A 72,089-nucleotide genomic window follows, 5' to 3' on the forward strand; every position below is an offset into this window, starting at 1 on the left:
CCCAAGTGGACATAATAAAGGCCAAAAGCTTGAAGACGGTCAGTACGGAACTATCAAAACACCAAACACATGGTCAGTAATCATTTTCCTGATAACTCTCGGAAGGATACAAATTGGTGGCACGAACAGTCCAAATTTACCAGACCAATTCTCAGTAAATGCATATATGTCACTGGAACCTTTGTTCCAAAATCTTGTATAGAAGCAAGGCAATTTTGCATTGAAATCAGACGCAAACCAATCTACTTCAAGATTTCCCCATTTATTCTGAACCATATCTACTATTGCTTGCGAAACACCCCAATCGTCGTAATCTACGATTATTGACAAATAATCAGCTTTGTCGTTTTCGGACCTTGGAATCCATTCCATTTCTACGATAATAGAATTTGACGCGCAAAATCTATAAATATCTAAAGCGGTTTCTTGTAATTCAGGTAGCATTGAACCTGTAGCTACAATTTTTGAAACGGATTGGTTGTCCGTAAACCATTTTACCCTCTGAAACCTCAAATTTTTAAACCAATGACAACAGGACTCTTTACACAGCCATTAACTCCCTACACGTGGAGGACTTCAACATTTCGTCAGGTGACCAAACACCGTGTGCTACTCCGTTAACTGTACTAACCTCGTAACCACCGTACGCGTACGACGAAGCATCAGTGTGAACTATCTTTGAACAGGAATGACTTTCAAAGAGTCTTCTACAATTTAACGAAGGCAACTCATTTTCCCAGAAACGAAGTTGGTCCTTACTTTGTGTGCTTAAATACACATAGAAATCCCAGTGAGGGGCCTGAATAATGTCCATACTTAAATAAAGTGTCATAATCTGAGCAACGTTACCTATGACAATTGACATGGACATAATTTTACCTGTAAAACTTGCTAGCTTTCTAACGTTCACCCTACTGTGACTTCGTACACTGTTAACAAGACCTTGAAGAGTGTCCTTACATTTTTCAAGCCTAGCATGAGGTATAGACAAAGATCCTGCTTTTGAATCTATATCATTTCCAAGATATTGCATGTTTTGAACTGGTACCCAAATGCATTTTTCAGCTTTTGGAACGAACCCCGAGGAGATCAAATCTTGCTTTACTACAGCGCTTAGATCTACAGTACTATCGTAAGTCCGGCTTGAACCTAAACCATCGTCTAGAAACATCATAACTCTAAAGCCTTCACCCCTCCATTTAGCTACCAAGGGTCTAGTAACTTTACTATAAATAAAAGAAAATTATATTTCTCTTCTATTTTCCAATTGGTGAAAACTCTTTAGATAAAACAAATATTTGAAAGGAACAAAGGCAACATAAATCATAAGAGCTATAGTCAAATATGTGACAATCAAACGTGCGTACTGGTTGTACGTCAAATTGCCAATTAAAATTTAATTACGCCACAATGCAAACTAAATATTACTTGGTGTGGGGTTTATTAGCGTGTCTATATATGTCGATATGACGTTAACAAGCACACACCATGACCACTATCGTTTAATAAGTACGCATTATAATTGTTCATTTTAATAACGTATCGGTGTTTTCTAGGGTTTTAGCTTTCTTCCCAGGATTGCGTGTTCAAGTACATTTTATGATCAACTGACTAATATGATATTCCTTTTGAATTTAGGATGTTCTGTTTTGATAAACTCTTTTGATAAGCTACATGTAGTTCAAGCATATTATCACATGAAATCGCAAAAATCTTAGCTTCTTATCTTTTAGAATTGAACTATTCAAGATCATATATGCTTAAAGTATTCAAGCCCGGGAGGACAGGTTAAAATGCACTCCGTATTCTATATAAATCCGCAATCTTGATATGAGGGAATTTTCGAAACCGCTCGGGCGTTACACTATGAGATTTCTAACAGATGACCCGCCGATCTTTTAAATCGCCTGGTGAAGTGCTTTAAATTCAAATGTTTTCGAATAAGATCATGGCGCCCGTCCATTTGGTTTAATGTCGATTAATACCATTGTTCAATAAATCAGTTATCTACTTTTAGTATCACGTATCTTAAATGAGGAAACTATTCAATTAATCCAATTTAGGAATTACCATGGAGGTATTCTTACGCAGACCTATTTATTTAAGTTGGAAATTAGACGGGTCTTTTTATAGAAATCAGATACTAGGCTCATGAATTTAAATGGTTTATTAATCGATATGTGTATATACTTACAAGTAACATTTCAAATATTGGCTCAAAAGATAAAATTGTATGAAAAATACAAATTTAGTCAATAAATAATAGTAAACAATTAAGAATGGATGTACATCCTGAAAACACATATATAGGAGAATTTACTGTGACGCACTTCCGGGGTTTTCCGTTACTAAAAATAGCCTGGCCATCATCCTTTCGCTTAACCGCCATTGTTGTACATTGTCTATTGAGATTTCACAGTTTATTTTCGCATTTTTTATGGAAAAATACGATGGGGAAAGAATGTATTGTTGTTGGATGTTGTAATAGAGACAAAGATAAACAGTTAGGACTAAAGTTCCATAGGCTCCCCAAAGAAGAAAACCGTAGAAAGTTGTGGTTAAATGCCATAGGAACAGGAAAGACACGGTTACAGGGAAAGACTGGGTTCCAGGCGATGACGGGGCTAGAGTTTGTAGTGATCATTTCATACAAGGTATTTTATTATTAAACCTTTATATTTGTGTATTTATTTCTACATGCTATAAACTTTGGAATTAAGAATGTAACCTTTGATTTGTTTTATCAGGTACTGCGTACATTATACATGTATAGCCTGGTACACTCAATACACTACAGGCATGCTGATAACCAGAATGAGATTATAAGCTCTATGAATTTTTAGATGGGTTTAATGCTTAATTAAACTTTACACAAACATATATACTTTATCCTTATATAGACATTAAAAATTAAATCTAGCAGGATAGTCTGTGCAGATTTATTCAGCCCAAATCCTTTAATTATCCAGGGAAGAGTGATCACCCCAGCAGTCCAGACTACGTGCCGTCCATTAACATGGGTTACAGAACACATTTGCAAAGTTTGGACCGCTACAATCGCACTGTGGGCCGTTCAGCAGAGAGAAATGCAAAACGTCAGCTACCGGTCCAGGATTCACAGAGCCGGCCTGACACCAAAGGTGCTGAACTCCTGCTTCATTTGTCAGCTACACCTCAGACTCCAACAGACAAGGAAAACTCTGGTACATGAATGTGACATATAAACCATTTCCTTTGAGTCATTTGATTGATTAACCTTACCATATATTTATTATCATATTTATAGTATTTCCTAAGTTCTTTAAAGTTAAAAGACATTTCAATAGTTTAAATAATTTGATATTAAGTAGTCTGTGTCTTGAATAAAAAATGGGCTGGTGTGATACCCTTTGCGTTGTGTGTGTCAAAGTCCAGCAAAAACTGTAAAGTTTGTGCCATTACTGAAAGAGAGTTACAGATATTAAAATGAAACTTGGTACACATGTTGCAAGGATTTATTTGGGACAAAGAGTGTACGGTAGAAAAACACACACACAAATATTGCTTTTTTAAAATTTTCTCTGTGTTTGTTTTGCAGCCAAAGGCAAACAACATGACTTATGCATCAAGCTGAATGGGGCTCGTCCCTGTTCCGCATAGACGGGGTGACAGCTGCTCACAGAAAGCAGTATGGACTGTCTTCAACGTTGTAGTAGTGTACAACCTGCACTTGTTTGCTTTCTACATATCTAGAAAATACATAAGTAGGTTTGTAACCCCAACCACTGACAAATACATGTAGTTTTATGATAGATGTAAGTACTGACTCTTATCATGTTCATGTATTTTGTTATAAGCTGAGACATCTTTACAGCACAGATAAAAAATAAAAATCACATATTATTAAAATAATTTAAATAAAGAATATTGAAAGGAACATACAATTCATGTACAAGTTCAATGCAGTGCATGTACACGAATTTCATTTAACAACTTGTAAACGATTATATGGTTTATATACATGTTTCTGTACCTGTAAGCCTCAAGGCTCTTGTAATTTCTCATGGATGTGGGGTTGAAGAGGGCTGGACTCAAAATCAGGTAGGTATAAAGCTGTCCGAAATCTGGACTGGGCCAATTTGTCAAATCACAACTCCATTTCTCATCAGGAACTTTGTATGGGTCTGGGAGAGTTTTCAAACCTTTATCAAACATCAGTTTGGAGAAATACCTTTTTCTCGCTTCATTATCAAGTCCTTAAACATAAATTGACACATCTGTCAAGATTTCCCGTACTTTTTTAGCCATGACCTTTAAAATTGTACGGTTCACATAATAACAACAATGGCGATTTGGCCGATAGATTGAAGGCATGCGTGGAAGTTGCGTCATTCTCGGGATTCCCAAATTCACCTATAGAAATAGCATACGAACAATATCTCAACTGTTAAAGTTTTAGTTTTGACATTCGTTCTTTTTCAGGCTCCATGCGACTCTTATCCAATTTTCAACCCGGTACGTATACTAGTACGTTATAATACAAATAACATTATTACATAAAGGCTAACATTGTACTCTCCATCATCGCCATTGTAGGTGCAGTAAGGAGTGTTTGGCCTGTCACATTGCTTGACTAAACGTTTTCGTTGTGTCACAGAAAAGAAACGAAGTGCGATTTGAACAATTTAAACATTTAGATAATTATTAACTAAATAATAATTAAATGTTTAACTTCTTGACCTACATTTAATGAGACACATGATTTTAGCACGCGAACTTAGTAATGCCTAAATGATCTAAAGAGAAAAGCTGTTTAAAAGATGATGTATATTGTTCTAGTGAATGTTTATAAATATAATTTTGTAAGTTTTCCAACTAAAAACGATGATGTAACACTGTTCAATATCTCTGAAAGATATTTTTAATACTAATTTTATATTTTAAATGTGGTAAAAAGTTAATATCGTTGTTTTCTATAATTCATTTCAACTTCTATATAGCATTGTCTTTATAATGTACCTCAATATATTTCAGTCGTACATGATTTGAGAGAATAAGCGTGTTGACTTGATTTTCACGAATAATTATGACATATTGATTATTTCTTTGTCTGTGACAGCCTGTGCCGTTTGTGCACAACTTTGGCGGCCTCTACCCAAACAAGATGATCGTCATCAGCGGCATACCCCTACCGAAAGCTAAGAGCAGGTATTCACGTAGAGTTATTAGGCTTGTTTGGGGTAACTTAACTATGTCTCCCTTGTTGTTATTGTTATTATTATTTTGTATATCTTTTTCTTCAACCAATTTTGTCCAGATCAGAACTCAAAAACAACCGAAACAAATTGAATGTAACTTGGAGCACAAACAGATACCGAAGTTATGAAAGAGTGCACCTTGCAAGAATTATAACCCTGGTGCACTAAATTGCAGAGTTTTCGCCCTTTGTTTAATCTTTTTATAACGAACTTTTGTCCAGGCTCAAAAACAGCAAGAAGAAATTGATTTAAACTTGGTTCAAGGATAGAAAGCAATGTAAAGATGTGCAACCTGCTAGAATGATAATTCTTGGGCAATTTATGTTAGAGTTATCTTCCCTAGTTAAAGTTTTATAAAGTTAATTTTGTCCTGGCCCTTAGTCAAAAACTACTTGAAAGAATGGTTTGAGACTTAGAACAGTGATATATAGTGATGTGAGGCTGTGAATCTTGCACGAAATATAACTCTGGGGCCGTTTTATGCCGATCTATAGTCCCTTATTTATTTTGTTATAGTTCAACTTTTGTACAGACACTTACTATGTTTATTAATATACTAGACATTAACTTGATACCATGATAACTTTTAGAAGTCTGTAAGTAACTTTGAATATTACCAAACCCTCAAATATCAAATGATACGTCTGAAATCAAGTAAATAATTGTAACTGTGTTTGTCTAGGTTCACTATTAACTTAGAACATGGTGATGACATCGCGTTCCACTTCGACGTCAGGTTTGATAGCAACGTTATCTTACGGAATAGCCAGCAGAGAGGTATTGTTTGGGGCAGAGAAAAATGGGAGTGTGCATGGTTTCCATTTACCCGTGATGTTTGGTTTGAAATGGCGATAAATGTCGAAACGTCAATGTTTAAGGTACTTCACAGCAAAGCCATTTTCTAGATAACAACTCGCAAGCAATGCTAGCTTGTTATGTACGTTAGCCTTGTAGACTAAAAACAGAATCCCTCCGATGTAATCAATCGATCATTTACTCAACAGTTTGTTATGAAACGTTGTGTTCGTATTCCTAGCACGCGGACATCCTACCTTGTTTGTTTAGCATTGTTGTTTGGCGAAAAATTTATGATACTGTTGCCCGGATGATAAATGTCTGAAATACCAATCACAATTAAAACTGGTTTACTTATGTCGCCTCGAATCAGGTGGAATATACACAATGTACTATATGCCTGTCATTAACATCTTAATATACAAATTATTAAACAATTAAGAAGAACAGGGCGCGAACAGTTGATGCGTGGTAAAAGAAAAAAGAGCGTATTTTCATTCACAATGATTTTTGAGGTGTCACAGAATTGAATAACGTTTTGCTCGCAAAGTCGAAAAAGCATCAACCGTCTTTTTTGGCGTGACAGCATTTTCTAGTACCAAACACTAATCAAAAGTCAAAACACCAAACATCAAATCCTTACATGCACTTCGCTTGTGTTATGTCATAAATCGCGTTATTTCGAATAGGCACATGTGCAATCATGTAAACATATCCTTGTTTTAAATGATAATTGATAACAAAATTAATATATTTACGACTGAAAACACTATTTAGTCACTGTCGTAGATAACTGAGATATTTTATTTGATAAAGATGTTCATTTAAGCTGTTTCCTATAGCACATCTTTGCAATGACAACCCGGGATTTTTTTTATACTTTTCTACACTGGGTGCAAGAAAGAAGCATGAGCCTATATTTCAAAGCTTCAACTCCAAGCGTGCCTATTAATCTAGTACCCTAGCCAGGAAACGTGTAAAATTGGCAGTTCTGGTTTTAAAAACAAACCGGTTTACTTGTGTGAAAAACAAGAGGCCATGGTGGATCGTATTCGCTCACTTGAGTGGAAGTTTTAAACTTTGATACGGCCTGAAAATGTTACCAACCAAATATCTTGGCTCTAGGCCTTTGAGTGTCAGACAAGAAGATTCTTTGTGCTTTCCTTTACTTCTGTAATAAACACAGGTGACCATCCTCTGGGCGGGGCCAACTTTGAACCCAGGGACATAATTTGCACAATCCTCGTAGAGGGCAATTTGATAATGCTTCGCGACAATATATTGATATTTGTTTTCAAAACTGTACACATGGTCAAATCACATTGCCGTACCTTCAAAACTAAAAAGGTCAAAATATTCTAGTCAAGGTCATCTAAGCACAACATTGATATTTGTTTTCAAAACTGTACACATGATCCAAATTTCATTGTTGAAGCTTCAAAAGTAGCTCAAAAGGTCACACGTCAGGTAATCCAATACAAACATTGAAATTTGTTTTCAAAACTGTACACATGGTTCAAATTGCATTGCTGTAACTTTTAAAATAAGAAAGAATAATGGACGAAAGACGTTTTGATACCTGGTTCTAAAACGGTTGATAAAAATAAGGTTGATAATTAAAGAGCTAACTAGTGTGTTCTCTAAAATATTTTCACTTATGTTATTACTCGGTTTAGAAAATGGGCGGAAGATATTCTTACGCAATATCAATTTGGGTAAAATAAAAGTACACTTGATTGCATTTTTGTATTACAATTAATTGTTAACAAAGCAATACAACATTAACGACGATTATTGCGTATTCATAGACTTTAAAATGGCGTTTGATCTAGTGACAGAAACGGCATATGAAGCATCTCAGCAATAATGTTCCTTCAAAATTTGTTTAAAATGTTACAATCTATGTATAAGTTTGTCAAAATATGTGGTTTTCCCTTTAAAAATGTATTTATGTGTAATCATGTTAATGAATGCTTAACAGTGTTTATGTCTAAATAATGAGATCTGTTATCAGATACCAAACGTACATGTCGTTGTTTGCATGTCCATTTCCTCTGTAACTGTACAACGATAGTAACTTATGGTCATTGTCTTGTCCTCATAAGGTTGTTGTGAACAACCAGCATCTGTTCGAGTACTGCCACCGTCTTCAGTCATTGGAGCGCTTCGACTCCCTCAGAATCACCGGAGACCTTCGTCTGACACAGGTCCGTTTCCAGGGATAAACACAAACGTTCTTGTTATTGGTTTCAGTTCACCATCGGTGTAAAAGAGTTTAATCAACGGATGTGTCGTCATTTTCATCAAAAATGGTTCGAATTTATGTGATGACACATACAAAAAATTATTTCATAATATATTTCAATTTACTTGATTTTTAATCAATCCTATTTTGATTGTTACACAATAACTAAGTTGATAATGGTATCGTACCACCATTGTAGAGCTTTGTAAAAGTGAACTATCTGTCATTATACCCCCGACAAACGAAGTTTGAAGTGGGTATATTGGAGTCACCCTGTGGTCGGTCGTTCGGTCGGTTTGTCGGTCGATCCGTTGCAATTTACCTTGTTCGGAGCATAACTTAAACACTACTGGATGTAATTGGATGTTACTGAGTTATTGCCCTTTTGTGTTTGTTTTTGCTGTCAATTTTTTCCAGACATTAACTTGCAAACTACTAGATGGAATTTATTGAAACTTCATACCATGGTAAAGCACAATGAGAGGAAGTGCAGTGCACAAGAACCACTTTATTTTAGCTAATTGCAGAGTTATGGACTTTAATACTTTTTTCTTGTTTTTCATGTTAAAAAGTAATTGGCATTACTTCTAAAGTTTAATTCGAGATACTTTTTGTTCTTTTGCATAAATGTATTATATATGAATGTAAATATATTTTCCGAAAAAAAGCATTATCATGTTTCTTGTGTGGGATAAATAAAAGAAAGTGGTGCATAATTTGTTTGACATAATCATACTCATTGTACAGCAAGTATTGATTGTCCATTTCCATTACAATTAGTACAATTTAGCAATGTTGACATTTCAATGTGTCATTTCCTTGTCCATTCGATTGCCCTCCTTTATGAGCGACGGAGTCAGGCGGAGCTCAAAAATGAAGATTGCCTATCACATTCATTTGTAAATATCCGCTTAAATTTAATACAGTATCACAATAAATATTTGAACTGCTACATGGTTTCTAAAAATGTGTTTTACTGCTGAGGACTACCGTACTACAGAAGGATGTGTATACAAGAAGACAAATTGATAAAGCTACAAAACGTGAATAATTAGATATGATAAGTCTTTGAACGATTTCGAAAAAAAGAAGAGTTAAATTGCAGCAAAACTCCATATGTATTTATTCTTGTTAGAACCTTCTATACATTATTAATCAGCTATAACGTATTTGAAGGGACACGGGGATAATTGCGGTACTAATAGCAGACAATTGCTGACAATTTATGCCAAAACCCGGCCAGTATCGGAATCTTTTTTTTAAAAAGGTAGCCATTTTGTTTTCCGTTTTTCCAACCGTTTTTAAACTTTTTTGCTTTGCTTAAACCTTTCTTTAATAACTAGGCTATTAAATATTTCAACCACTTTGTACGGTTTGATATTACAGTTGTATTTAACCTATTGGTGGATTTTAAGATAATTATCTTTTTTGAAAATCGCCAAGATGGCCGAAGAAAGTTGACAATTTGGTAATTTTGAAATTTTGGCAAACAAATTACGAAATAAAGACAACAAGACACGGTCCTTTATTCATAAGTATGTTCAATGTCACTAAAAGGATGCATGTCAAAATCAGCAAAGTCAAGTCCAGAAAAGCAGAGACCATGAATAAATAAGGGATAAAAACAGCTTCAATATAAACTTTAAGTAAGTTATCAGAATGTTTTAACCAAAACGTCGAACAATACGTAAAAGTTAATTAATAAAATACTTATTAAATATATCATTCATATTTGCCGAGTTATTTGTTCGGTTAGCAGCATTAGCCTCCGCCCTTCGGGCTCCGGCAAGTACAGGTTACCTCGGACAAATAATTTGGCACATATGAAATCACCTAATAAATGTCATTATCTTTTCACGCTAATATGAATTTATCAATGTGCTCTACCAAGCCAGTCGTCTACAAACACAGTAAAGTTACACCCGTCTCAAATTCTGTTATAAATTGAACATCTGAATAATTCCAAACACAATAATCTTTTGAAAATAATTTCCATTTAGTAGTGTCATTTACACAATTATCGTATTTTGTGTTTAAATGAAAAGCAATTGTATTAAAGTTATTATACTAAGAAACATTAGCAATAATACAAAATAACACTCAGGGACAATCACAGTAGCCAAATAAAATGTAAACCTTTGTTTAGAGGCAATCTAAAGAATACCGCACACTGTGTCTTAACATGATAGCACCATAAACCAAACTACAAACGCATCTAACACATACTTACTAACATGTTATGACACTGAGTTAAAGGTATATGAGGCAACATAAAGAATACCGCACACTGTCTCTTAACATGATAGCAACATAAACCAAACTACAAACGCATCTAACACATACTTACTAACATGTTAAGACACTGAGTTAAAGGTTTATGAGGCAACATAAAGAATACCGCACACTGTCTCTTAACATGATAGCAACATAAACCAAACCACAAACGCATCTAACACATACTTATTAACATGTTATGACACTGAGTTAAAGGTTTATGAGGCAACATAAAGAATACCGCACACTGTCTCTTAACATGATAGCAACCACAAACGCATCTAACACATACTTATTAACATGTTATGACACTGACATTTTACATGTTAACAACATATTTTATGACAAAAACATTTTTTAAAGACACATGTTCTCAGTAATTTGAAAGTGAATTCCACACATGGTTTTTCTACACGCATACAAGCTGTCTCGCGTCATTCGTTTGAAAACACGCAGCGAATTGTTTCTGTCTTGATACAGAGAAATAATTTCCGTTAAAATGTCCTTTTGGATATAGTGGCTGTAATGGTCCATTTTTCTTGGTAAATGGTTGTTGAACGCAGTTCATTGAGATAATTACTTGGCCTCGTCCGGAAATGCTTTTCTAGCAAACCGGATAGGCATTTCCGGTGAAATCAGCCGTGCTGGAAAGCTCCATCTGGCATCCCCCTATGCCAGATGAGTCACGCGCTTTGACGTAATACTTTTTATTTTTTTTTTAATGCACTAATGTAACCATTATTATGCGATTTCAATAGATAAGTTCTATAAACATTAACTTGACAAATATATATCTTCAAAACAAAACAAAACAACCCTTAAAAGACGTGATATCGTAGGAACTTATTGACGTATGCAGTAAATATAAATTACTGCGCTTCATGGCATCAGTAAACCTCATCGCACGTGCTTTTTGGTGAAATGAAGAAAAATGCGCTTTTTATGTATTTTCTTCAAAAAACAAAGTGATTTAAAGTACGCTAGAAAAAATATATATCATGTGTGTCCATTCCGGATAGAAAAATCCGACCCTCGGGCCCGCTGCGTTGCCGGTTACTCGGCAAGCCTCGTTACCTGGCAACGCAGGTGCCCTCGGGTCGGATTTTTCGATCCGGAACAAAAACGCATGACATATATTATAAATAATAATCGAATTCATTAAAGTAGTAATTGTGAACGCACAGCTCACACAATACAACGTGCCATAGCACTCTCAAAAGCGTCAGCAAATAATTTTGAAGCTAGTTGATGATAGGTCAAATGTTAGTCTTTGCTAGTCTGGTTTCACATGTTCTAGTCATTAGTTTCAAGACAGAAGCCTCCTGCCAATATACTTTAAACGGCAGTTCATATTTGTTCCAACTAAATAATTTGTTCAATGTTTGATTAAAGATAATGATTCCTTCATTTTAGTGCTGCATTACGATACTTGTTTTCGACTTTTTAACTTGCTACTACATTTGTATAAACCGTTCATTAACATCCTGCAGTAATGATCGATAATGGAGATAATATGACAACAAATGGATGAACTGTAACAGTTATTCTTTTACGCGTCGATAGTCAATGTTAAACACATTTTGTAGACATGCGAATCGTCGTCTCATGTACATATTGTTGAACAAATTTGGCTTTTTTCTGGTCGAAAGAAGACAGCAAAGTTAATGAGCAACGTCTATCTGTGGAAATCCATGTAATACTCTAAACATCAATTTTCAAACTTCTATTTCTTCGTCTATGTAAGGCATATCAATATCATATCATCTCTGCATCTATAAGGTCGACAGCAGCTGCATTAGCAAAAGTAGAAGCAATGTAACGAGGTGTTATATTGTGTTTTGTAGTACATCTGAATGGTCCCCTTCCCAGATGCTGAGAAAGCTTTTCTAGAGTTCGCTCCATTCCATTCAATGTCAAATAGTGAACAAGAGACAACTCATTTGAATGCTTATTACAGACAACGCGTTGGAATAATTTTTACAGAAGTCCTCCGTTTGTAAACCAACTCATTGACCGTCAAGAAAATTGGAAAGAAATTTATCTATGCCCGAAGGAGAATGTTTAAGACAACAACTTTCCGTGAACGCATTGCTGGGTTTGCGAAAATGTAATATTCTAATTATGCGAAGGATCTGATCCGTTTTTAAGAAAAATGTCATATAAATGTTACTCTTTTGTAAAATGTATCTAATAGTATATGGGTTTCCACCAAGTAAATTATAGTCGTACGCCGTGAGATTCTTTATGTCTTCACATTGAATGTTTTTGGAATTAATTTCTTAAAGGTTTGAAGAAGAACATCCTCCGTGCCATGATGACTCAGCAAAGAAAATGCACGGAAGGGGTATCTATCAAATGTCTTATTGCATCCAAGAACAACATCGGGTCGAAATACAAACGTGCTTTACATTGATAGTCGTTGCCTCATTGAGAATGACCTAATTCTCTAGATGTTTTAATTTTAGAAAAACATTTGTTTCTTAGCTTGTTTGTGAGCAACACTGCAATACGAAGTTTTGAAGACGTATCATAGGTTCATAGTGACAGAAACAGTTTCTTCAAAAATCGTTTGTAATACAAAGTTTAAGAAAGATGCTATTTCCATATAGTCGCTTTCTGTCTATAGCAAACGTGTTTGCCTGTCCATTTTTAATGTGTATTAAACCGGTGTTTGTTAATTAACGTCCAATTCCCCGAATCTAACTAAGAGGTGATACTTTCAGTTTGCAAAATATACTGAAGCGCTTTGGAATTCCCATTCAGCAGAATGTAATTTATTTCTTTTATTTATTGCTGTTATTTGCAGTTCGGCATTTTTGTTTCAAAATATTGAGGTGATCTTTTTATTGAACTGTATTTGCCTGCACACGCGCACACACAAACACACACACACAAACACACACACACGCACGCAAGCACGCACGCACGCAAGCACGCACGCACGCACGTACTCACGTACGCACGCACGTACGCATGCACGCACGAACCCACGCACATACGAGTATATGGTTAAACATGTCACATTTACGCATGCTCATCTGCAAGCAATTTGGATATGGCAAACGTAATAACAAACACAAACTATTGATTGATTTATTGACATATTTGGTAACATTCAATGTTTATATAGTAATAAGATTAGATTGAAGACTTAATTCACTTGAAAATAAACATAAAAATATAAAAGAAAATTATAAGTAAGATGACGACATAAAAATAAATGTATCATGTAATATAGTTATTACAAGTTATGTTGCTTTCGTTAACTAACGATATATTGCAAATGTTTCATGTACACTAATCTATCGGATAAAACAGTTCGTGTATTAGTATTTGATTCGTGATCAATGTATTCTGTAAACAAATATCTGGAAAGAAGATGAAAAAATACATATGCAATGTTTTATGACATCGTCGAAGTCTCTCTTGGTTAACAGTATGGTAGGAAACTTGCCAGCCGATAATCCTTTTATTTTTTTTCTTTGATATATTTAAGCAGTTACTGCTACTACTGCTTCAACTACTACTACTACTACTGTTACTGCTACTGCTACTGCTGCTGCTGCTGCTGCTGCTGCTGCTGCTGCTGATACTGCTGCTGCTGCTGCTGCTGCTGCTGCTGCTGCTGCTGCTGCTACTACTACTACTACTACTACTACTACTACTACTACTACTACTACTACTACTACTACTACTACTACTACTACTATTACTACTACTACTACTACTACTACTACGTCTACTACGTCTACTACTCTTACTACTGCTACTACTACTACTACTACTACTACTACTACTACTACTACTACTACTACTACTACTACTGCTACTACTGCTACTGCTGCTGCTGCTACTACTACTACTACTACTACTACTACTACTACTACTACTACTACTACTGCTGCTGCTGCTGCTGCTACTGCTGCTGCTGCTGCTGCTGCTGCTGCTGCTACTACTACTTCTACTACTACTACTACTACTACTACTACTACTACTACTACTACTACTACTACTACTACTACTACTACTACTACTACTACTACTACTACTACTACTACTACTACTACTACTTCTACTACTACCACTACCACTACCACTACTACTTCTACTACTACTACTACTACTACTACTACTACTACATTTCTGCTACTTCTACTACTCCTACTAAAATATAGTATATTTACTAAAGGTTAATGTTTGTCTTGTTTACATAATATGGATTAAACAATAGTAATGATATTTACAATGATTACATTTAACCAAAACATCTCTCATTTATATATTTTCACGAGTGGCGTAGTCACGAGTGAAACTATTATTTTTCTATGACCAGGAGTGAAATAAAATACAATCTTACACTGAATTCAAGAAATGTTCTTTTTATTTCATGCATATATCGTGTTTTTCGGTATGTTTCCCCCTTAGAGTAAATTTATGTGGCCTCTTTGCGAAGGGAAGTAACTGCGACAAAACCTCCTTTTCGTGCGAGCAGTCCGTCCACTAAAAAAAAAGTTCCACACTTTATGGAAATGGTTATTGGAATTGAAATTATTTTTGGATAGAACTCTACTTCCATCAACGAAACCTATCATTTTTAACATTTATTGAGGCACAAAACAAGTATTTAAATAAAGCATTTCGGAAATAAAAAAAATGTTTCGCGTAGAAATAAAATTCACTGAAACTTGAGCATGTGACATTTTTGTATATTAAAAAACAATTTCAACATATTTAAATTAACAAAGATGGACTTATAAAAGTGTGAATTCGTAAAAGCAACGGAAGTCTGTGTTTAGTGCTTTTCGTAGTGTATATATTCACTGTCGCTCTCAGACTCTGGATCTTACGGTATTTTCTGCTCAGTGAAGGCGGAGGAGGTTTTGTTGTTGACACAGCGAATCAGTTTCATATCTATATTAAAGTTGAATGGCACGTTCCCGTGTGTTTACGAAGACCCCAGAGGAAATGTCGAGGATGTGCCCGAAGATGCTTTTGAGAGGGATGCAGCGCAGACTTTGAATGTTTTTAAAAAGAAAAATGAATTGTTGAACTGATGAATGTAAAGTGGAAATTGGTCAAATTCAAAATACTTGTGCATACTTGTACACGGTTAGAGTTTTTAGGAAGAAATGATCTATCAACTCTATTACTAGCACATATGGCCAAGAAAATATTCATCCGATACCTACCAAACGGGTTAACTGTGATAGAAATGAGTATGTTCCATGAAATAATTCACAAATAAATTGGTAAGTTGTTCTTTTTTAATATGTATAATAAATCGCAAAAATGCTTGTTTTATTAACTATTGCATAATTTGATTTTGACAATTCAATACGATTCGGTCAATGTGTATATTACTGCACTACATACGACAACAAACATGTACATACATGTATGTATGTAGTTTTTTCCAAGTCAATGGAAGCAAATCTTATATTATAAAAGATAGAAAAAATAGTCCCGAGTTGTCTGTACAGAGTGAAATGAGCAAGGGTTATCATTTCACTCTAGCCAGAGTGAAATTATCAAGTTATCAATCACTAATATTTTTCACTCTTAAACCGGTATGCATACAATGAATGAAGTACACGATACAAAAATATTTTTTTAAAGTCGGGTATGTGTTAACAAGAACAATTAGCTCAATATTTTCGACAAGCAAAAGTATATGTTTGTAAATGAAATTTCTTCATTTTTAATATCTAACGAAGATCTAGAAAAACGAGAATGCAAAATATGAGCCGACATCTCATAATGAAATATATATGATAATATCATTATAAACGTAGAATAGTTAACGTTTGTTCTACTCTGTAGTTTAGTCTAGTGTTTCGAAATTTATACCAAATAAACCGTAAACCAAAATTTTGTAATAGGTTGTGCTATGACGTTAGTTGTCATTCCTCAACCTATGTTTTCATTTCTTGACATGTGTTGTCATTTCCTAACCGATATTGGCATCGTGTTTGTGTATGAATGAGAATCCTGACTTGTTGTTGCTCTATCCATTGCAATTAGTTCGGTATTGTTTCGTAACAGTCACTGTCTGGCACTCCAGATTGCAATGTCGTGAGTAACACTGTGTTGGCATCCCTCCTGTCACGTTCCTCCATGCTGGCGATATTTAATGCTTCGTATGGTTCGGGTTGAGTTGCTGCAACTCCTACAAAATTGATAGAATCGTTATGTTCAACAAATATGTTAATGAAACATATGTTTAATAACTGTATACGTTTACACTTGGAATAACAACCAGCGGGACCAGCGGGAAATTATGTTTGATGGTCCTTAAGATTCCCCTATTTCTGGGAAAAATAACAAAAACATTATGTGATGACCATGCATACGTTTGATCAGCCCACATTCTAACGAGGACAGTTTTTGCAGTTCTAGTAATAAGTTGGACTTCCTTTATTTGCAAATATATTGAGGTCAGTCAGAGGAGAAATGAAAAGTACAGGCAGAAGCTAGATAGTCAGAAATGCAAATATAAACTCGTTAAGAGGTACAGATTAAATGCCCAAAACGACTCTGAATGAGGCACACAGACGTACAATCACGACAAACAGACCATATAGGCTTTTCAATAATGTTTTTAATATTTTTTTCAAACTTAAAGGTGGGTGAAGGAGCATAATATGTTGATATATACTTGTCACTGTGCACCAACTTCTACGATTACTAACGCATGTAGTAAATATATACAATTATCATAAGATAGTGACGACGTGATACGTTTTGTATTTCCAAAACTATTTTATTTGATATTTAGCAAAAACAACTTGAGGTGTATTTCATACCAGGGTTTGTTTTCTCTCGCTCGTCGTTGTGGCCTTGTCCTTCCCTTCGTAATAATCTGAAAATGAATTGGTAAAAACTCAAACATATCTATACTTCATTTGTAATTAAATAGACGCAACAATATGACAGTGTTATTGAAAACAAATTGATACCAAAATAAGCTTAAGTACCACGACGCTGACAGTATAATCATTACAACAAACCTTCGTGTGACCAAGACAGCTATAACTACAGCAGCACCCAACACTATAACAGCACCAATAACTACCCCTGTACGTGCATCCGTTGGAAATGTGTTTGATTTGACTGTGTTGTCTGGATGATTCGCTTCAGCTGAAATATAATATTGGTTTTTATTAAAAAAAATCATGAAAATCGTATTGAATGTGATGTGTGCCTCAGCACGTTACGGCGAGAAGCATACAGTGCTCAAAAGTCTAGTTTAAAAACATGTCAATCCCAATCTATAATTTTCCTTTTAAATGCCCCAATGACACTGCAGAAAACTTAACATCATGTGTAGTGCGTATTGGCAAAAAGCTAAATTCAAATTGGGATATTGGAAAAGAAGAAGATAAAGTGTCACTTATATATAGCTTAAACTATAAAATGTCTCGTAATCCATGTAAATAGCTATCTGATAAGCCTTTGTTTGTTAAGGCCTACATTACATATCAATCAATTGCTGACAGGCCCATGCTTTATGGTCGTAGTTCAACATCAGTGAGCATTTCATAACTGAGCTTATCGATTGTAACAGACAGTTTAACCTCAGGTAGTAGGTTGAAACATGTGTAGCATGATTGAGCAGTTAAAGGGCATTTATATTAAATTTGATAAAACGCTGTTGTTCTCATTATCTTTGTGTTATCAAAAAATAATTATGAATGATAAAATTCTGAACAAACACCCATTCTTATACTTTAGTGATATGGTATTCACTTAAGAAGATAGCGGTACGAGAATACAATAACACACAAAATTCAAATATAGAACATCTAAAATTCGACAAATAAGCATTGCTATAATGTTTTATTATTTTCTTTCAGATAATATATAAAGATTTTTAGTGTATTTGAAATTGTTCATTTTTTGCAGTTTTGCCCGATATCTCTTCCATCTCAAACATCAACGAGTACAGGAATGGTACAAAACTTCAACAACGTCATTTGTCATAACGTTTGTTTATCATTTAGCGCACTTGGAACAGTCAATAGAACACTCAAAATGATTTTTTAAGGCTGTAACTTGTTTGTTTGGCAATGACCTCACTCTTGTCCCAACATTTATAAATAAGTCCTTAATTAAAAAACAAACCTCATAAGAGCAAGCTCCGAATTCAAAACCATCTAATTTAAATAAAACTTGGTAACCAACTCAAATTTAAACAACGACCAATCATAACAATTATTGAATCACAACACAACACTATCTTTAAGATACATGGATATATATTCTTATTCAGAATAAAATAATCCATTATAAGTTCGAATATCATAAAGTTCTAAACCTGTTCGTCTTAGTTGAAATTAACGTTAATCAAATAAGTTTTATTTTTTTCAAGTGAGAAATTTAGAAAACTCCAACTTCTGAGATATTGTTGACGAAAATGTGTTGAAAGTTTGATGTTTATAAAAACAGTATTAAAATTTGGAATACAAAAATATGTTAAAGTTTTTTTTTAATATCCGTGTTATTTCTTTTATATGTAAATATGAAGCTAAACAATAATTTCAAAAACATACTTTAACATATAAGACATCCTTAAATACTCTTAGAAATAATAAACAAGAAATGATGAAAGTATTTTTGTAAGATATAACGAATGTGGGGATCGAACGACTGAGCCCCGAAATATTATTTTTAAAGCGTTATGTTTGCGATTTTTTACAACGGCTGTTGATAGGATTCCCTTCACACTGACATATTTTATTGAATATAATAAATCTTAATTCCGAATCGGATTCTCATTTTGACGAGTAGAAGTTATCCTTATATATATGTAGGACTTATATAGATCTGTTGATTGACTAACTCACGGGAGCAATTTAACTCTGTTTTCTTATATAACTATTACTGAATATAGGAGCTTTCGAGACGCTGGATTTCTAAGAAGTCGGCAACGATACATAAGAAGTAGACTCAGTGTTAGTTTTTACTTCGAGTGTGAAAAAATATTAGATGTCAATAACTGAAGAGTCTAGGAGGACTTGAACCCGATACACATTGCTACAGCATTTCCAAAATGATTCATCTCTGTTGAAATTTCTCACCCTCAACATAGTGTTGACAATTGGCTCCACTGTAGCCCTCGCGGCAGTGACAGCGACCTGTAATATCGTCACATTTGGCGCCATGGGACCCCTTCAAATTGCACGTGCATGTTTCTTTGCAGTCGACACCATATTCGTGTGGACCACACGCTGAAAGGCAGTTTTAAATCCCATTGTTATGAACAGACATATGGAAAATCTTAAATGTATTTTTAATACACACGCGAGGATGATATGAAAAGTGGTCACATCTGACATTATTTAATACCAAGTGATTACTGATATACTTTTAAAACAGCAGAACATAGGGAATGGTAATCCTTGATTACAATTCCTGCACCACATTCACGAATTGGCATGCAAATAGTGAATCGTAATTCTGAATTTCAATGCCAGCACCACATTCTGAAATTGGCATGAACATTGGGAATGGTAATCCTTGATTACATTGTCAGCACCACATTCACGAATTGGCATGCAAACAGTAAATGGTAATCATTGATTTCAATGCCAGCACCACATTCTGAAATTGGCATGAACATAGGGAATGGTAATCCTTGATTACAATGCCAGCACCACATTCACGAATTGGCATGCAAATAGTAAATGGTAATCTTTGATTTCAATGCCAGCACCACATTCTGAAATTGTCATGAACATAGGGAATGGTAATCCTTGATTTCAATACCAGCACCACATTCACTAATTGGCACGCAAATAGTGAATGGTTATTTTTGATAACAATGCCAGTATCAGAATCTAAAAACAGCATGAACATTCTGAATGGTTATCCTTGCAGACATTCTGTCATCACGATCTGAGAATGACATGGTCATACTGAAAATACTAAATGGTTATTCTCGAAGTTATTCTGGGATTCTACATTGGTTCTTTGAAAATATAAAAGAACTTTCGTGAATACTAATGAATGCAGGTTTTAGTACTGACATTTTGCTTTAAGTCTACTATATCGAAGTATCTTAGAAATACTGAGTATTCTGCGTGGGTCAGTGTTGTTCTGACGCTAGAAAGTTACAGAGCGCAGAATTCCGACATTATACCTACATGTTATATGTAAATACATAATTCAGCATGTGAATATTTTAATAATATAGGACAATACGTCGTGGTCAAACGATACCTTTCTCACAGAAGGATCCCACCCACCCGGGGGTGGCTGAACAGTTACACGTGCCAGTCGCTGCGTCGCATGTTGAGTTATTCTGGCACATGCAAATGTTTCTGCAGTTCGAACCATAATGTCCAAAAGGACAGACTGTAAATGTAATATTTTAGTAGTCAGAAATAAGAAAATAACAATTTTAAGCCAAATGATTTCTAAAATTAGTTGTTTACGACGGTAAAAATAACAATCTGACAAAATAACGAAACTATCTGCGGAGAGCATTATTGTATGCTGTATAACTTCGAGTGTGAAAAAAATATTAGATGTCAATAACTGAAGAGTCTAGGAGGACTTGAACCCGATACACATTGCTACAGCATTTCCAAAATGATTCATCTCTGTTGAAATTCCTCACCCTCAACATAGTGTTGACAATTGGCTCCACTGTAGCCCTCGCGGCAGTGACAGCGACCTGTAATATCGTCACATTTGGCGCCATGGGACCCCTTCAAATTGCACGTGCATGTTTCTTTGCAGTCGACACCATATTCGTGTGGACCACACGCTGAAAGGCAGTTTTAAATCCCATTGTTATGAACAGACATATGGAAAATCTTAAATGTATTTTTAATACACACGCGAGGATGATATGAAAAGTGGTCATATCTGACATTATTTAATACCAAGTGATTACTGATATACTTTTAAAACAGCAGAACATAGGGAATGGTAATCCTTGATTACAATTCCTGCACCACATTCACGAATTGGCATGCAAATAGTGAATCGTAATTCTGAATTTCAATGCCAGCACCACATTCTGAAATTGGCATGAACATTGGGAATGGTAATCCTTGATTACATTGTCAGCACCACATTCACGAATTGGCATGCAAATAGTAAATGGTAATCATTGATTTCAATGCCAGCACCACATTCTGAAATTGTCATGAACATAGGGAATGGTAATCCTTGATTACAATGCCAGCACCACATTCACGAATTGGCATGCAAATTGTAAATGGTAATCATTGATTTCAATGCCAGCACCACATTCTGAAATTGTCATGAACATAGGGAATGGTAATCCTTGATTTCAATACCAGCACCACATTCACGAATTGGCATGCAAATAGTAAATTGTAATCTTTGATTTCAATGCCAGCACCACATTCTGAAATTGTCATGAACATAGGGAATGGTAATCCTTGATTTCAATACCAGCACCACATTCACTAATTGGCACGCAAATAGTGAATGGTTATTCTTGATAACAATGCCAGTATCAGAATCTAAAAACAGCATGAACATTCTGAATGGTTATCCTTGCAGACATTCTGTCATCACGATCTGAGAATGACATGGTCATACTGAAAATACTAAATGGTTATTCTCGAAGTTATTCTGGGATTCTACATTGGTTCTTTGAAAATATAAAAGAACTTTCGTGAATACTAATGAATGCAGGTTTTAGTACTGACATTTTGCTTTAAGTCTACTATATCGAAATATCTTAGAAATACTGAGTATTCTGCGTGGGTCAGTGTTGTTCTGACGCTAGAAAGTTACAGAGCGCAGAATTCCGACATTATACCTACATGTTATATGTAAATACATAATTCAGCATGTGAATATTTTAATAATATAGGACAATACGTCGTGGTCAAACGATACCTTTCTCACAGAAGGATCCCACCCACCCGGGGGTGGCTGAACAGTTACACGTGCCAGTCGCTGCGTCGCATGTTGAGTTATTCTGGCACATGCAAATGTTTCTGCAGTTCGAACCATAATGTCCAAAAGGACAGACTGTAAATGTAATATTTTAGTAGTCAGAAATAAGAAAATAACAATTTTAAGCCAAATGATTTCTAAAATTAGTTGTATACGACGGTAAAAATAACAATCTGACAAAATAACGAAACTATCTGCGGAGAGCTTTATTGTATGCTGTATAACTTCGAGTGTGAAAAAAATATTAGATGTCAATAACTGAAGAGTCTAGGAGGACTTGAACCCGATACACATTGCTACAGCATTTCCAAAATGATTCATCTCTGTTGAAATTCCTCACCCTCAACATAGTGTTGACAATTGGCTCCACTGTAGCCCTCGCGGCAGTGACAGCGACCTGTAATATCGTCACATTTGGCGCCATGGGACCCCTTCAAATTGCACGTGCATGTTTCTTTGCAGTCGACACCATATTCGTGTGGACCACACCCTGAAAGGCAGTTTTAAATCCCATTGTTATGAACAGACATATGGAAAATCTTAAATGTATTTTTGATACACACGCGAGGATGATATGAAAAGTGGTCACATCTGACATTATTTAATACCAAGTGATTACTGGTATACTTTTAAAACAGCAGAACATAGGGAATGGTAATCCTTGATTACAATTCCAACACCACATTCACGAATTGGCATGCAAATAGTGAATCGTAATTCTGAATTTCAATGCCAGCACCACATTCTGAAATTGGCATGAACATTGGGAATGGTAATCCTTGATTACAATGCCAGCACCACATTCACGAATTGGCATGCAAATAGTAAATGGTAATCATTGATTTCAATGCCAGCACCACATTCTGAAATTGTCATGAACATAGGGAATGGTAATCCTTGATTTCAATACCAGCACCACATTCACTAATTGGCACGCAAATAGTGAATGGTTATTCTTGATAACAATGCCAGTATCAGAATCTAAAAACAGCATGAACATTCTGAATGGTTATCCTTGCAGACATTCTGTCATCACGATCTGAGAATGACATGGTCATACTGAAAATACTAAATGGTTATTCTCGAAGTTATTCTGGGATTCTACATTGGTTCTTTGAAAATATAAAAGAACTTTCGTGAATACTAATGAATGCAGGTTTTAGTACTGACATTTTGCTTTAAGTCTACTATATCGAAGTATCTTAGAAATACTGAGTATTCTGCGTGGGTCAGTGTTGTTCTGACGCTAGAAAGTTACAGAGCGCAGAATTCCGACATTATACCTACATGTTATATGTAAATACATAATTCAGCATGTGAATATTTTAATAATATAGGACAATACGTCGTGGTCAAACGATACCTTTCTCACAGAAGGATCCCACCCACCCGGGGGTGGCTGAACAGTTACACGTGCCAGTCGCTGCGTCGCATGTTGAGTTATTCTGGCACATGCAAATGTTTCTGCAGTTCGAACCATAATGTCCAAAAGGACAGACTGTAAATGTAATATTTTAGTAGTCAGAAATAAGAAAATAACAATTTTAAGCCAAATGATTTCTAAAATTAGTTGTATACGACGGTAAAAATAACAATCTGACAAAATAACGAAACTATCTGCGGAGAGCTTTATTGTATGCTGTATAACTTCGAGTGTGAAAAAAATATTAGATGTCAATAACTGAAGAGTCTAGGAGGACTTGAACCCGATACACATTGCTACAGCATTTCCAAAATGATTCATCTCTGTTGAAATTTCTCACCCTCAACATAGTGTTGACAATTGGCTCCACTGTAGCCCTCGCGGCAGTGACAGCGACCTGTAATATCGTCACATTTGGCGCCATGGGACCCCTTCAAATTGCACGTGCATGTTTCTTTGCAGTCGACACCATATTCGTGTGGACCACACGCTGAAAGGCAGTTTTAAATCCCATTGTTATGAACAGACATATGGAAAATCTTAAATGTATTTTTAATACACACGCGAGGATGATATGAAAAGTGGTCACATCTGACATTATTTAATACCAAGTGATTACTGATATACTTTTAAAACAGCAGAACATAGGGAATGGTAATCCTTGATTACAATTCCAGCACCACATTCACGAAATTGGCATGCAAATAGTGAATGATAATCATTGATTTTAATGTCAGCACCACATTCTGAAATTGGCATGAACATAGGGAATGGTAATCCTTGATTACAATGCCAGCACCACATTCACGAATTGGCATGCAAATAGTGAATGATAATCATTGATTTTAATGTCAGCACCACATTCTGAAATTGGAATGAACATAGGGAATGGTAATCCTTGATTACAATGTCAGCACCACATTCACGAATTGGCATGCAAATAGTGAATGGTAATCATTGATTTTAATGTCAGCACCACATTCTGAAATTGGCATGAACATAGGGAATGGTAATCCTTGATTACATTGTCAGCACCACATTCACGAATAGTAAACTAGGAGTGTGATACTGTTAAAAATACAGCTCCAATAACATAAGCCCTAAGCGTTTTTATTTACTGATTAATCAGTTTCCATTTCAAAAGGAGGGCCTTGCATTAGGCAATATTATGAATTAACGAATTTCTATTTTAATATATTAGTAAATATAACCCAAATGTCACCAAAATTTCCGATGAAGTTTTTAAATTATTTGCCGAGCATATTATTCACCCAGTTAAAATCAGGCTGTGAACGGAGCAGGGCTTGATACGTTGCTTACCTCTAACGCAGGTACCATTTTCTGTAATGAATCCAATACAACACTTTGTCACGTTGGTGGTGTTGATTATGTAGTAATACATCGGCTCATATATACGCGCAATTCTGTAACACATGTGTACATGCACGCATCAGAATAAATGAGTAAATGATGAAATTGACTGCCCGGATGAGATCCCCATCCTTTGTTGAACTCATTACTGTACAATACCGTCAAGCGTTTTAGACTTTTGTTGTCACACATATTTTACTGTTCATATTTGGCTCAAACTTAAACAGCTAACACCTAGTAGTTGTTATGATGCACGCCGTATGCATTGTCCAAATGCTTGTGTCTTTGTTTGGGTTTATATTGAGTTGAATCATGTCGTGCAAAATTAATGTCCATTCCATTGAAAACGTCGTTTTTCATGTAAGCTTTTGAAACTATATTCATCGAGAAAGATTATAAATATTTCAAAAATACCTATTTGGTTTGGGTGAATACAGCTGTTTAAATAATTGTTAGACGTTTGTCTTTTATTTTCGGTATTTACTCCAGTATCTATCCAACACTAGTTCACAGTTAACTATGTATTATTAATCTAATCTGGTTAAAACATTCAATAAATGATTTTGTCAAAGATATTTTAAAATTTCCAAATAGGACAGATTCACAGTTTGCTAAGTTAATATTTTAAAACATGTAGTTGTTAAAACGTTATTGGTACAAGTTTGAGTCATATCTTATTTGTGATATCTTATTTTGCATTTAATTGGTAAATTTAGAAACTTTAAAAGGTGATAATGAATACTTCCAACTCTCCGGTGTATAGTGTTTTTTCTCACTGTATTTCCCGTCTGTGTAGTAATTATAAAGCATGTCAGTCTGTCTAATCATCGATAAATGTTTGTGATGGGATCTAAATATCATCCATGTATTTTTGAAGATTTCAGAAACATCAAAAGAAGATATCGATAAACGTGAAAATAATAATTATGTCAGTGTATTTCACGTTTCACTTGAAAAATTGTATTGTCATTCTAGGGTGACGTAAGCTACAAAGATATACGAGGAATATGACGGTCATGAAAGTTTAAAGGAAAATTGAAAATAAGTGAGGAAATTTCCTTTAAGTACATGTAGAAAAAATACCATATTCAGTAAAAACAATTATATGTTGTCTTATGCACCAGTCAAGTGTTACCACGGCCCCCCAGGTACGGGGAATAACGGGGACTTTGACTTTCGGTCCAGCCAACCCCGGCTTAAATCCCCGCCCTGCGGGGACGAACAGATGGTAAAATCCCCGCCACATGCCCCCGCACCCCAGAGTCCCTCGGTAAGGCCCATTCCCCGCTATATTTAAAACGAAGACCAAACCACTGCATTCAACCGGCACTACGGGGCCACCTGAAAGGTTAAAACACGGCCCATTTCCCCGGCTATCCCCGGTATACCCCCGGACCTGGGAGGGCCGTGGTTACAATTGACTGGTGCATTACGCTACCATGTTATTCCTCCAGCGGTAGGACATTGTGCAATTTAACCTACCTTGTTTTTTTTTTACATTTATTGATAATCAGGTCCAGCACTTCTTCCAAAAAGCCACAAGAACTTTTGTAGATCTCTAGGCGATAGACCATGACATCTTTTTTCACCCTCTCAACCGCTCTGAAATTATATTCGAAGATCCCTAGAAGTAAGTGTGATTACGTTCTAAGTAGTTCACATGGTCAAGTTTGTTTTACTAAAAGTCTATAACTGACTACATGTTTGCTGAATTACATTGATAAAAGGCGAAACACACACTTTAAATATGTTTTACTCTCACATGAACATATGTGTAAAAGTGCACACAGTCAACTTATTAAGCTCAGCTTTGCCACAAAAACATATTGATTCATAGCGGCATCATTCTCTAACATTGTTCGGGTAACCTAGTATTTAAATGTACACCTAAACAAGCTCTACGATTGTTTTAGACAATGTAATGCAAAGGCTTTCGGAAAATATTTTGCGCTTATCTGTCTTTAGAGTGAATACATTAATTTGTTAACAATAAGTACCTACATATGTGTATGATAGTACCTTTCGATAAAAGTGTAATTAGAAGCGCCGTTTGCGCAACCTTTCTGGTCTCCTGCCCCGAAGCCGCCATTCATCGCTGCCACTGCCAGCAAAAACACCAACTTTTGTAAATATATTAAATCCATACAACTTTTTTTAACATCAATACGAACAAGCCAAACAATTTACATTTCCGAAGCTGTTCATCCTATGTTTGTAAATAGTTTAATATTCATAGATCCTTGATGATATTTCATTAATGTAAAGAAAACACTTGACAAAACATAACATCAATTTCCTTTTTTAATTAGCATACACGATTTAAATGTCATTGAATCTACATTTTAAAGCCTTTATTTTAAAAACTAAAAAGGAAGGAAACACTTAGTGCCTAACTTGAGTAAACTGTACTCTATAATTAATTTTGTATGTCTTGTGCTCCAATATTATCAAACATAGCAATTTATTTTGGCAAAAAGTCACAGAAATATAATGAGAGTGCAATATGTGTATATATGAGACAAAAAAGACGTTTATTCCGGATTTAATGCTGAGAACAAGCTTGTTAGCCGGGCAATAATGCAAGTTTATGCATTTTTATTTCAATATAATTCAAATAAATGTGATCGTTCATTTTTGGTGTCAATCATGAAGTTTGGTCATTTATTGACCATATTAATTATCAGTATTACATTTCGATTAATACCAAAGTTAATATTGGGTCTGACACCAGGCATCAATTAAGGAATGAATTGCGGGACTGATGTCATTATCGGGGTATGAACGCAATTGGGATGGTCAAAGTGTGTGGAGTCCGAAGCACCCACCCCATCTCCCAAGTGCAATTCTGTTTTCACTGCGAGTATGTAGGCTGTTTTTTTTCGAGCATATTGATAACAATATTTTAAAACCTATGTCTCATTGATATATACGTATTTGATCAGAATTGTTACAGTACAATTTAATTTTGTATTTAAATTTTATCTTTTCAGTAAAGCATTTAATAACTGTCGTTTTGGCTTTATTAACTTTTATTTCACACCTACTTAATTATATTTTAAGGATTATTACGATTCAATAAATAATTAATTGTGTGTCAACAGTATTTATTGAAAAAAATAATATTAAGTGTATGCTTTCAAGTGGTCTATAGACGTGTATGAATGCATAAAAGCATCATTTATATGCACAATTGAAGGTATCAAATTGTTGTTTTTCACTGTTTCGATTTGGTTTGGTGAACCATAATAAAACAAATTCTGTGTTCTAACATGAGTGAGCTACATTTGAATGGAAATCTAATATCTTTTCTCTTACGCTTACATTCAAAGTCAGTTTCATCGGCATACATCGGACAATGAGGAGAAAAAAATAACCTGTGATATCATTTCTTACATCGTTTTTGAAATATTGAATATTTAAATACAATTTTGTATGAAACAGCGAGAACTCAATATTATTCCACTGATACATATTATGTATCTTATAACATTTTATTTCTCATACTAGTAAAACCCCGGACATATGAAATACTTGCGCAAACTAATTCTATTCAATTGATGCTTATGTAAGAATCATTTGAAAGCATAATTACATTATATGGCATACATTCAATTGCTTTAAAACAAAAGAACTACTGATTTCAACATGTATGGCCATTGTGTGTCACACGTGCCAGAGTGTTTTAGCGATATCAAACGACATAATAATTGAGGGCTAAACGCAAAGGTTAGTGCAATACAGATTATTAACATCCTAGTCCGATACACTTCTACAATACTTTATTATTATTATTAAGCAGACATCTCATCCGACGCAGCCACACGTCCGATCATAGTAAGTTTCAGATACGGACATGAAGTCGATACTGTGATGAAAAAAAGCGAGATTTCTTGCGGGATCCACTTTTGCAGTCGACAGGGACTACCCGGAAGAAGTCAGGCAAGCTAGAAAAAAGATATGGCCTATGTTTAAGATATACAGCGCCGAGCATAGATCTGCATGCGTACAGCTGCGCTACCCGGCTTCCCTTGAAGTAAATGGAGAAATCATCCGTGATGAATTCCCTGATTGGAATAGGCTATTGAATCGGCCTTCATACAATGGGAAGTCCGGGTATATTAACCCTCGAAGTCAAATGATTGAGCATTCAACGCAATCTCCCCAAACTCAGCCAAATATCTTTGCGACACGTCCTCCACCCCCGCTATTTAGAGAACAGAATCAGGCCGGTAGTGAAAGAGCCAAATTCATTAACGATACTACAAGACTAAGTGCTTCTCAACCGCTGAAAAGTAACGTTGACAGTTCTCAGTCGCAAATAAACACTCAAGTTTTAAGCAGCAGTGTTAGTAAACAAAAGCAGCGTGGTCGACCTCGGTCAAGAGTACAGTCAGTGGCCAATCCGCAGCGAGCTCGTTCAGCTAGTGGACGCCTACCAAGGAATACGTCACAGGTACCGAAGACCACAGCCAATCAGAATCAAGGTCAACCAGTAGTGAATGGAAAATCCCCAGCCTAGGATACGCGAAGCGACAATAATGTAAACACTGTACCTACAGTTAGGTTCGTCCTACTTAATGTGCAAGGATTGATTACAAAATCGCACAATAAACTAAACTGTCAAGAAATTGAAAACTTATTCTGTAACAATGACGTTATATGTTTTACAGAATCCTGGGGTGCGGAGCATATCGATTACAGTAAAATCGGGTTTAATCATTTCATATTAAACAGAACAGAAAAAACTATTAGGGACCACACGTAATTTGGGAGGTATTATTGTATATGTTAGAGAGGAAATGGCCCGTGACAACATGCTTTTATTAAATTATTCAGATTCTCTCTTTTGGATTAAGCTTAACGGTGATCATTTCAAATAGGACACCGACCTTTTTCTTTGTCTTTTTTACATTGTGCCTAGTAACTCTAGTAGGCAGGCTCTTACCGAGTCGAATGTATATGAAACGATTTTAGAAGACATTATACACATACAATATATAAATAACGGTACGCAGTGCTCATTTATGTTACTGGGTGACTTAAATTCGAGAATAGGAGCACTGCCTGACTATGTTGCTAATGATACTGACTCACTGTTTTTTCTCGATTTATTACCTGAGGATTATAAAACGGATAATAAATAACCACGAATATCGTCGGATAAAGGGACAAATTCAAATGGTTCGCTGCTGTTCGATTTTTAAAACAGACAGGCCTTAGAGTTGATAATGGCAAAGTGTGTAATGATACCGGTGCATGTACTTATTTTAGTCATAATGGTTTGAGCTTAGTAGACTATTGTATTGTTAGTCAAAATATTTTAAAAGTTTGCTTTCATTTATTACGCACGAGCCTAATTTAATTTCTAATCACTGTGTGTTAGAATGTTCAATATTTGGGAAAACAGGTACCAATAAAACTGATAATGGCAGTACCGGCGAATATAACTACTCAAAACATACTTCCGATAGTTTTTACTATAAATGGAACGATCAGAAAAAGGGCCATTACACCGCAGGTTTATATGATAACAATTTACAGAATAGACGACTTGCTGAACTTACTAGTAGAATTGAAATTGCCACTACAAGTGTAGATATTGATCTGTGTTTGCATGATTTTTCCGTGTGTATTGAGTCGGCCAGTAGGCCATGGTTTGGTAAACAAAGCCATCATAACAGCCGCAATTCACAAAATATATCACAAAAGAGTCCACCGATAACTGGGAGTTATCAACTTTTTGAAAATATTTGCTAGGAAAACAGAAAAACGTTTTATAATAAATTAAACAATTTCAGAAAAGAAAAATCCGACATTAATAGACAGGCAATGATTGAGGCTCGCAGCATATATAAGAAAAGTGTCAGATCATTTCACTATGAAAACAAAACAAAATATAAACTGCACAATTATGAAATACCCGATTTAAAAATGCTAAACTATACTGGAAGTTGTTGAAAGATGGTACAAATGCTAAACAGCCTCGAAATATTTCATTAGATTCTTTTACTAATTATTTTAAAACAATAAATAACCCAGTAGATATATTTTTTAACCAGATGAGGATGTTTTGAACTTTAATGAAACTATCCTAAATAATGAAATGAAGGACAGGACCAAATTAAATCATAAATGAATTTATTTTTCATGGTAAAGATGTATTAGGTCAGGTACTGCTGACACTTTTTAATAAAATTATCAACATGGGATATTTTCCAGACAAATGGAGTGGAGGATATATTATTCCAATTCACAAGAAAGGTTCTATAGAGGATGTTAATTTTTTTAGAGGTATAACTTTACTAAGTGTTGTTAGTAAATTTTTATACAAAATGTATTAATGAACGCCTTAATAATTGGGCTGAAAGTAATTATATTTACATTGAAGCTCAAGCTGGGTTTCGTGCCAAAATGGGTACAATTGACAACAGTTTTGTATTAAATAGTTTGATAAGCCATGTGTTCAATAATAAGCAGCAGTTATTTTGTTTATTTGTCGACTTTTCTAAAGCGTTCGATTATTTACTTGGGAAAGCATATATGGTACAAGTTGTATAAATTAGGACTTAGAGGGAAGTTATTTGAGGTCATAAAAAGCATGTATTCACAGGTTAAATCTAGAGTAAAACTATTAAATGAGACTGGAGAAGTCTTTGAAAGTTTATTAGGCGTGAGGCAAGGTGAACGTCTCAGTCCTTTCTTGTTTTCATTATACCTTAATGATCTGGAAGATGAATTGTTTCTAAAGGGAGCCAAAGGCATTGATGTTTCTTTGATAAAATTGTTTTTGTTACTGCATGCAGATGATATTGTTATTTTTGCTCAAACTAGCGAAGATATGCAACATAATTTAAACATTTTATATGAATATTGCTCGAAGTGGAAGTTAACTGTCAATAAAGATAAATCAAAAATAGTTATTTTTAGAAAAGTGGGGAGATTATCCGACAATATGCATTTTTACTTTGGTGACTCTGAAATTGAGATTATCTCAAGATATTGCTATCTTCGAGTTGTTTTGACGTCTGGTGGATCCTGGGTAGAATGTCAAAAAACTCTTTCTGGTCAAGCTCAAAAAGCAATTTACAAGTAAAAGATATTTTTTTTTAATTTACTGATTTATCAGTTAAACATGTCCTTGATTTATTTGACAAGTTAGTTAAACCTATTCTGTTTTACAGCTGTGAAGTTTTGGGTTACTCACAAGCCAGCATCATTAAAAGAATTCCTACAATGTTTTGTAAAAGTATCTTGGGTGTTAAAGTGTCTACTCAGAACGATTTTGTATATAGGGAGTTAGGTAGACTTGATATGTACATGCAAAGATTGACCTATATAGTTAAGTACTGGCTTAAGATCTTAAATTGTGAAGACAGAAAGCATATTAAAGTTATGTATAATGTATTACTTCATGATTTTGAAAATAATCCCAAGATTACTAATTGGGTATCAATGTTAAGGAATATGCTATGCAATATTGGTTTTCATGAGGAATGGCTTGCACAAGGGGCTGGCAATGTAAATGCTTTTATCAATATCTTTAAACGACTTGTCAAGGACACTTTTATTCAAAAATGGTATGGTAGAATAGAAAATTCCACAAGAGCATCTTTCTACAAGGTTTTTACAAGTTTTGAATTAAGTGATTATCTGAATCATGTTACTGTATGCAGATGGTATTGTTATTTTTGCTCAAACTAGCGAAGATATGCAACAGAATTTAAACATTTTATATGAATATTGCTCGAAGTGGAAGTTAACTGTCAATAAAGATAAAACAGAAATAGTTAAATTTAGAAAAAGTGGGGAGATTATCCGACAATATACATTTTTACTTTGGTGACTCTGAAATTGAGATTATCTCAAGATATTGCTATCTTTGAGTTGTTTTGACGTCTGGTGGATCCTGGGTAGAATGTCAAAAAACTCTTTTTGGTCAAGCTCAAAAAGCAATTAACAAGTTAAAGATATTTTTTTTATTTACTGATTTATCAGTTAAACATGTCCTTGATTTATTTGACAAGTTAGTTAAACCTATTCTGTTTTATAGCTGTGAAGTTTGGGGTTACTCACAAGCCAGCATCATAAAAAGAATTCCTACAATGTTTTGTAAAAGTATATTGGGTGTTAAAGTGTCTACTCAGAACGATTTTGTATATAGGGAGTTAGGTAGACTTGATATGTACACGCAAAGATTGACCTATATAGTTAAGTACTGGCTTAAGATCTTAAATTGTGAAGACAGAAAGTATATTAAAGTTATGTATAATGTATTTCTTCATGATTTTGAAAATAATCCCAAGATTACTAATTGGGTATCAATGTTAAGGAATATTCTATGCAATATTGGTTTTCATGAGGAATGGCTTGCACAAGGGGCTGGCAATGTAAATGCTTTTATCAATATCTTCAAACGACTTGTCAAGGACACTTTTATTCAAAATTGGTATGGTAGAATAGAAAATTCCACAAGAGCATCATTCTACAAGGTTTTTACAAGTTTTGAATTAAGTGATTATCTGAATCATGTTAATATTAAAAAAAATATCGCATAGCTCTGACAAGATTGTTAGTGTCAGAACATAGATTAAATATTGAAACTGGTAGATGGACTAATATACCAAGAAACGAAAGAGTATGTAATTCATGTAACAAATTAGAGGACGAGTACCACTTCCTATTTGAATGCAAGTTATTTGATGAAATTCGAAAACAATACCACAAGAAATGTTATACAACTAGACCAAGTATGTTTAAGTGCATTGGTATGTTAAAGTTAAATAATATTAATTTAATTAGAAATATTGCTGTTTATGTATATAAAGCTTTTGAAATAAGACGGTTGACTACAATATTATCATTAGTTTTATCAACAAGCATTACTTTTACTAGACAGAAGACTCTGGTTATAGATTGGCCACACTGAAATAAAAACAATACTCCACATGGTATCTAGGCCATGTATCATGCAATCAAAAGTTCATTGATTATATTTTACATGTATGATATAAGTCAACAAATACACTTTCATTCATAGATAGTTATATAACTGTTACTTGCAATCTAAATCTGGTTGGTATCGTTTAACAGTTTATGATTATAGGATTGACATATTATTCACTTATCTGAGTATTCATCAGTGTGCACTGTCATATCATGAGTCGTCTCCCTTTAAATTTGACGTATGTTTAAGATTTCACTGAAATATCCAATAGTTGTCAATGCACATATATATACGGTAACTGAATTTATTTTATATATCCGATATGTATTAATATGTATTTTGCTCTCTGTTAACATTGTCTTCCTTTGTTGTTTTTGTTAATCCACGTGTTTTGTTTAAATACCAGGAAGTAAACAATATCATATGACCAAAATAAAAAGTAATCAAACGAAGCATTAGGTCAACATCAACTATTATTTGTTTTTGTGGTATTTTCAGTAGTAACTTAGTTATTACATATTTGTTAGGCAATTAAACCATAATGTGCCACTAGTCAAATAACCATTTTGTAAATGCAATGTACATGTATTTGTCTGTTCGTCGTTGTGTTATTTGCATAGTATTCTGTTGAAATGTTTGATCAGGGGTCATATTGACCTATTTCAAACACATCGTCTGTATATACTTTTTCGATGAATAAACGTTCTTCTTCTTCTTCTTCTTCTTCTTCTTCTTCTTCTTTCTCTTCTTCTTCTTCTTCTTCTTCTTCTTCTTCTTCTTCTTCTTCTTCTTCTTCTTCTTCTTCTTCTTCTTCTTCTTCTCATCAGATAGGAAAACAACTTAATTGGTTAGCAATACTGTTAGCAAAGAATCAGGTTGATTTAAAGGGGCATATAAGCATGGTATACTATAGTAAGAAATCTCTGGAAATATATGTTTGGCAAATGTACTTACACAAGACATAAAGTATTAAGTTAATACTCTCCTACCAGTATGAAACTTACATTTATAAATGAGGTATTTTCTCGTAATTAGGACTTGGTGTATCCTAATAAGGACTAAGTGCCTTCTAATTACAAGATACAATTTCATTAATAAGACTAAGCATATGTTAATTAGCACTTAGTATATCCTTATAAGGTTTACTATCATCTAGATATCACGTTGTATCTCCTAAATTACAAGAAGTGACATTAGTTCGCTTCCATATTATATATATACTCGTACTTCACTGTGCTTCGTATTTGTATTTGGGGCTGTTTGGGTTGTGATATACTGTCAAAATTAAAGATCCAACAAACTGTCATAAAATAATTTTAAGAAATCTAGTTGATTAGTTCAAATTATTTCGTTTGCAATTAAGAACTATTCATATAACAATGGTCAATGTAACAACACAAATGTAGTTTCTGTAGCTGTATTTGCTTGTAAATTTTAACACCACCAGTGACAAAATCAAATCATTATTGCCGGAACCTTCATCGAAGCTTATTAAAGCCTCAATCTTTCAATTTAATAATGAGTAGAAATGTATTTTCGGATAAACTTGGACATTTATTAAAATTTACCTCTCTGACTTGGATTCTTCGAAACTTCACAATCCATGTTTCCAAACCAGATATAGAATGTAAGTATTGTATAACTTTTCCTTTATTTTAGACTTGTTCTCGAATGAAAATATTTGAATATTATATTCATGAGGTTGGTTGACTTCATTTCATAGATATTGTTTTAATTTACATAACATATGTGAAACTTCATTATTTCTCAAGATTTGTAATAGTGAATTAGATATAGAATAGAATATAAGAAGTACCTCCATGATTTCTTTCTTGTTTGAATGAACACGGTGTAAAATGCCACGTAGATGTGGACTTTACCACTGTGCAATACACGACATAGGCGGTATTTATGTGTAGCATGTAACATGTACGGACATTATAACACTGTCTGACATATTCTGGTTACTCTAACACTGTGTGACTTGTAACATTGACGACCATTTAAACATTATACCGCATGTAAGAGAGACGGGCGTTCTTACGTGTTGTTATTGGTAACATGCACGGGGATTTAATCACTGTTTATCATACAACATACTCGGGGATTCAAAAAGTTGAAAGGCATTTAAGCAATATTCCATAAAAATATGTAATATCCTCGACATTATTTCAGAAACTACATATTCAGTTACATAAGTAACAACATACCGATATCATACGTGAAACAATGCCACATACGGAACTCAATTTTCTGAAAACAGTTTCACGAGAGTATTCTTCCACTCATGAAAAAAACAACAAATTGATGTAGTTATCTTGCCGTATTAAAAATGGCAAGAAATGAAACTCGCAGGTTATATTATTGGTTTCAAATAATCAATAAAACCAGAAAATAAATTGCGTATAACTACAGTTTAATTTAAAAAAAAATGTTATCTTTACCAGCATAAATTGTTATTGTGCAAAATACCTCGAGGTAATGTAAATTACACACGCGTTATCTGCACAATCATAAGACATTTTAGTGGTTTATTGATCTAATCGTAATATGACATTCCTCTCTCATCAAGCAATATGACACGATTTTATTTGTTTTAGCACTCTGTGTAACATATTGTTTGTATAAAAGGTTTTCAATGTATACTAACATGTTATAAGTAACGTTAAATACACCAATGTGTGCGGTTCGAATAATAAGTAAACACAAATTTGTACGGTTTGAATCATTAGAAATACTTCACAGAACTTAAAAGAAATGATTTACCAACGTTTTACCTCGTAAACGTTCATTATTCATAAAAGATATAGTAGGGAGACAAACTAGGGAAAACAATTAAGGATATCGCCCGTAACTCACTTATACACCCGCTCCCAGAGCGTAAACAAAACTCATTTTGTGGCGTTTTGCTTAAGCTTTTGGAAAATCATACCCATTAAAATTGCATTAGGGCTAGGGCAGGGTCAATTGAAACCTTTAATCTAGTATAAAGGATATATTTCTTACGTCGTCAATAACGAAATGCAAAACATGTAAATAGTAAGTTATAAAGAACATATTTTAATTTGTTTCCAATATATCTACGATGTTTAAAGATAAATATGTATTTTATTATCAAACGGAAAGCGTATTTCTATTTTCGGATTATAAATCGCTTCATTACTACGAACGATTTTTAGCTTTTAAAAGCATACTATTGATATTTTCAAGATGTTTTTTGAAGAATTTAAACATTTGACAAGACCGGTTTTGGGGATATTCAAACATTGCATTTTCCTTGTATATTTCAGTTATTTTATGCCTTTCTACATTTGACTGCTTATGAATGGACTTATATGAACGCTCTAGTTAAATATGTTTTCAATTTTAATAACTTGAACAAACCGTTTTACGTTCAATTTCCTTATCATAGAATCAAGCTTTTACATTAAAAAATAGCAGGTACTGTGTATGTAAAGTACAAGGTTTATTATCAATTTGTTTATTGATTGACGTGATTCGACTTGTTTTCTATTTTTCATTGTATAATTTTTGTTGTTATTTTATTATAAATATTATTACCATTATAATCATTATTATATCAAAAAGGAATACATCATATATGAAAACGCGCTAATAAATGGGTCGTATTGTGGCGATTTGTTTTCTCATCGGATGATTTGCGATACCTACTCTACTGTTTAAGGGGTTCGGCAGTACCTGATATGGGATTGTTGTTTATCACAGAACTAAGTAAACTGCGACCATATACACATTTAGGTAAGTCATATTCTCACTTAGTTTTTTAACCTACTATATAGCCAACCAAAGTACTAATTACGTAATTACTAAATGCTACAAATTTTACGAATCATTTAAGCAAGTCATATGTCCTGTGTTTTGGTAATATTACTTACTTTGTAACCAAACGAAGGATGGTCTTGCTATAATCAGAGGCCAGATATCAAGATAATTTACTATAAGCAATAATCTGTACTGGAAACGTTATAAACTTAATGCACAGTGACCGGATGTGGCCCAGGGTGCACTCTCTATATTTTAGATTAAGACTTATATTTTGAAAACAATCGGCACACACCTTGAAGTGTGTGTACTTTAAATTAAAACTTATTCATGCAATCAGGAAGACAAAACACATGTTTATCCCAAAGAGGAAATACTTTTTTGCGGAAATAAATCTTTGCTTAATTCTGGCCTGACGCAAAATGGATACCTAGAAAAATTCGCGGTGGCTTCATTCAAAGCCAGTGATTGTTCATAAGAGAATAGTAACATAACTTTCTGTTGTTTAAATCAATTCGCTTTATACTTAGTTCTAAAGAAACAGAACGTTTTCACGAGTCACGAGTTGACAAATACCGTACATACATTTGTAAGTTTCAATGACTATGCATGTTACTCTGCTCAGATGTAATGTTGGCAAGTGAACTCTTTGAAGAAGGTTTTTTTATAAGTTGAGGTGCAATCATTGAACATATTTTAATATGTGTATTGATTTGTTTCTATTTTACAATGTTAATATTGTTTAAAAATACTAAACAGTAAAACAGTATGTGAAATTTGATATGAGAAAAGCTTAAATCATAATAAGCCTTGAATTGATTGCCAAAATCTTTGAAGGATATTCAGTTGCTTGGCCTTTTTTACGTACTATAAAATAATATTTAAATTTAATAATCATCTACCGGAAACTTTAAATTTTAAATAAACAAAAATAGTGTGATTAAGTATATTGAATTTATTCAGTTCTTTAACAGAGTTGGAGCAAACTTAAACTGCTTATCAGGGTTAGCCAGCAATTGTTTGGTAGTAGACCGGTTCATTGAAATGTAAATTCCTCTTAAATAGTAGTCTTTACAACATCAGGGTTAATATCACACACTGAGTTTTGTAATCTTTATTTTCTCCGCACAAAACTGCATTTATTTATTGATAAAGTAGAAGATGCCATTTAGAAAGATGTTGGAGACTAAAGGGACCAAATATTGATTTTTGTGGCGCATGTTCAGGATGGAGTTCCATTAAGATAGCTGCAATAAGACGATGAGGCAGACAGTCTAATGCTTATATGAGGTCCATCAAAACTGTGCCTACATATTTGTTCTCATCAAGATTTTGTTTTTCCAGTCTTCCACCAGCCTTAGCAGGGTAGTTTTAATTTCATATATTGTTCTGAAAGCAATCAGGAAATGACGATTTCTTTAGCAAAATGTCTCTTAAGTTGCTTGCTCATGTCTCGTTAATATATAATGAAATCTATGGTAAAATACTTACAGTGATATTGTTCTTTGTATAAAGGACTGTGTGTAGCTTAATCAATTTACCGTATTCTTATTCCTTTTATGGGTGTTTCTGGCCTTACAAGCCTTTACGGTATCACGATATCACGTAAGGTGGTGGATTCCTTTTTTGTCTTTTCTGGTTTATTAGAGAATGCTCGTCAATGACTTATTGTAATCGCGAGCATGTAATCAGTCTTCTTCGGGATCTGTAATTGGAAGAGTTATTCATATATGAAAAGTTGTTGCAATTGTCAGTTGCAGATGCTGATGGTCCATCTGGTCGTTTAGTTGATATTTTCTAGGGGCTTGGGATAAGAAAAACATGGTTCTGAAAAATAATTGCAATGAATAAAATCAGGGCATGTGGCACAGATAGGACGTTAAATGAAGTATGGGATGGATTAATAGTGGAAGGTGATTTTCCCTGTAAATATTTTTTGTTAGCAATGAAATTGTTTATATAATTTTAAACAGAAGATCCAGGATTTATCGGCCAATCGTCGTTCAGATTCAGTGATAAAGAAAATGTATTCCAATCTGGTTAATCATTGTTCGGTTTATCATATACTCCGTCCGAGGTTACATTCTACCACACTGGTCAAATTTAGATATGCTGCCACAAGTCCGCCTGTTCTGGTACAGTGTGATTTACAATAACTGTCATTTCTGGAATGTTTTTCGTATACAAATGTGTTAAATTAAAGCCCGGTGAAGATTTAAAAAAAATGCTGTTTACAAACTGCGCCATACCAGGATTAGCATACAATTTGTCGGGATAAAAAATCCATATAATTCTTTCGCAATTCATTACCATGCAGTACTGTTTTCTTTAGGTAAATTTATTTTATGATGAAAAATTATGTCAATGTCTTATAACAGTTATTGTTAACAGTTAATGAATATCAAAATCTAAAACTTAAATAAAAATTGACCTAAGTTCATATTAAATTCGGAATGTGTCGACTCGATGATCAAAATGACCCAATGTGCATGTTAATTGAAAAAGAATGCTAACATGATATCTGACATGTTATCCGGTTGTGTGTAAAATACGGGGATGTTTATCCATTTTGCAAGAACAATCCTAATTTCGTGGTCTTCCCAGATGTTATTAAGCTATAGCCTTTTTAAATGACCATCTGTCTCCATCATCTGTAACATGTATTATATTCAATTCGTCAACATACTGTACTACTGCAATGCAAAGTTAATCTTTTTCGGTATCAAAGTATCATGTAACACAAGGTACATACTGCACTACTGCAATTCAAAGTTAATCTTTTTCGGTATCAAAGTATCATGTAACACAAGGTACATATGCGAAGGGATAAATGTTTGCCTACCTTACACCCAAGCTGTTTATCACACTAAGAGAAGATAAATCATTACACTCCTGGTTTTTTCTGCAGCTTCATATCAGGGAGGTCACATTGCCAAAGCGTTAAAAATGAGCTCACGATTTACTCAAAGCTTTATAACACAAATGACATAATACGAACGGGTTAAACAAAGTGTTTTATGTTTAATAGAAGCTTTATAATACAGAAAGCACATAAAGAAAGATTAAACAAATTACACATGTTTACTTGAGGCTTATATTATCATAATGGTCACACGAGTAGTCAAACAATGTACTCACGTTTACTCGAAGCTTTATTTCACAGTGGTTACACAACGAGGAGGTAAACCAATGTACTCCCGTTTACTCCAAGCTTTAAAACACAGAGATCACACTTCCAGTAGGGAAACAACATGATCCTGTTTACTCATTGATTTTAACACAGTTTAGCTTCGTTTAGTCGTCCTGTAATGAAACAATTGAAAGCATTATGTAAAAGTAAAAGCATATCGAACTATAGCCCTCACACTTGCCAAAGTGGCAGCAGATTTGAGGAGCTAACAAGATCAATACAGAAGCATTGCATTTGATCAGGGGAAGCAACATATTCGAAAAATAAACAGGAAAAATATTCATATATATGGTCCTTAATATCTTGATTGTATTACAAAAACAAAATCCTCATCAAACTGGTCTCGACCTGGAAACTGCAATAACAACTGCTAACAAACTTAATATCATTGCAAACAATTCAATGAGTGTTCACAGTTTAAAAAACACATAACTAAACACAGTACCGATCCTATTGTTTTGGTATTATAAACCGTGTCATCATGACTAGAGCTGTGACTCGTATCTACCTTACGCATGTATAAAAGGCCATTCAATCAATATAAAAATTTAAATTCGAATATCTTCCGTCTTGGTGCCATCTGGATCTACAATCGACCCTTCAGCTTTCGTCGAATTTGTTTGAGGACAACGCGTATTTATAATGGTACGTGCAAATACATGGAAATATTTTGTCATTGTTGGAAATATGCATAGCCTTGAATATATATATATATGCTTTCGACAACAGCAAAAGTAGACATTTATAGATATTGAGTGTGTGATTAATAACTTCTGTAATCAAATTTATTCATACACGTGATCGTGTTTTCGTTATTAAAAAATCAAACCTTTTAATACACAGTTTTATTTGTTCTTATTAATTGCAAAAAAACATAATGCTATGATAAATGTATCTTCAGCCATACGGTTATTTCTAGGCAACCCATAAGATGCACAGAAAACTACCTATGTTTCTTTACGGGCTGTGCGCAAAATACTAGAAGAAATTAGGTGTAGATAAAACTAAAACGTAACCAAATACGTCTAGGATTGTGAAATTATCAATATGCTTGCGTAATTTAAAAATACAAATGATATTATTATCGTTTATCAGTCAACAAGCCTTCGGATGAATTATTCAGAGGGTTGACAAATTGTACATAAATAATTTAGTTATACATTAATAGAGATTCATTGAAGCTTTCTTTCTGAAAAAAGAACACATATTTCGAGTGTGTTTTATGGCATTATTGTATCAACTGCAAAACAGTGTAATTAATATGTTATGCTGTTTTTCCTCGTTATAATGCATCTTGTTGTTTCAATGTAAAGGCACAATTATAAAGCCGAAACAACATTATATTGAAAACACACACACAAATATGTTCATTAGTAAAATTGCCAAGCGCGGGCAGTGAAAAGTAACTAAGAACTGGTTAAGTCAAATGTTAACTACACACGCACACAGATATGTTCATTGGTAAAATCGCCTAGGCACAGGCAGTGAAAGTTAACTAAAAACTGGTTAAGTCGAATGTAAACCACACAAAAGTGACAGGCTTTCCTTGAAAATACAGACAAAATAATTACTCATAGATGCGAAATATCTACATATCACGCACCTTATCAATAAATGCAATGCCTCCTATCTCATCAACAATAGGTTGATTATCACGTGACTATCCACATATTAAAGGCGGTGTGCATTACGCTGTTTATTTGATAATTTTCGTTTGTATAACATAAGTGTGTGATTAAAATACATGATTTATTATTATTATTCGATATTCCTGAAGCATATCAAAAAGCGTATTGCAAATTGAGTTTATAAAAGTATGGCAAAACCTATTTGATTGCTCAAAGGTTTCTTATTATTGATAAATAACACGCATGTATAAACTTAAAAGGGAGAACAAATATATGTTGTATCATACACTTGATGTCACGCACGGAAAAAGAACCTTTAAGTATAATTAAATTGTAACATTTTAATTTTATTTATAATAGCATTATGTTTATAGTATAAACATGTACTGCACGATAAACTTCAAACAAAGTGTTCTTTTTTCCACCATCAGGTATCTGAAAAAGGTATGTTAAGGTTAAGTCAGTTTGACCCTTAAAAGGCAATATGATAGAAAACTTGACAAATGTACAAAACGCACTTCAAAAATGTTTGTGTAAAAATATATATTAAGACAAGTCATGGGCTAAGAAAACGGAGACCATCTTGATTGTTGTCTCTTTCCAATAGTAATTAAAAATGTTCATACTTCAAAGAATATTATTCTGAAAAAAACGCCTTTCTTGTTCCGTCGCCCGTTTAATAAAGTTCATCGGATGTCGCCAGTTTCTACAACCAAACCATGAAAAGTACTTGAAAAGAAAACAAAATGTGTGACTTAAATGTGTATCAAGGTAGAGGTCATTTACGCAGTATGTGATAATCGCTGCCCGATGAACACTACGTTTGATCTCGACAATGAATAAGCTTGCGAAACAAAGTCCTATTGTTTAATTAATACCTACCCTCAAACGTACAGTTTTCTTTCAGGGATTACCTCAAGGGCTTCACCAAAGAAAGTCAGATCAATGAGCACCAATATCGGTCGTAGCTCTAGAGGCGTGATTCCCCACAAGCCAAATTACGAACAGTCAGGATGACCTTCACCATTGTACTAAGTACGTATGTTGTTAGATTGTAATGACTTTGTTATCCATATCACTATTTAGACAATGCTAGTCTTAGTATGCGTAAATAACGATGTACTGTAAATATTTTAAAGAACGTTTTATCGTTTGAATAATAACCTCAAAATAACAAACTGCATTCAATTTGTTTAAGCTTGAGCAATTGCCTTATTTATATATCATACACTAAATTTTGCATTAGAATATTGCTTAATGCAAATATAAATACAAAAAAGAATTCCTTTCCTTTTACATAATATACAATATTCAAATATTGTTCTCAGACAAAACTTAAGTAGCTTTGTGATATTGGGCCTGTCAAGATATATTTTATATTATTGTCTGATCTTTTAGTGTTCATCATCAGCTGGAGTTCGTACTTAATTTACTGCAACTTTTACATTATGTACCCAACACGAATGCACGCACTGGCTACATTTATCCAGAATCTAGCTGCATTAAATTCCGCTGCCAACCCACTGATTTACGGCATCTTTAGTACAAGAATCTGCAGATATTTAAGGTACAGTATTTTAGACTTCGTTTTATACGGCAGAACACAGAATAGCAGCTTGTTAATTGTTTAGATTAAAAGGAAAGTCAAAATAGTTATTTATTTGACATTTTTAGTTGAATATTTTTTTTTAAACCGAAGCATTCATCTTAACTACAGGGGCCGTATTCAATAATTTTTAATTAGCTGAATAGACTGATAGACTGAATAGTCACTGAGGCATGTCTACGGATAAGGATAATATGAATGTTAAATACTGGCATGGATGCGATTCTATGATTAAGCGGTAAGGGAGGTTTAACTGAGGGGCAACCGCTTTTTAAAAGCGCCTTCTCCTAAAGACCGTAATATACAGGGTTAAGTTATAGATAGGATGATAGAAAACTTTGGGTATTTTTAGTTCGAGATCATGCCTTTTCTTGTGTCTTCAATGTTATGTAGCCCTTAAAATCCGCTAGTTCACTAGCCTAAATATAGCCTCTTATTGAATAACCACTGTTTATACAATTCGATGCAGAGGACTTTTAAGAAGAATTCATGAATTTCAATTATTACACGAGATGGAAATCAACTCAGAGGATGTTATGTTAGTTGAAGCAAGACGTCTACTATTCTATCCTTAATTATATAAGAATATGATAACTAAGTTAAAACAAGTGAGGAAACAGATGATTTTCATACAGCTTCTCTATTCTTACTAGTACTTATTAAATATAAGGTGGAGAATTACCAGTTATTAACCGGTATTTAAATAATTGTAATGTTTGTTTTGTTATCAAGGAAGAAGAACTAAAATGTGGTACCAATATTTTCCCGTGCTATCATTCACATTTGTTTCGCTTTTGGAATAACTGGACTTAGTATAACTGTGTAGTAGAAAAAACTATGTCTAAAGAATAAAATTCAAATAGCGCATTCCTTTAAAATCCATTTATATTAAAAAGTTTCAGATATTATTGGTTAAAGATATCCCGTTATTCCAAAGCATCAGGTTGATTTAAACAAATCAAGTCAGTTTTCTTTATCTGATATAAGTTCGTATTCACTTGTCACTATCTGTTTGTGTTTTGTTTTTTCCGTTCTTATGCTTAAAATATTTTGCATTATTCTACTGGTAAAACTTTTGTACTCCAGCGATTTTAAATAGCGAGCAATTAAAAGTTATTCATTAAATAACTGCATTCTTATTTACGAAAACGATAAAACCAAATCATTTGGGAAGGATCAGTGTTCTTAAAATATTGCAAAAAAATGTTTTTCCATGAATGTACAGAAAGCCCAAACGAAGACAAACAAGTTTTACTATGGAGACAGTGACACGACGTCGATCATCACGTATAATTCTAAAAAATCAAACTGGTAAAAAGCACGGCATGGACGTGATATTGATAAACTAACTGCAAATTTGGTTATAATTATGAACACTAAACTAGAACGGCATGAACATTTTTTTATGATTATTGGTTAGTCTAAATAAAATGGCATTATATTGAAAGTTGGTTATTGTATGTTTAAGCAAATATAAAAATGGCATAGACTTGGTACTTGGATATTTGGCTTGAATAAGCAAATACAATAATGGAATGTCCTTGTTATTTTATAAAATGTCGGAGACATTCGCGCTTTATCGACAGCTCAAACTGTAATCGGGGTATGCCTCGGAGGTCTCCTTCCCCAAGATGTTTGGACTCAAATGACTTCTCAACTACTTTAAATAGAGGAGGGTCAAACGTTGTTGAAATGTGTGATTATATTTACATCACTGTTCAGAGTGAAAGAAAGTTCACTTAATCATATCAAACTAAACATAGGGTATCACTTTCTGTAAATACATATATTTATTGTTATAAATAAATGAAAAAAAATATTTCTGTTGCTTTTAAATATATTATTGCTTATGAACTTTTATGTAAGTGTAAGAATTAATCGACTGAATGTTTGGGACACCACATTTTATACACTGAATGTGTAGGAAAATAATTATATTGTGATTGCTAAGTATGGCATTTCAGGCTGAAACATATATTTCCATGAAAAAAAACAGACCTCAAAGTATTTAAGCCTTTGTGTTGTAAATAAAAGTACAAGGCAATGCAAGAAATAATAACGATATGTTTTGTACATTTGAATTGGACTTACACAACTACTTGTCCATTTTATAACGGACTTGTCAATATAATATATGTGACAGCATGCCATGATAAAATTCGTCACGTCCACATTAAAAAGTCGAAAATACTATATGTTCACATCATCGGTATATTAGATAAAAACTTGCAATTTTATCGTTGGTTTAACATCAGACGTTTGAATCGTACGCAAAGGATTTTTGGGAGATATTTGTACGCTCGTGCGTACGATTTAAAAGTTTATTGTGCGGTCACGTATTAAAAAGGAGAGTCTACGATTTGACTTATCAATTAGGTATAGACTAATATTACATTACAGTCCATTCAAAACTATAAGGTTATGTATTCGGTCGTACCCGTCCAAACTGAACACCAAATTTGGAGTTCGCATTTATTTTGAAGAGTTATAAGCGGTACAATGCAAAGTCGAAACGAAAATGAACTAGAGTCTCACAGAAATAAAAACAACGTTAACTAACTACACACGTACCGAATTAGCTTAACCAATACATATTGGAATAACCATCATCAAAAGCTTGTTTGGGCTACTGAACTCTATTGTCCAGAGTAGATTAATATAATGATTGTAATATCCAGCCCCTCAAAAACAATTATATGACTGATTGGACATTTTCCATTGGGAACAAATTCGGCATAACTAAACTTGACATCAGCAACCTAACCAATAATAATTGCAATGTGTTTAGCCTTATTCATAGCAACTATAATGTAAAGGCAGTCTTTGATTACAGCGTTTGTGTCTTCTGTGCCAACCAATTCCGGGAGAGAAGAACAAGAAGCAAACATTATAATTATATGTGGGTGCAAATGTTCATATATTGTGTCTGTATGAATTGAAGTGAATATTGCAGCAATTCTTGACACAAGTGTTATCTTTCTTGCTATGAATGAGCTTATTGTCACTGGTGTAAATAATGCTTCATGGATTACTTAATAATGAAGCAAATTTGAGCAATGCACAGCGGTGAAGCTTTACATGGTATCCCAGACGATCACGGACCATGACTTAACAAGTATATAAACTATGGTTATGGGCATTGTTTCAAATTTGCAAGTCGTTACAACAAATTGAATCAAGGTGGGAATTTTGAACTCGTATTGATTGCTTACACTGATCAAATGAGTTGCTCGGCTTTTCAGACGATCCAGGGGCATTTATAACTCCTAATTAGATCTTTAGTTACGGGCTGTTCTAGATATGCGCGTATAGTTTATAAAAGCGAGTTTAATAAGGATTAAAATTCGACATGTTGCATTTTATTGGGGTATGGTATGCAATGGGGCTGTTCAAAATGGGTGGACTCCACCAGCATTTTGAACTGCACCATTGCATACCATACCCCAATAAAATGCAACATGTCGAATGTTAATACTTATATTTTCATTTATTTAAATCTACATTTCTGCTAAAATTGATAGATTATTCAAGTTCAAGAGCATTTTCTCTTTTTTCTTTCTCTCGTTGTTTTAACCTTGGGTAAATTAGAACAGCTATCGTAACCTAAATATATACAACAATGAATGCACAGATAAAATAGTTCCTTATTTATATGTTTATTTTCTATCTTTTAAAGGTCAAAAATATTATGAATACGTTATAACTGTATTACAAGTAGAAACAAAATCTAACTTGAGCTATGAAAAATTAACAATAACAAGAAAACAGCAAAATTATCGCCATCTACAAAGTTACGAGTTTTCAAATTGGAAAGAAATTCCAGTTAATTTACTTCTTGAGCGTTATGTTGAAGAATCAGTTGTTGTATGAATCATGTTGGAATACGGTGTTGGACAAATCAGCAAGTGCATTGTCATTTCTTTGGAAGTTAACATTCAATTTGGATGAAACGACAGCTGCGGTGGGTTGGGTAACGTGAACTTTCGCGGAAGGAAAGCTAGAGGACGCGAGAAGACTTAGTGCTAAACTGAGCTCTTTCTTCTGGACGTTGCTGGGTGCACTAGAATATGTTATTGTATTATATCTCGATTTCATGTTTTGTAAGATGTTTTTTTTACCAGATGTCAATTCCAAATTCCGAAATAAAACGTCATCATTGTCATTTTTGTTCAACTGTTCCATCCACCATGAAATCATCTACATTAAAACCAATTAAATTATCGTTGCTTATTTTGTTTTACCTGTTTACTGCAGACTTCAGTTTGTTTTGCATGTCGCCAAAACTTTTACTACGATTTCATTGAAAAAAATAGTTCCGTTGTAAATATGCCCCGCACATTATTGTATAGTATTATTGCGCCCAATGACAGGAAAGAAGTATCAAACAAACGCACGCGATTTCGATGGGAAATGCTATTGCACTTTAAACAGAAATAATGTGAAATTGATAAACAACAACCATCGTTAAGGAATGAAGTGTGAATGTAAATATATAATAATATATTGCAATTTTTTGTGTCCTATTAATAAGTAAAACTTTATGTATGCAATTTAGCTGTTCGAATTGGTTACCATAGTCACCCGAAACAGAATAAATCATACACATACTATGAATAAATCAAATAGGAGGCGTCCATATGTAAACAAAAGCATATATAAATAAATAATATAATGTAATAAGATGTAGAAAATGCAGATTTTAGACGTTTTTAAAATTTGTCTTGTTTGATACGTTAACCGTCTTCAATATTTTTATTCATTTCTTATGGAATCTTTAGGAACAAATTGATGCGCCTTTATAAGCATTTTGTAGAGCATCTAGCAAGGTTCAGCAGAAACAGCTAAGATCAACACTAAGTCTTTTCGCGTCCTCTGGCTCTTCTTTCGGGAAAGAGTTCATTGCTAAAGACGTTACCTCACCTACCAGCACTGTCGTTTCATGGGATGTAAATTTCAACCGAAATGACAATGCACTTGCTGATTTGCAAAATAACGTATTCCGGCATGGTTCAAACACCAACTGCGCCTTCCACATAATGCAAAAGTGACTGGAATTTCTCTCCAATCTAACAATGCGTGTCTCACAAACGCTTTTATCGCTGTATCGCGAATGAGAACTTCGTAGGTCCGATATTTCTATTGTTTTACTATGATTGTTTTTTTAACTCCAGTTGTTATGTTCTAGCTGTAATAAATTGTTATAATTTACTTGTTTTTGCAAATGTAGAAATATAGCCAATAAATATGGAACTTTATTGTTTGTACATCCATTATTCTATAAAAGTCGGTGACGGTAGCTATTCTAATTTACTAACCGATAAGAGAAGAAGAAAAAAAAGAAGAGACAATGCTCTTAAATATATATGTAATATAGTATAAATGAACAAAAATAAGAGTAAAATAATATAAGAACTTCAGGTCGACTTTTTCATCTTATTAGGTTATGGTATGCAATGGTGCAGCTCAAAATACTGTTGGGGTCCCTTATGAACAGCCCATTGCATACCATACACATAGCATTCACATTATTACTACAACACTAAAACATCCATCAGTTTTCACGCGATTCTATAACATTTGAGATGTTCCAAGAAATACTTACATGCATGTCACCTTGAAATGCTCGAACGGATGTATTGAAACTGGTACATACCAACGCCTTGACAGCAAAGAAAAACAAAGGTTGAAAGATAATGTCATACTAGATTGGCATAGTGAATGAAATATGCTAAGTAGGGCTAGAGGGTACAAGGATTAGTCGAGTTTTAAACTTCAACCATACCTTAATTAAAATCGAATTTCTGTTTCTTACATTATAGTCAGATATATTTCATTTGTTTAATGACATAAACTGCAACAAACACCTTGTCTTGAGCGTATATACATTAATTGCAAATTATATATATAAATATAATTATGTTATCGAATGCACATTTCATTTTGAACTTAGACTTACAATTATACCTACTATATATTACATACAACGTCCAGGTATGTATAAATACGTTGTCGTTCAGTTGTTTTCAGTTGTTTTTTGTACTGAAAATGAGTCAAATATCTACCCTTTTAACCTGCTGAATTTTCTCATATCAGAACGGTCTCAAGTAGAAAGACAGCTTGTCTTGGAACTTTACTTGTACTCACGTTAGTTATTAAACGTAAACCTTGAGAACATCACACTAAACTCCTTTGTCACTCTCTGACCCAGAGATTAAAATTATGCAATTTGCTAAAGTTAAGATCATACTGAATTTCTTATGAAATATTTAAAAGTGCTTAACACTTAGACACGAAAATGAGACTGGCAAAACACTCGTTATCAAAGCTTAAATGAAATTAATCATGGTGAGTTTACAGAGTAAAATAAGTATTAACAACAACGAACTTGTCAATCAGTGACACAAATCATGTTCTCAATGCGATATTGCATGCCAGTCATGCTGTGCTAGTATGGTTAGACTCGGCAGTTTAAAGCTTATTAGTCGTCTCCATGACTATATTTGAAACCGCGAAGGAGCAATTCATAACAATAGGAATAAAGGAATTGATGTTTTCCAAGATGCACATCGGTGTGTTTAACAGAGAGAATAATAATATTTATAAACGGCCCGCTCATTGTGTTTGGAAAATATTGATTTGAAATTATTCAAATAAATCTTGAATATGATAAAAACAAAATAAGAAATATAATTATGACTTGCTGGTTGTGATGAAATTATTATAAAGTACAATCGATAAATCGTCGCTGATAATGCTTTGTCGGCGAGCGGCGAGAATCGATAGTGGTTGTCGAAAATTGATATCACTAATATTACTTCCGGTAACTACAATTTTTATTTTAGTATGCGGTAACAGTAGAGAAAATTTTTATGTTCATTCTTTTCTAGTAATTTCTCTTTGAGTTCATTTTAACAAGGGAGGTCACTTTCTTACACAGGTGCGGTGAAGGTAAACACTTTGCTTAAAAACTTACAAACTCTCCCAAAATTACAAATTGATTTTAATTATAGATATATGTCACAAATCCTCAAAACTATGTCTCTATAGTGTAGTGGGTGCGGTCCTACCTACAAATACCGAGGATCCCGGCTCGATGCATTCTGTTTTTGAATTCACTTTTGTATTGTTTGTTATAAACAAATTTACTTAAATTTGTGAAAGTTTTATGAAATTCAGATATTTTAATGAAATCCTCAACATTACAGGTTATTAAATAACAAATATTATATATAATTTTACATGCTAAAATGCTAAGGTAACTTACTTGATGCGATGTGCATCGCTTTGCTATTGATTTTAAGTATAACAATATTAAGTATATGTGTTGTTGTTATGTTTTTTCGTTAAATTATTAACGATTCGATTCGATTATCGATAGCAAATGAAGTCCGATTTTCAAACACTACTTGCTGGAATACTACTATAAAATATGCAATTATTGTTCCGATTAAATTTGTTACATTTATGCGGAGTGTACACATGTGTGTTTCAATTTGTTTAAAAAAGATATATAAAAGTGTTCATGTAAAATGTATAGTTATTATGAATACATCAAAATATTGTGTTATTTTTTAATGCTTTTAGTTTCGTGTTCGTTTAGTAAAAAAACTACATATCAATGTCAATATCTATAATGCACGAAATATCAAAAATGTTTTTATTGATATTTTCAAAAAAGTATAAATACATGCAGCAATGTGTTTATATATTGTTGTTTCATTGGCATCATATATTAAAGCAGAGCGTGCAGGCGGACGAGAATCACATTCGAACAACACCATGGGTTCAGAACCATACATGTCGGCTGAGCAATATAACAGACAAACTCAGTGATTAACACGCTTCATAGCACTTGGTATTTCTTATTTAAGGCTATTGTATGAAATATGAAAAACAATTCTTTAAACTAAACCAAAAATAAACTGACAGATCTCAACAATAAATAAACATCGGTCTCACGGTCATTATATGTCCTCAAGAAGGCTGAAACATACTCGAAATGAAGAGGTTTCCCACGAGTGGACTTCCTTTTTATCACACCGCAGCAATTGTGATGAATGGAAAGGAGATTAACTTGAGGCTAAAATGAGGCTAAATTTTGGCCGCAGTATCAAAAGTTTAGATCTAAATTTCAACCTCAACTTAGTTTTGAAGTTCAATAATTAACAGGCATGATTCATATATCCGTTGCAACATAAAACGCTGAAATTACGAGTTGAGTAATTTTTACGAAAGAATGTTTTATCAGATCTCCAACCAAAAAGCATTTACGTTTTCCCGGAAATGAAATAATACAAAAAGAATATGTTTATGAGTCAAATTTATCAGAACTGCCCAATCAACAATGTCTTGGGGCATTGTGTTGATGGTAGCTATTTAAAAAAAGATATATGCATTTTTGTAACCTGAAAATAAAATTCAACCACTATTTGTCATTATTTTTCTGAAAAACTTTCTCATTTGACAAGATTTTATCAAGAACTCTCAAGAATTTGTTAATTAGGTAGTGTTGGGCATTTTGACATAAAATCAGAGTATTAATGTCGACACACTTTTCCGAAATAAAGTGAATGTTTTTTATCCAAAATCTGATAAAATATTCTATTTTAAAATTTGTTTTATTTCTAACTACCCTAGAACGTATTCGAAGAATATATGTTTTACTCTCAAAACGAAATAAAACATAATTTTTTTAAACATTTTAGTTTTTGACTTTCCCCACCCACTTTTGCATTGTGACCGGCGCTTAAATTATCATTCTCGGATTTTTGATTTCAAATATTTGGTCGAAATACCGAAGAAAGAAATTAAATACATAAAACATTGTTATTGATAATATCTTTTAACAAGTTTGGCTGTATTTTCATTTGATGAATTGATAAAAACAACACTTGTTTTTTTTTATAATAATATATGTTGCGTGTTGTTTGTCGAGTTTTGTGCTGTTGTACCTTATTTCTTGTTCGTGATTATTTCTTTTTGTGTTGTACGTCTTTGATCCTGTGTCATTAAAGGGGGCTTATGTTTAAATTAACTACCACTCGACTTGTGCCTGTAGTTTTTCATATAAGTTTAGATTGAGAATGAGCTTGAGTGTTTATGTGGTATTGGCCCATCTGGCGTATTTCTCATAACAAGATGATTTATTAACATACCCTACCATTACTGGCAAACTTATGTTTTGCTTGTATTTCTTGGAAACTCTTTCAAAAATGCATTGATATATAATTTAATGCAACATATATGCCAGTTTATACATCCGATACATAAACAACTTGTTATCAAATGTATGCAGAACAATATTGGTGCTATATTTTTGATTGGTTGTGACCCTACTGGTTTCAATGACATACACAAATGATAGCACATAGCTTGAAAAATAACATTCGTTATTTGTAAGTTTTGAGAAAAACGTGTTTGCTGTTCGAAGTCACGTACACTTGAAAACGCGTGTATTGTAAGCGGCTGTGATATATTTCACGTATAAATGCATTGATTTCAAAACTGTAGACTTACTAAACAACTCATTTGTGTGAAAAGTTGTCATATGTAAGAGCTCTTTTGCAAATTGAGGACGCCTTCAAATTCAATGTACGAAGGTGCTTGTGTATAATTCATATTATTCAGGACTATAAACTGTGGCATAAATGCTCCATCTCCTGATTTGTTAGGCAGAAAGACCGACAATATGAACATAATGGTCTTATATCGTTCACCTGAATATGCAAGCACTCTACTTTTTGTTTCTACGTGTTCGCCTAGAACATGAGTGTCCTGCTGCAGTCTCTCATGGACTACAGCTTTGACTTTACTGAACCCCCAAACTTATGTCCATGCTTAATCCAATTGTTCACTTCAGCTTTGTCAGTTATATACACCATTTATAATAGTCAAGATGTCCCGGCTTGGGCAAATGTTAGCTTGGTGGGTGGTCACAAAGATACACAAGTGGGTTTTCCTCAGGTTCTCAGGTTCCCACAATACCACTTGACCCCACTCAAGTGAAACAATATGCGAGAGTGAGTAACTTAGAATAAATAAATATGACTTTTTTAAAAATCGTTGTACCATAAATAACGTTTTAAATAGTGTTTTGCGGTTAATTTGTTAGGCAAATGCATAGTGTCGGAAATGACATTTTACACTGGTTTTGTAACGCATGGGACCATGATTAATACAATAATGTAATACAACATGTTTGAATATCAAAATCAAATATAACACGCATATAACGATCAACGGTTGAAGATACACTTTTAAATATACAAGCATTTAAAACACACTGTTTGAAGTACTGCTATTATTGTTCAGGCATTTTTAAGAAATGCATTTTCCTGTTGTGAGTAAATGAATGGAAAAATTATAAGTTGTATTGACATTTATTTATGTCACTGGAAAAGGTGAATAACGGTATAACAATAAGGACTTTTAAGTATTAAGTTTTAGGTATTTTTCTCCGCTCTCTAGAGATTACAGCATTTGCGATTACCTAATATATAGGGAAATTTAATGGGATCGTGATATATGTAGCAGCGCAAAAAAATGCAGGGATTTGTTTAAAATCATTTTTAATAAAAATACAATGTATGGGCAAACCGTGATATCTTTAGACTTCATATTTAATTAAGTTATACGTATCTTAAAAGACACCACAATGCAGTTTCTTATTCAAACGTAAAATTGGTATATTACTAATGCTATATCATAGCCATATACAAATGAACATAAAATAACGGAAACTTCACAAACAATCCAAGTAGCCTTAGCATAAATATGATTCGTTTTCAATTCACAAGTACTAAGGCCCGAAAACAACAAAAAAAGAGAAACAACATTACAAGACAAACAACATTAAACAAGTAAAACATGTTTGGGTACCGCCGTTGCACGGTCATTGCTGACTAACACACCTAAGCAGTGTGCAGACAATGCTTTCAATCAGAAATAACTCTCCTCACTGTCATCCAATGTTTCTTCGTCGTAAACAAAATATCCAAGGTGTGACATAATGGTGGCCGCAAGCTTTTCCCTGAAATCCCTCCGCATAAATTTGTTCTCACTATGATGACACATCAGTTTCAATATTTGCGGCATGGCACACACAAAGATGGCCGTGCTCACGTGCATGATTGTCTGTAAGTCTTTGAATTTGTCTGTCTTTAATAAAAGAATCAATCGCCACCGACATCAGGAAGAGAATGATTGCAAGTTTGAGACAAATACTCAGTATCTGACTCCTACGAGGGTTGTGCTCTTTTATGATTAATTATTAAAGGCTTTTTCTGATTCCACGTCGTCATTGAACGTACATTGCGGCCTTTATTGAGGCCTGCAAAAGTCGGTCCTAGAAAAGAGAGAAGTTGTTTATTGCGCCCCAGAGGTAATAAAGAATAGTGAAGTAGAAAATAAGGTATCCATAGGCAATCTAAGGAACAAGAATCATAGCCGTGCAGAAGTATATACAGATTCTTGTAATGAATAAAATGGTCACTAAAAATATCAAACATGACATATACAGACAGAAAATCACTGAAATAAAGGTTTATAGTTTAAGACAGTGCAAAACCCAAGTATATTGGGTTTCTTTTAGGCATGGGTAAAGCAGAGCAATAGCTTGTTATAACAATGCGTCCAAAGGGTATTATTGGTAGACCGTTAATAATATATGTCATAGTCAATTCTACAAAGCAAATGGCAATGTAAAAGGGAAATAGAAACAGAATGCACAAGTGGCAACTCCCATTGTTGATTTGATTCCAGCGATCATGCTTTAGGGCAATAATTGTTTTCCAGAAACTAAAATTCAACACCATAAGTATTTTCGAAACAATGAAACGATATAAAAGCAAATATCCAGTTGAATTTTCTTTTGCATTCAGTGATCCAAAACGTTCGAGGGTTTTCAAACTATCACAGATGTGACAAAAGTTTGTCTCACTAACATTTGCGCATTCTTCATTTAGTTTTGGTCCCAGACCTTTGGCGAGAAACTTAGGTATACACTTTGGAATTATAAGCAGAACGGTAGTGATTACAACATAGGAAGCCAGGACTACGAAAGGACCGCCAAGGAAGGGTAAGAAATTTGTTCTACTTATTTCGTAGCCCGCAACTATTGAACGAAGCCCATATGGTACGCGCATTTTCACACTCGTCGTTATGATACTGTGAAGATATGTGTAATCAGATTATGATTGAATACCAAGTATACTCAGAGTTATTAAGGGGAAACCTACTCTTGTAAATCTATCAAAGACCAAACATATAAAACGCGTTTGAAACGTAAAAATAGCTCTCTTAAAGGTAATAAGGGGCATAAATATTGATTCGAAAAAGCATACGTGTTTATATCCCTCTAATAGATAAATTTCTGGAGTGAGACAGTGACCGCCTAATTTTACATCCTGATATCCGTTATCTGATTCTGATAAACCTTGTTGTATATTGCTTTGTACCACATAGGTTGAGTGTGTATCGTCAAGTAGTTTGTACGTGACAAACAATAAAAGTATTGGAAAGTAAATAAATATAATAGTGGCCAACATAATGGGTAACATATACGATATAGTGGCATACTTGAATTCATATTCTGGACAAACAACATTACGTTTCAAGGTGGTTTTGTTGTATCTATAACTGCAGCAAACACGTTCAAAAACTTCGCACGGACATGCAACGTTTTCACATAGCATTTGCATGGATGCTTCGTTTTCTTATGTAACAAAAGAAGCTTGCTCCGAACTTAGCCCCATCCGAATAATTGCTCATCAACCCAAGAGTGATCGCATTTAGCGCCTTACTAATCACAAGGTCATCTTTTACGTTTCCAACCGTTAGGTTGGAGCAATCTCCACTGACTCTCGTTAAAACAACTGATGGCACAATCGGCTTTTGTAGAACGGACTGATACAACATTCCAATCGACCATACTCCAAACTCGACTGGCCATCTCAAAAACTCCACGGCTCCGTCCTTACCCTTAAAAGTCCAGATCCAGGTATTCCCGTCTACTACATCTGGGTTGCTCCTGATCGTTATACCTGAACCCTTCGAGGGCTGGAGTCCAAGAAACACGTAATTGGATTCGTATCTCCCTATAAGATGAACAAAAGCATTCAAAGTCCTGTAATGGACTTTCATTTCGCATTCTTTAGTGTCTGTCAAGTTGTTTACATGTTTTGAGTATCTTCTAAAACGATTTGTCCTGTATGCATCGAAGTAAGTGTTTTGCTGTAATAATCCAATCTCTTTTACTGTTATTTTCTGTTGAGAAACATTCTTTGACAATCCAACATCTGGTTCGTCTTTTTTCGTGAAAGATGGCGTTCTAAGAGCTGACGTTCTTTTCCGATATTCGGAAGTTTTATTTCGACCCTCATCACCTAACTGTTGCAAGTCTTTTCCCATCGACCCAACAAGTCCTCCGAGAATCAAATAACATATAAATAGCCGTATTTCAATCGTTTGAACCATTCTGACCCGATCTGAAATTATAGAACCCTAGTTAATGGTCATGTAATTGCGCACAAACTTTATAACGTCTTTCTTTGGACAAACAATAATGCTATTTTTTTTAGTTTAAAATCATATAAAAACAACAACAGACGTAGCTGATTATTATCTTAAATTTATTTAGTTATGGATGTAACGAAGACATGAATTACAATCATGTTTTAAACATACCAAAGTATTTTCCGTTTATTTATCTAAATGTAATATGTTCTAGAAGAGTTCAAACCATTTGTCGCATCTCTTTACATGAGTATCCTATATTCGAACACAACGACAATACTTACTCACAGAATGGGTTCTAAACTTGACTGAATAAAACAACTGCCTCTTTATATGTCTTATAACCGTAGTACTGTTTTTTATGTTCGTACTCTAAATCTGTAACAAAATATCTTCCGCCTCTTACTATATTTCCGCTTGTTCCTAAGCTTATGAATGAGATATCGTATTAATAATTTGCTTTCGAGTGCTTTAAAGAAAGTTATCAGCGAAATAAAAATAACTAATAGCTTTTTAAAACAACGTCAAAATGATATTTTTTGTTTTGAAATTTAGCCAGCTATCGCTTCTTAATCAAACGTCAGCAAACACAGGGCTTGGACACAATTTCAATAACGTCATAGTCGAAATGACTTTATGTTCGCATACAAGTTGGTGCACATTTAAAAAAAATGCAGATAAGATGTTTCTTTTAAATTTCATATCCGTTTTATGAATATTAAAAGTTAGAACTTGTCTGTTGTGCACTCGATGAAATATATTAAGAACTTAGAATAAAAATAACAATTAACTTCTACGGCTACGGTTCTTCTAATATCATCCGTTATGTATCATTACTATATGATATTACGTAATCACAAAATGTATTCATTACAATTATTAAATAATAATTTGCGACTGCAAAGTAATAGAAACCTCCAACAAAAGCGAAACACGCTAATTTAAAACACTTTAATAAGAAATATATTATCAGGGAAACCCTTAAATGTAGCATGGTCACGTATAATGTTTATTACAAAATAGTTGTAGATATTTCATTACACCGAACTTGATCCACAGCCATAGAAAGCTGGAACCAGTACCTCGTTAGAACTTTCACAATGTACAATATATATGCAATAAGCTATCAAAACCTTACAAGACCTTTTGAAAACTGTTCATACTATTTACAAATAAATACTTGTACTTATACAACCATAATATGTGATTATAAAAAACACATACATTGATACAAGATAACAACTGTCAGCGTTTCTTTCACACACATACACACACGCGCGCACGCGCAAGCACGCACGCACGCACGCACGCACGCACACACACACACACACATAGTAATATACTGTTATATGAAAAATTCGGTTAGGTTTCACTTAAAGCTTGTTTAAAAAACAGAATTATTAAGCTATTTATCAAGTAAAGAACTATATAATAAATTTATATCTAGATATCTTTATATATATATTTGTAAAATGCAAAGGTACACTTATTTGAATTTACAGACAATGTATGATTTGAAATGAAGTGACCTGCAAGGCGCCATTTAATTTGATTGCGTCTCATGACAGCTTCACGGAATTGACATAACTCTGCGGATGATTTTGCCTCGCCAAGGCACAGGAAAATGGATCCCATTACAACAACATAAATTTTTCCAACTAAAAACAATATTATGAGTATCTGTAATTCTACAGTACAATCCACAAATGGTATAATTATTTTATTCTACTGTAAGTATTTAAATAGAATACTATTGTAATAATTATGGGGACATGTACATAACATTGACATACACAATAGTAATAGTATTTCTGAGATGAACATTACAAAGACATACACCATAGGGACAGTTAATAAGGGACGTTAAGTACATTGACATACACTATAGTAATAGTTATTCTGACATGAACATTACAAAGACACACACCATGGGAACAGTTAATCAGGGACGGACATTACATTGACATACACTATTGTAATAGTATTTCTGACATAAACATTACAAAGACACACACCATGGGAACAGTTAATCAGGGACGGACATTACATTGACATACACTATTGTAATAGTATTTCTGACATAAACATTACAAAGACACACACCATGGGGACAGTTAATCAGGGACGGAAATTACATTGACATACACTATAGTAATAGTATTTCTGACATAAACATTACAAAGACTCACACCATGGGGACAGTTAATCAGGGACGGAAATTACATTGATATACACTGTAGTAATAGTATTTCTGACATAAACATTACAAAGACACACACCATGGGAACAGTTATTCAGGGACGGAAATTATATTGACATACACTATAGTTAATAAGGGACGTTAAGTACATTGACATACACTATAGTAATAGTTATTCTGACATGAACATTACAAAGACTCACACCATGGGGACAGTTAATCAGGGACGGAAATTACATTGACATAAACTATAGTAATAGTATTTCTGACATGAACATTACAAAGACACACATCATGGGGACAGTTAATCAGGGACGGACATTACATTGACATACACTATAGTAATAGAATATCTGACATGAACATTGCAAAGACAAATCCCATGGGAAGACTTATTTAGGGATGGACTTTACTTTTATATACAATATAGTGATAAGTTATCCTGATATGTACTTTACATAGAAATATATTTGCTACATGGGGAAGTTGTCTAGGGACAGAAATTACATTGACATACACTGTAGTAATAGTATTTCTGATATGAACATTGAAACGACACATGTCATGAGGACAGTTAATCAGGGACGGACATTATAATGACATAGACTTTAGTTTCGTATTAGTTTTTCTGACATGAACATTGAAAAGACTCACACCATTGGGACGGTTATTCAGGGACATTACATTGACATACTCTATTGTAATAGTTTTTCTGACATGAAAATTGCAAAGACACACACGCCATTGGGACAGTTATTCAGGGATGGACATTACATTGACATACACTATAGTAATAACAATTTGGACATGAACATTGCAAAGACACAGCCATGGATAGACTTATTTAGGGATTGACATTACTCTGACATACAATATAGTGATACGCTATACTGGCATAAACTTTATATAGAATCGCTTCATGGGGACAGTTATCCAGGGACGGACATTACATTAACAAACACTTTTTGATAGTTATTCTGAAATGAACATTGCAAAGACACGCGGCTAGGTATGCAGGGACGGACATTATATTAACATACACTATAATAATAGTTATTGTGAAATGTACATTGTAAAGACATACACCATGAGGACCGTTAATCAGGGACGGACATTACATTGACATAAAGTATTATATTTTATAGTAATAGTTAATCTGGTATGAACATTGCAAAGACAAACGCCATGGGAGTAGATATTCAGGGATTGACATTTCATTGACATAGTAATAGTACTAGTTATTCTGACATGAACATTGTCAAGACAACAGCCATGGGGTAAGTAATTCATAGAAGGACATTACATTGACATACACAATAGTACTAGTTATTCTGACATGTACGTAATCATTGCAAAAACACACACCATGGGGAGACTTATTTAGGGCCGGACATAACAATAATATGCAATATACGTATAGTTATCCTGACATTTATTTTACGTAAAAAGGCAACATGGGGACAGTTATTAAGGGAAAACATAATGCGTGGACATATACTAAAATAATAGTTATACTGATATGTACATTGTAATGACACACACCATGGCGACAGTTATTCAGGGACGGACATAACATTGACACACACTCGAGTAATAGATATTCGTCCATGTACTTTACAAAGAATGACACCATAGTGCCAGTTATTCATGGACGGACATTACATTGACTTACAATATAGTAATAGTTCTTCTTAAATGTACATTACAAAGACACACACCATTGAATCAGTTATTCATGGACTGACATTACATTGACATACACTATAGTTATAATATTTCTGACATGAACATTACAAAGACACATCACATGGGGAGACTTATTTAGGGATGGACATATGTTTTACCTACAATAGAGTGATTAGTTATACTGACATGTACTTTACATAGAAATATAATCGCTTCATGGGGATAGTTATTCAGGGACAGACATTACATTGACATACACTGTAGTAATAGTATTTCTGACATGAACATTGAAAAGATACACGCTATGAGGACAGTTAATCAGGACGGACATTGCAATGACATACACGTTAGTTTCGTTATAGTATTTTTAAAATGAAAATTGAAAAGACACACGCCATGGGGACAGTTATTCAGGGACGGCCATTTCATTGGCATACTCTATAGTAATAGTATTTCTGACATGAACATTACAAAAGCACAAAAGTTTCGGCTTGCTGAAAAGTCAATTTCATTTCATTTCCAAATTTTTGAATTTAAATAAGCCGATCATTTTTTAAAAGGACAATACAATGGAAACTACAGGGACAAACCAAAAGGTAAATACTAATATCCTGTATAGTGACATACAATAAAGGCCGAGCATTCGCTAAATGGGAGATAAAAAAAAAACATCATTTAATAAAGAAAATGCGCACTCTGTATGTCTTTGTCAGAGTTTCAAACAAAAAAAAGGTTTCAGATTTCCTAAGACTTACTGTTCAAGAAAACTGTTCCTGTATCGTTAGTATGGAGGCAAACTTGGAAAAGCATGAGGTAAATAGTTGACTTGCAAGACATTTTAAAAATGACTGTATGCTTGTTTTACCATGCGAACCTTAAAGTGGAGTTAACGGTGTGTTTTAATCTATTTTCATTATTAATTTCATTCTATAAATTACGTATCCAACATGTAATAACATCGATATAGTTACGTTTTATTTTCATACATTGCTATTTTACAATAAGTTCTAATGTGACCTCTTCATGAATAGCGTTGTACATTATAAACTATACTTTAGCACCATTCATATATTGAGTCCTAGATTTCATAAAATATTTGTTTTAATAAATTGTTGAAAACAAATAAATGCCGTATTTTATTACCACTTGCAATGTCCTTTATTTTTCATTCAGATGTGAAACATTGGTTTCCTGCAACTTAATTTTTTTTGTACAGGGGATTGGTTTATACCTTCCTGTTTATAATCAAACAATGACGAAGGGAATGGTCTCCGTTGTAGCATTAAAAGATTAAATATTTCGAAGCCGACAGAATGCTTTGTTGCTCCTAACAAAGAGGTTGAAGACGCATTCATATCCTCTTACCTCAAGGGACCGATACTTTTGAAATGTCTGTACGTACCATCTTTGGTTTAGCTCATATTGTATTTAAACTTTGTCTTGGTGTAAACATATAAAAAAATATGTACATTTGATAATATATATTTAGTCGAGTATATCTGCAATAGTAAAGCTCTCATCAGTTTAATGAATTGAATAAAAGAGAATAGTGCTTTCATCGAATTTTTAATGGTATCGACGAATACTGTAAATCCAAAAATCTAACGCAACTATAAGAAAAGTTTTAAAAAAACAACATGTTATTTATTCTTTGATAAAAAACTCTATTATTTACACGCAATTTGTGACAGGAACGGTGCTGGAGAGTGCGGCCTTTTATGTGTTGTCTCGATATTACTCGAAAACCTAATGACAATTAAGTCAGTGTGGTCAATGCGGTGAAGACTGTCAAAGCTAGAAGATCTCTCGCTATTCCAAATAAGGTGAATTTAAAATTACTGTTTCAATGCAATAAGACAAGTTTTGTTTGATGTGGTATAATAATCTACATGGTACTTGGTTTCATCACAATGATACAATGAAAACCAATGACACACTGGGACAATCGAAGAAGGAAGATAATTAACAATGAGCCTGTCAAGCGTTACAAGGTTCAAGGCCAAACATACACTGAACTAGAGACGCAATTAACCACATAATATATTTTACTAATATTGTTTTCTTTAAATTCTGTTAATATTTATGTCAAGCTGACTATCAAATTGAGCAAGAAATAATAACTACGTTGATTTATCATCGTGACGTTTTGATTTTTTATTATTTCGCTTACTTAAGTGTACTCGTTTGCTCTCGTCGGACGAAGACTGACTATAGCTAAATCATGTTTTGAAATTACAAGTATGCCTTCCTTTTATTTATTAAAAAGAAGTTATGCACATTAATCATTTTTGAATGCATTTCTATATGAATGTGATCTTTTAGGAGCAGTTTGACTTCTGCAACAAGTGTGTCCTCCATTCCGTGAATGCAACTGAAAACGCTGTGTAATACACGTAAAACAACTTAAGAGTGAATGAAGCCAGCTCTCTAATTTAGAACAAATACAGCCGGTGTGTTCTCCTTGACACGAACAAATGAATAAACATTTGACAGATTCATGATGACATGTTTAGCTGTACTGTATAACATTAGCAGACATGGTTATACTTGCTAAATTTGTAAAGATTAGGTCCTGCATAACCGTCATCACATAAGCTACGTAACGCTATTAAAATAAATGGAAAAATGAGCATTTTGTATTCATTTTCGTTAATATTTGCATAAATTAATGCTTTTTAATCTTTTTACCACATGTTTTATCCGAAAAATTTCCGAGTGGCACGCAATTTTATGGGAAATGCCTCTGTATATAAAGAAGGTAACTATAAATAATAGAAACATTATCGAAACAGATTAAAATATATAACAAGCTAAACTTATGAACAAGAGGATAAGTCAAGTTTAGCTTTTCAGAAAAAGTTAAATCAAAGAAATTGATGTGATTTCATATACTAGTGATACTTTTGACAAATCCGTAAATTGTCATTTTATTCTAAAGATTTGTTTAAAGGTTTAAACATGTATTCGTGAGGAAAACTTTTTATCATGATGTTTTTACATTAGGCCAAATAAAAAATAGGTGTGTTTCAGGTAACACTGCTAAAAATAGGGTAGGTAGGTCGGATTTTTTTTATATATATTGATTTCAGTAACTGTTGACGCAGAAAGTAACAAAAAATTAAAGTCATCAATTTTCAGGTTCTCAGTAGTTTTTAAACATGTTACATGCTTCAAAGGAAACATTCTTTATTTGTCTGGTTAAATACTTTTGACAATGATGGTTGGATTTCAACTAAGTTGTGGTACACCACTCTGCTATTATTTAAGACTTTCCAGGAACGGTTTTACTTTTCTTTATGCACCCGTTTGCTTTCAATCACCCTCTGTAGAATACTAACCTCCCTGAAACATAATTACATAAAGAGTGGGACAGCAAATTTACCATATAAGCCATCAGCCAAGGAAGCCTCAATGCTGTCAAGAGGACCTGGGGGTTCAGATTTGAAGAACAAGTAACATGCAGGTTTTATTGCCAAAATTGCACACTTAAGTCTGACATATCAATCCGAAAGTCAGTATCTGATACATTTGTATCTGACAAGAAAATATAGTTCAAGAATTGAAACATACCTGGCACACAAGCACAAACGTAATTCACCTTAAGAGTTGGGACATTCTATAAATTCGGACATCCATTATTATTTTCAAAAATAATTTATTTTAGGTACCTAATTTTCGGACACCCAAAGGACATCGACTGAACTTTTACAGTTACTAAGTCTCACAGACAAAAATTATTGATCTTTATCGTTACAATGCCTGGCTAGATTACCTAACCGTATACATCACTGTGATAAGTTAGTTGGTTACTACCCATCCTAAACGATCTATTGCCTGGTGAAAAGGATGTGTGATATATTTAATGGAAGATTAAAGAAACAACAAGGGCAATGCAGAGATTAAGAAAACACAGACATGACATGTTTGTAAAACGATCCGCCAATTAACTTTGAAACTTGTATCACACTTTTAATATAGACTTTATGAAGCAATAATCGTACAGTAATACTCATTGAAACATCAATCATGCCAAGAAATACCAGCCAATTTTTCCACTTTTCATTTCTACACAAGAGCCAATTTCAGCTACACATTAACCCCTAATTGACCGAGAATCTGACCATGTGTTTAATCATGTTTTCATATCTAGGGAGTTGCTGTAGTTTTGGTCAAGATTTGGAAGAATGTATTTAATTTTGCCCAGAAAGACGTGAAAAAGTATCAAGTGTTAGACATAATTACAGAGTACTTAATTTAGTAAAACTTATTATTTACTTATTCTTAAACAAAAATATGTTGTTTTTAATGAGTAACATTATCGTTTTAGACATATGACAGATGTAAATGAAAATGGTATGCTTATCCAACCGTTTTATTTGGAATGAAAATGTAATCTATATTACATTATATATGAATCTGGCCGTCTCATAGGTCGAATTATATTTAGGGTATGCTTTACTAAGCGTATGGATATTGATTTTAAAATGTCAGATTTATTGGGTTCACATTTTTTAACAAAAACACACACTCTTATTGTGATAGACCAGGTTCTTCAGTTAGTAAGTTTGAATGCATTGTATACATCGATGCCAAGTTTATGTCATTTTTCGAAAATTTTCTTTTTTTCGCTATTTTATCATACGGAGTATAGCCCCTTTAAACAGGTTTTCGACATCCACAGATAAACAACTCCCCGGTATCATTTTATTAAATATACATGAGTCATAACATTTTGAGCCGGAAGTTGATAAGTTTGACTGGGGTTTGTGATTCTATTTGTTTCAAAAAACATCCTCACGCCAGCCAAATCCTAAGAGCCTCTTATAGAACAATACCGTACTCAAGTTGTTAAATTAAACGACTTGATTACGGTATTGTTCTATAAGAGGCTATTAGGAATTGGCCGGCGTGAGGAAAATATTTAGCTGTCGGGGAACTAAGAAATATATTTAGTACATTTGTACTTGATGTTTTCAATCTTTAAACATAATTAAACATAATAACAAGAGTGTGGTTTAGATAGTTAAATATTGTCATCAAGGAGATTGTTCATAAACAATATCAAAGATGTAATACTTAGCTTAGTTAATTAATAATTATACTTTTTATAGTTAAGAAAATCATGTCAATACTTAATAATAAACTATTATTGAATTTTTATTTTTATTTTTGACAAGTGTCGTAATAAACAAAATGAGATGAAGCGTTAAATCTAAGAACCATGCACTATAGAAAGATTTTTCCGTAAAATGACCAATATTATTGCTCCCCTGAATTTCATGCTGGTCGTAATGGCCATAAAATGAAATGAATTAGCTGTAACAGCAGATAACTGATAAAAATTTCATGGAGAACCAAGTCAGCCATTTAACCCTTAGCACAAAACCACTGAATGGAACATAATGCATATGCAGCTAAAATCCAGGTATATGCTGGCATACAGGGGTTTCCTTCTTAATCGAAAATTGGATAGGATTTCTTGGCATGAAAACAATAAAGTCAACACATTCAATGATACAGGTTACTATTAAATGTGATGAATTAAAGTTATAAATTCAATACTTAAGTAACAATAAAAAAACTCCAGACACATGAATCCTGCATAACAATATCCATGCTCCCATGAGATTCTCGTGGGTATAACTGAGTTATGTGACGTCACACAATGTGACTGTTTGATCTGAAGCCGATAAAAGGTGTTTATTCATTTCAATGCATGTATAAAATGGTGTTGAATGGGATTTTAATTATCTTGATGAAGGAGCTACAGTGACTTATAGGCGTAATAACCATTGATAACTACGGATAAATTAATAAGTGGTAAAATGCAGACATGAAGAAAAAAGGCCGGTTTACCATATATGTAAATAAAATGTAAAAATGGTTATTTTCTATGAATTCGTAGAGCGAAAAATTAATTATTTTAAGGTGTCCGAACTCTAAGGTGAAGTACGGTAAATACATTCAGAAATCCAACTCTAATATTGTCAACTTTACGTACATACATTTCGTAACAAATGCTTTTCGTACCCAAATCACATTTTTTTTCAGGGAAAAATAGGTTAGGGTCGGCGGGAAAAAATAGGGTCGGTCGGGTAACCTGAAACAGACCTATTTTTTATTTGGCCTTACATTAGTATAAAAATAATCAGCTTTAATTCCTAATAACAAAAAAAGCGTTCAAATACAAATTGTTTGATTTCTCCAGATATGCCCCGTATGCGGAGAAAAAATATGTGTACAGATAAACTTATAAACATACTAGACATACTTACAATACAGGCTCTATATGCTATGTTTAGACCAGTTGTTCACATAAGTATTGTGGCTCTCTGCCATAAGTCATTTTTTTAAGTATTTGCTTAATTTGATCGTGTATTTAATTAATACAATGGGAATTACAAGTTCATTATTAGCCAAACATTTAACGAATAGACGTTTTCATTATAACTACAAGTCAAATATTTCTAAAAATATATTTTATTGAATTGTTGGTCATATTTTGTCGTTTTCTGGTTTATGTTGTGTTGTTGTTTAATGCCAAAATTTATCTTTATAACAACAAGCAAACAATGTTTTATTTCTTTCATTTTTTTAAATTAAGCTCGAATACTTTATCAATCATGACATATCACAGAAATCAATTGATCAAACTCAAATGGGACCTATTTCTACGAAAAAAAACGAACTGGGAAAAAGATATGTTATCAACTCGAAGAAAACAGTTGAAAATATTACGTTTTCCTCGAATGATTTAGGAAAATGACCATTGTATCAAAAGTGTCATAACAACCAAATGAACAAAACTGATAACTGGCTTGAATTTTCCCTATTTAAGAAGAAGTTTTTTTATTTAATAGATTGTTAACAAACGTGAAGACTTATACATTTTCTGACCTATATAAATTCACAAATGTTTCATTGCATATGTGTTATACAGAAAAAAAACACGATGGTTATATCAAACACGACACAAGGTAAAACTTATCCATTCATGGTTGGGCTAAGTTATCAAATCATATTATCTAACTTTAAGCTAGGAAATACGAACGTTAATTCAGTCTCAAACTGACGTAACACGCTCTTATCATTTCGGGCCCCGATGATGGGCATGCACATGCTGTTCGTCTCCATGCATTACGATTGTTGAATACTGTATAACTATTGATCGATGCTTTTATTAATATGTGGTATACCGGATTCCAGATCAATATTTAGCGATATTTTGGATTAGGATAGTTAGAGTTTATGCTTGTTAAGAAGACCAAATATTGATATTTACATTCTTACTTAGTCTTGAGCGCGAAATGTCTCAATACTACCTAGCGCTTATGCAAGCTTTTAAATAGCCCACTAAATAAAACCAATTAACAACAAAATGGCAATTTGGCGGTTGAAATCTGCTTAGTCAAACCGACCATTAAGTGTGAATCAGTGGCGAAGGCATGAGTCTGAACCCTTATATAAATGATGTAAAAGGACATGTTATTGATATTTTTCTGTCGATTATTTGAGTGACATTCATTTGTCAAGGACTAAAATAAGACAGAAACAAATTGAATGCCTTACATCCTATATTTCGTATGTTTTGCTTTGGTAAATCGTGCTTAAACATACAGTGAATGTTTATGTTCAATATTGTATTTGTTTCAATATAAAACTGAGAGCATGCTGTTTCAATGAAGACGTGAGGCATTAAATCCATGCAAATTTCACGATGGCCTAAAAAATTTAACTATACATTCATTATTGCTTTATTGAGAAATTTCTTGAACATAAACCTTACATCCGAACATCCTGCCCCGAAGACATTTTCAGGACTAATTAACTTAGGCCTCATGTAATAAACGTTGACCAAATTGAATTTCAATTTCATTTAGATTTGTCTTTAAATTAAAGTCTTGAAAGTAAAGTAATCTTCTTTGAAATATTACAACAATAAATATCAATTGTACGAAACGTTCACATTGGTTCCAAAATTAAATGTTATATTATTCAGTGTTATATTATCCTAGAACGAAAGAGACTCCAACATCGTTTTTTTTTTTGTGGGGGATTACTTTTAATAAAGTCATCACTATTTCAAGGAATTAATTCAATTTTAATGTATGGTCATTATCTTTCAATACAATAATGTTTTGCTTCAGTAAATATGAAGTCATGAGTTTACTTCTTTTCCTGGTTTATATATTACATAACATGTCCCAGAGCATGTCTCATAGTTCTACATTCTATACTTTGATCGCAAGCTTTGTGGTCAAACATTGTCTTATGATACTATGGAAATGTATTATACTTCTGTCGGGATGAATCTGATTTAAAACTAGAATTTTTGTGAATATTAGACGTAAATATAATTTTGAGTGGGGAAAACTGGACACTTTATGACATAATGAAAAGGACATTCAAAAGCTAAATGTATGCGTGTGCTGTTCTTTTAATACTTGTGCGAGGTAAGTTTTTTCCTGTTGGCAAAATATTATAAAGTAGCCTGTATTAATATCAACATTCAGTAAAATCCATGTATAATTTCCATTCAAATTTAATAGGAAATAAATCAACGATTTGAAAACATATATGTGCAAGAACCCAATACAATATATCGCCTAGAAATAAACATGTCTGACATTGATTGTTTATCGTGTCCTTACTATTGAAATGATATTGCCTTGACAAAATAAAACAAAACACACATTATAAATATATAATTATTTTAAAGCAATGTTTACTAATATTTTTAACGTGGTCAACTTAAGTATATGGATATATTAATCAAAGAAGTCAGAGCGCTTCGATATCACCCATAGAATATATATTTTCATCCACTCATATACGGTATGAGAAACTCGGCTAAGGTTTAAAAATTACGCAAGTATGTGTGTTTTCGGTGATCAGTTTCAGTTAGGATTGTTTAAACGTCAAATAATTTCATAGTATCCGGCGTAGTTAGGTAAATAGTTTTGTAAGTATAAACATGCATTATGTATCAACCGATATGCTCATCTAATCTCTTGAAATTTAGAAAAAAGCATGACATCATAAAACAATATCAGCCATGGACATTATGACTTGTTTGATTTTCTCTATGTAGATAGTATGACCGTGGCTATTGATGGGTTTATATACGACGTATATAGTGTAAAGAAATGAACACGTCACTCCATTTTTTCTTTCTGTATATGTTGAATACATGCTTAGCTTTTATCGATAATAACACATGTCGGGCCTAAATGACAAATGAATGAATTTTTAAAAAGTAATTCAGTTTGACTAAATTGTTTGTGTATTTATTTTGAGATATATTTAATGATTTATTATTTTTATTCCAACATTACCGCTTTACTCTCAGTAATTCATGTATTATTTCCTTCTTTTGTATTATTGTGTTGGTACAACCTCAATGCAACGAGTTTCTATTTTGTTAAAAACAAACATTTATTTAACAGTCAATATTCATGTTATTTTCGAAAGAGAGTTGTACTGCATCGAAAAATAATGCAACAGGATTCTCATTGGGTCAAAAGTAATAATCAAAGTTCCTGTTAATTGTACTGCATCGAAAACCAAAATGCAATATAAGCAGTAATTGAAATGGACTTACACTGCATATTGGTATTTACAGTTGTCTGTGCACAGGATTGTTCAACGTGCAAGGATCGTGAGGACGGCCATGACAGAAAATGTTCGAATACAGGCAAATGTTATTTCGGATGTATAGACGGTTATTATGGAAACAATTGTTTACACAATTGTACGTATCAAAGTTGCATAAGCTGTTACCAAAACACGGGTCATTACTGTTTAAAATGTAAATCCGGATACTATTTGTACTATACTCATTGTCATCCTTGTAATTCAAAATGCAAATCATGCGATTCTCTACAACGTTGTCTATCGTGTTATGATGGCCACTGGGGAAGTACATGCCAAAACAAATGTTCTAGCGAATGCAAAAACGGACATTGTGATGAAGAAAGTTCTTCATGCCGATGCAGTCCGAACTATAAAGGTGAAACATGTGACCAGTGTGCAAATGGATGGTTTGGACAGACCTGTCAATATGAATGTTCTAGGGATTGTAAAAACGGATATTGTGATAAGGAAAGTGCTGTATGCCGATGCAGTCCGAACTATAAAGGTGAAACCTGTGACCAGTGTTCAAATGGGCGGTTTGGAAAGACCTGTCAATATTGGTGTTCTAGAGCTTGCAAAAACGGACATTGTGATGAGGAAAGTGGTTTTTGCCGATGCAGTCCCA

The 72,089-nt window shown here is 33.6% G+C and overlaps 4 protein-coding genes across 7 annotated transcripts in view; 2 read left to right on the forward strand and 2 right to left on the reverse strand.

Moving 5' to 3' along the window:
• Positions 1-4,485: 4,485 nt before the first annotated feature.
• Positions 4,486-9,153, forward strand: LOC128206716 (galectin-5-like; the record flags this gene model as incomplete). The annotated part of the gene is made up of 4 exons (XM_052909362.1): positions 4,486-4,494; positions 5,099-5,187; positions 5,920-6,115; positions 8,138-9,153. Coding segments are annotated over 4 exons (414 nt in total), but the record flags the coding sequence as incomplete, so codon positions are not given.
• A 4,480-nt stretch (positions 9,154-13,633) lies between these two features.
• LOC128206069 (multiple epidermal growth factor-like domains protein 10) lies at positions 13,634-34,634 on the reverse strand. Of its 4 annotated transcripts, XM_052908201.1 has the most exons (14): positions 34,407-34,634; positions 27,302-27,404; positions 26,765-26,884; positions 25,232-25,335; positions 24,252-24,401; positions 23,852-23,986; positions 22,829-22,978; positions 22,429-22,563; positions 21,170-21,319; positions 20,770-20,904; positions 19,629-19,778; positions 17,559-17,688; positions 17,355-17,410; positions 13,634-16,717 (listed from the first exon to the last, which is right to left on the reverse strand). In XM_052908201.1, exons 1-14 carry the CDS (start codon positions 34,417-34,419, stop codon positions 16,569-16,571), a joined length of 1,680 nt encoding a protein of 559 aa, XP_052764161.1. In that variant the 5' UTR covers positions 34,420-34,634; the 3' UTR covers positions 13,634-16,568. The 4 variants fall into 4 exon arrangements, with proteins under 4 accessions (XP_052764161.1, XP_052764160.1, XP_052764163.1 ...); XM_052908200.1 differs by lacking the exon at positions 34,407-34,634 and having other exon boundaries at positions 27,302-32,951; XM_052908203.1 differs by lacking the exons at positions 20,770-20,904; positions 34,407-34,634 and having other exon boundaries at positions 27,302-32,957.
• Positions 34,635-56,584: 21,950 nt separating this feature from the next.
• On the reverse strand, positions 56,585-58,278 carry LOC128206349 (uncharacterized). Its single transcript, XM_052908741.1, has 2 exons — positions 58,230-58,278; positions 56,585-57,917 (listed from the first exon to the last, which is right to left on the reverse strand). Exon 2 carries the CDS (start codon positions 57,904-57,906, stop codon positions 57,115-57,117), a length of 792 nt encoding a protein of 263 aa, XP_052764701.1. The 5' UTR covers positions 57,907-57,917; positions 58,230-58,278; the 3' UTR covers positions 56,585-57,114.
• A 13,457-nt stretch (positions 58,279-71,735) lies between these two features.
• LOC128204825 (receptor-type tyrosine-protein phosphatase kappa-like) overlaps positions 71,736-72,089 on the forward strand; it is a 16,756-nt gene continuing 16,402 nt past the window's right edge. The window contains exon 1 of the mRNA XM_052906235.1: positions 71,736-72,089. This exon is cut by the window's right edge and continues 124 nt beyond it. Within this exon, the coding sequence (XP_052762195.1) occupies positions 71,736-72,089 (354 nt within the window).

Source organism: Mya arenaria, chromosome 10 (genome assembly GCF_026914265.1).
Source record: "Mya arenaria isolate MELC-2E11 chromosome 10, ASM2691426v1".
Taxonomy (NCBI): domain Eukaryota; kingdom Metazoa; phylum Mollusca; class Bivalvia; order Myida; family Myidae; genus Mya; species Mya arenaria.

What these genes read in the sequence shown, in the direction of transcription:
- LOC128206069 (XM_052908200.1), bottom strand. Translation starts at nt 27,426, where the DNA reads ATGGATTTAATATATTTACAAAAGTTGGTGTTTTTGCTGGCAGTGGCA. An exon ending in AATTACACTTTTATCGAAAG is followed by an intron (nt 26,885 to 27,301) that starts GTACTATCATAC and finishes ATATAATTTCAG; the next exon opens with AGCGGTTGAGAGGGTGAAAA. An exon ending in GCTGTCTTGGTCACACGAAG is followed by an intron (nt 17,411 to 17,558) that starts GTTTGTTGTAAT and finishes ATTCATTTTCAG; the next exon opens with ATTATTACGAAGGGAAGGAC.
- LOC128206349 (XM_052908741.1), bottom strand. Translation starts at nt 57,906, where the DNA reads ATGGTTCAAACGATTGAAATACGGCTATTTATATGTTATTTGATTCTC.